The sequence below is a fragment of the Notolepis coatsorum genome, assembly GCF_963971535.1.
Source record: "Notolepis coatsorum genome assembly, chromosome: 3".
NCBI lineage: Eukaryota > Metazoa > Chordata > Actinopteri > Aulopiformes > Paralepididae > Notolepis > Notolepis coatsorum.
The window spans coordinates 51,062,447-51,134,535 of record NC_140167.1 but is presented as its reverse complement, the minus strand read 5'-3'; the positions used below and the strand labels follow the sequence as shown (position 1 = coordinate 51,134,535).

General features: G+C 42.7%; 1 protein-coding gene across 1 annotated transcript; it reads right to left on the bottom strand.

The window, feature by feature from the left end:
- Window positions 1–18,494: 18,494 nt before the first annotated feature.
- Window positions 18,495–26,529, bottom strand: ctsl.1 (cathepsin L.1; the record flags this gene model as incomplete). The annotated part of the gene is made up of 7 exons (XM_084309748.1): window positions 18,495–18,594; window positions 18,920–19,025; window positions 19,461–19,626; window positions 21,309–21,500; window positions 23,015–23,209; window positions 25,970–26,112; window positions 26,430–26,529. 7 exons carry the CDS (start codon window positions 26,527–26,529, stop codon window positions 18,495–18,497), a joined length of 1,002 nt encoding a protein of 333 aa, XP_084165874.1.
- Between the last annotated feature and the right edge of the window lie 45,560 nt (window positions 26,530–72,089).

Genomic DNA, 72,089 nt, shown 5'->3' with positions numbered 1-72,089 from the left:
TATTTCTAGTATATTTTATATTAGAATGTACATACATAACATAGGAAATGTGAATCCCGGACCGTATTTTATTTTATTATTATTATTTAATTCTTAGGCTTGTTTCATTCTTTATAATTAGGCAATTTTTTTTTATTCTTATTCGTGATTTTGTTTTGTCTACCTAAATGTTTACTGTGAGCGATTTTGTAGTGCCAAATTTCCCTCGGGATGATTAAAGTATTTCTATTCTATTCTATTCTATTCTATCTAATATAATAGTGAGTTGCAATTATGTGGTAAAATACCTTATGCATTGTAACAACATCATTATTATGTTAGAATGCTATTGTTAACACAATCAAATTTTTCATTAGTTGTGTGTGTATGAACAACACATACTGTATATATAGTTATGTACATGCATACATATATTTAGCTCATAATTATTTGTGACTATGGTAAGTACCAAGTTAGGTGACAGATTGTATCTAACAAGGTTGCAGTGTTTTAATGTAGTAACTAACATGTTATTGCTGTTGGAAAACCCAGAAGAATGTTTTAAAGAAAACATACTGGAGTGAGATTAAGAACATCTGAATATAAACTACTTGAAATACAGTAGAAATAGTTATGAAACTGGGTAAACCTAAAGTAATCACATAGATTCATGTTATGTTACTGTGTTGGAGAGTAATACAACAAATTATATTACTATTTACAATTGCAACGTAATCATTAAACTGTAAAGAAGTGTTTAAATACATTTTGGTATAAGATAAGTCATTGTATTTTTAGGTCAATGGTCTCTAACTACACACTATTCTCAGTCCTTGGTCCACAATGGTGGAACAAACTTCCCACCACAGTCTGGACTGCCGAAACTCGACCAATCTTCCGCCATCGACTAAAAACACACTTCTTCAATCAATATCTGAAATGGAGGGGAAAAAAGAGAAAAATACTAACCTTGGTCTTTTACTAGTATGTGGAACGCCCTACCCAAAGCTGTAAAGGAATGTGAATCACCCACCTTCAAAAACACTCTCAAAAAACACCTACGGGAGACTGCATTTCGAAACTGGCCCTACAAATGTCCTAACCCAGTTGTACAGTAAATGACCAAGTATGGCTTTGTCAGTATTCCAATGTACAATGTACAGTGTGTCCCCCCCCCTACCCAACCCCCTCCCCCTCCAATGTACAGCCCCCCACCCATCCACCCACCCACCCAACCACACCCCACCTACCCAACCTCCTCCAATGTACAGTTTCTACGTCAAATGTATATACACTCTTTTTCTGGACACTTTTTGTATCACAAACAGTACTGTATTTGCAAATCTGGTATGTCATAAATGTATAGATGTAGCAGTACTGTCTATCTGTATGTTGTGTATGTCATATATGTTATGATGAATTGAAAATGGGGGACCCTGATGTAAACAAGACGAAAGTCTTTCTCTGGTCTGCATCCCCTTAACAATTGTATGTATTGAGCTGTACTGTACTGTACCCATTCTGCAATCTATTAATAAACTTTTCAATCAATCAATCAATCAATCAATGCACTCTGCGACTAAGGAATCGACCTTGCCTAAAATACCTACTATGCTAATATGCACTCAAGTCTGTAGCACTGATGTTCAACACTGTTTGACGAATTTGTTACTTACCCTTAGCTGCCATGTGATGTGTGTTTTAGTATTTGTCCTGTTTATTTGTAATGTTATGTGTCATGATCTAAGTTGTTTTGTTGCACGGTCGTAATGGAAGAGTACTCGCTGCGATGCTATAGCTAATCGGGGATGCTAATTAAATAAACTCTTAACATGTTCTCTCTCTGACCCATCTCTGACATTCTTTTTTTTGCTGTCTCCTTCCGAATACACCAGCCCCTGATGTGACATTTAAAAGGGCAAATTAAAAGCATTACATTAATTGCATCTGTTTGCCTCTGATTAGAACATACATGTGTGTCACCCGGGGGCGGAGGGCGAAGAGGGAAGCAAGAGGGAAGCAATCATTTTCTTTCCTGCCCACGACTCCTCAGTTCAACAAATGATAGTATGTCTAAAACTGGATCAAGGAGGGAAATGTCATTGGTGGTGCTGTTATTAAGTCGAGTCAAACCAGTGTATTCAACCTTTGTTACCCGTTTCACTGCGTGCAATCACTTAAACTGCAGTTAGCCATGACAAATTGTCAACATAACTCTCAAGCATAATAATTGTATTAGTGCTATTGATTTCATAGCATGGATGGCCAGTGAATCAACCTTAATGGGGGTTCAATAGAATGTCTTAAGTATTGAAGTTGTCGTTTGACTATACACATCTTCTAATCTAAATCATTAGGAATGAAATGTTTAGTTTTCCCAGGCACAGGGGTCCTGAACGTGACATAAATCAAGATCCTTATTTGGGCCTGAATGAATGGCTGAAAGAAGAGGAGGCGAGGGTCCTGCAAGAGGGAGAGAGAGAGGGAGAGAGAGGGAGAGAGAGAGAGGGGGAGAGAGAGAGAGTGACAGGGAGTGACAGAGCGAGAGTGACAGAGAGAGAGAGAGTGACAGAGAGAGAGAGGGAGAGAGAGTGACAGAGAGAGCGAGATAGTGACAGAGCGAGAGAGAGAGGGAGAGAGGGGATTACAAATGTGATTGTTTTGTTATTTTGTACACCAGGCAGGCACGTTGGAACAGGGGGTGTGGGGGAGCGGCAGCACCCCCTCTAGTGGCAGCTTCAGTTACTGCACAAAAGTAAAAACGGTATTTTTATATACTGTAACATATATATATATAATATAAGTTATAAGTTTATCCTGCTCAAAGCACTTGACTTCACCATTACACTGACACACTTGTAAATACGTTAATTCTTGTTAGATTGCCCGACTGTATTATTTTCCTCGCTGTGTGAAATACTACAGTTGCGTCTGAGGGGAGTGGCCACTGGCTGACAGTGCTCCCTGTCTCGGGTGTTGGAGAGGAGACTCACAGATGAGAGAGGAGATGAGAATGAATGAATGAAAACGTTATTTAACAGATTGCAGAATGGGTACAATACAGTATGGCTCAATACACACAATTAACACTTTTCCCACCAATCACGTCGTACGACGGGTTTCAAGTTCATGCGAATTCTGCCAATAACGGCCTACGACGTGTTTCAAGTTCATATTTCATATTTTCGTCATGGTATTCATATTTCACTCACGGAGCCTTGTCATATGCTGCGGGAGCCATTACAACTCTGCAACGCTTCAATACTGCCACCTGGTGGCTGATCGGCGAGTTGCAACCGGAAGTGGATCTCATGTGATACCAGTGCGTCTCCCTATTCCGTCCGGCCACTCGTTTATCGTCTCTGGACTCAAGACAAACACTGTGGATATGAATCTTTGCCATAACTCAATAATCCACATGATTTGGGCGTATATTAGTATTATACAAACCGGAACTGGATCGCATTGATCCACATCACATAACTGGGATCTGTTTGCTCCACTCTCATCGCTCAACGCTACGAGGAAGCTGCCGTGAGTTTCAGCGTTTTTCTTTATCATTTTCGATACAAACTGCTCTGATCTATATATCACCCATACTACATAAATCATTTAACGTCGGTCACGGAATTATAAACAACGTTTGTTTTTATTTCTTCAGGCTTGAAAAGTCCAAATAAAACAATTATTATGTTCTTCTCGTTTGCCTCACGTCTCACGTAATTTTCAGTTAAAGGGTCATTAGAAATAACTTATTTCAAAGCCATTCTAAACAACGAACGTTCCTCTCACAGCGTTCTGAAACAAAAATCTCAGAAAGGCCGCACTCCCTGCCGATTTAAGAGAGAGAGAGAGAGAGAGAGAGAGAGAGAGAGAGAGAGAGAGAGAGAGAGAGAGAGAGAGACACACACACACACACACACACACACTAACTGAATGAATGAGTGATTGAGTGAATAAGTGATCATTTTAGACTTTACCAACAATAAAGACTCCTGTGAAACAGAGTGTAGGTGTGGGTACATGTGCAGGTGTGCCTTTCATGGGTGTAAGTGCTGGTCAGATATGACAGTGGTTCTTTAACCCCTTAAGCTCGGCGGGCCCTGTACTGAGATTCATTTCACATCATAAATAGATTAATACAGTCCGTATTAATTAATGTAGCATTTTTCTTCAAATAGCCAAGAGTAAATACCCTAATCCTATCAAAACAGCAGTCAAAGTGTATATTTACAGCACTATGTTTGTTTCAAGACCATGAAGATGACCTGGAACCAACTGGAGAGAACAGCTCAAGACAGAGATGCTTGGAGATCACTTGTTGACGGCCTATGCCCCAGAAGGGGTAGCAGGCGTAAGTAAGTAAGTAAGTAATGTTTGTTTACCAATGATTTTAAGTGTTAGTAGCTAAATATGAGTTCATAAATATCTCTGCGCATCCCGGCGGAAACTGGATCAATTAGACGCGAGGAAATAACGCATCATGAAAGTGTTGTAGTCCTAAGACAGAGGAGACCCAGGGCAGAGGAGACCCAGGGCTATGACATCAAAATGTCATAAAACTACACTAGCCATGCAGCTCACGCCAGCCCCTGTCAAACTTGGAGCCGTCTGGTGTGATTGTCTCATGGGTCGAACAAACCTGAATGTTATTGCCATAAAATAGAACGTAGTTTGTTTCTTTACCTTTCTGTGAACGTCTAGGGACAAAATCTAGCATTTCCCATTACAAAAAAGTAACTGTACTTACAGAGTAGATTTCATTTACGGTCTTTGCTGCCCTGTTACGGGCGCCTGGTGGTAGTAATTCCTGATTGACCTCTGCCATTGGAAAGAGATTTGTCCCGATCCATAGATATGACTTGGCCCTAATACGTTTATAGGCCTGATATTCTATATTCTATATTCATATTTAAAATTGCACATGTCCGGATGGCAAAAATCAATACTGTATCTACAAAAAAAAACTCTAAATCATCTGCCCTTTATTCATTTGCTTTGATTTTTTGTACACTTGATCTCAAGAAGGTGCTGACTTTTTCACATCTGGTCAATGTTAACATGGTGTTATTCACCGTAAAAAAAAAAGATATATAATAATAATAATAATAATAATAATAATAATAATAATAATAATAATAATAATAATAATAATAATAATAATAATAATAATAATAATAATAATAATAATAATAATAATAATAATAATAATAATAATAATAATAATAATAATAATAATAATAATAATAATAATAATAATAATAATAATAATAATAATAATAATAATAATAATAATAATAATAATAATAATAATAATAATAATAATAATAATAATAATAATAATAATAATAATAATAATAATAATAATAATAATAATAATAATAATAATAATAATAATAATAATAATAATAATAATAATAATAATAATAATAATAATAATAATAATAATAATAATAATAATAATAATAATAATAATAATAATAATAATAATAATAATAATAATAATAATAATAATAATAATAATAATAATAATAATAATAATAGTAATAATAATAATAATAATAATAATGTATATTCTCCTTTGGTTCATTACAATACTAGCATAGTAACAGACACAATATTTCTGACACTGGAAATACATTCCCTGAGGTCCATAGATGTCCCTAGATATCAAGAATATGCAAATGTCCCTTGTAGAAGTGGAGCAATCTTCCATTGAAAATATGGCTAGGGCTTAAGAGGTAAGAGGAGGACAAAAAGGCCTAAAGATTAGAGAACTTGACTAGTGACTGGAATGCTGCTAGTTTGAATACATGGACTGGCAGGCAGTGTTAGGCAGCTATTTTAATTTTAGTTTTAGTCTTAGTCATGTGTAAAATGCTCTTTTTTCGTTCATCATATTTAGTCACCTTTATTTATTTTTCGTTCAGTCAGTTTTAGTCAACTACAGGTCTGAGCATTTTAGTCTTAGTCAGTTTCAGTCTCGATTTTGTCTTTTTTGTTTTAGTCTAGATTTAGTCGCAGAAAACGGATGACATTTTTGTCTAGTTTTCGTTAATGAAAAAAAAGGCTTTTTATTCTCTTGTAATGCAATTCTATGTACCGCTACAGTCAGTCAAATTCACATACATTTCTATTGGTATCATAGATTCATGTAGACGCCCCTCTCTCCACTCCCCCCATAACGTAATGAGTTAAAGATGTAAACAGTTAAAGACCCTCACCAGTCTTAAAATAACAAAAACAGTAAAGTGAACCGAACGTTTCCACAGCCCATGTGAAGCAGACATGACCCCTGGTTGTACAAAAATAATATATATACATATAGAGCATAGAAGTGCTCCACATATATACACCATAAGACATAATCAAACCAATAGTTTTAGTCTTAGTCATGTGTCAAATGCTCCTTTTTCATTTTCATCATATTTAGTCACCTTCATTTATTTTTCATTTTAGTCTTAGTCAGTTTATTTTTTTATTTTTATTATTGATCTTTTTCCCCCTCCTTTTTCCTCCGATTTTCTCCCATCCCAATGTTAGTCGTTATGCCAATTCCCAATCCCCTTCCTGGTCGCTGCGCACTTACCCCCCACAGTCGGTCTGGGAGAGTGGAGGCTATCACGTGCTTCCTCCGACTCACGTCTAGCCAATCAACCGCTTCTTTTCACCTGGCAGCGCGGACTCTCACTGAGAGGGTGTAACGTGTGGAAGGATCACACTACCCCCCTTAGATCCTATCCGCGCTGAGCAGGCGCCCCGACCGAACTGTAGGAGTCGCTGTTTACAACGGCCCGGACCCACCCCGCCAGCTTTCCCACCCTCTAATACAGCCAATTGTATTAGTGTGAACGGCCAGCCAAGCTGGTGACAACGCCGGAGCTGTGAGCTGGATTCGAACAAGCGAATCCAGCGTCTCCGGTGTTGGTGACAAACGCAATCTCCGCTACGCCACCTGACCGCCCTCTAGTCTTAGTCAGTTTTAATCAACTACAGGTCTGAGCATTTTAGTCTTAGTCAGTTTTAATCTCGATTTTGACTTTTTTGTTTTAGTCTAGATTTAGTCAGGGGAAAAGGCTTTGTTGACGACCATTTTAGTCATCATTTTCATTGACAAAATTAACACTGCTGGTAGGGGAATCTGGCTGGGGAGTGTGTGAGAAACAACTACATCTTAACTGCCCTTGAGCAAGGCACTTTACCCCCAACTGCTCCAGTGGACCAACAGAAGAAGGCCATGTACTGGGAAGCTCCCAGATGTGTGTAACTATATCAGTGCAGCAGGGTGTTTCTGGAAAAGAGCAAATCTTCCCTGGATAAATAAAGGTTGTAAAAACTGGAAGTGAAATAAATCAAAATGGCATGTCCCAGTCCCAGACAGACTGAAGGCTAGTCATCACAACACACAGTAGATTTACAGGAGAGGAGAGAAACAGTTTTGGGCTGTTCACTGTAAATAATATGACTAGTGTTTACTTAAAAAACTAAATAAGGTAACTAAAATGTATTGAATAAGTGAACTAAATTTAAACCAAAAACGTAAGTGCATGTTAATAATAATAACAGTTCAAATGTGTTGGATTTAGGAATAACATGCCAAATCATGAGTTAATATAGCCCAAACATTTTAAGTAAATTTAAATCAATTTCCCTTGTGAAAATGAGTTGTACTTGCAAAAATGTTTGGGCTATATTAACTCATGATTTGGCATGCTATTACTAAATCCAACCCATTTTAACTGTTATTATTATTAACGTGCACTTATGTGTTTGGTTTCAATTTAGTTCACTTATTCAATACATTTTAATCAAACTTGTGATTAAAATCTATTCAATTATATGGAGTTTCCCCTAGTTAACTTAATTCTTTTTTTATCTACTTTTTCTCCCATTTTCAATTTTTCTCCCATCCCAATTTCGTATTGTCCAATTCTACGCTCCCCTGTCTCGAACGCTGTTAGGCCATGCCTCCCACTGGCCTGCTGCAATGTGGACGAAGCCTTGCATCACGTGTCCCCTCCGGTACACGAGGAGGCAGCCGTTGCATTTTTTCACCTGCATAGCGCAATCTCTCAGCGGCGAGGGTCTGCGTGGGAGGGTCACGCCGCCCCTGTCGCTTCCTGATTCTGCTGCGCAGGCGCACCAACCGACCTGTAGGAGTCGCTGTCCACAACGTCCGATCCCCACCCACCAGCTTCCCACCCCTAACACTGCCAATTGTGTTAGTATGAACGACCAGCCAAGCTGGTAGCAATGCAGAGAGCTGGGCTCGAACCCAGCATCTCCTGCACTAGTGGCGAGTGCCTTGCCCACTGCGCCACTTAGCCGCCCGGGTTAACTTAATTTTTTTAGTAAACACTATACACATTATTTACAACACATGGCAATTCTTATTTACCTGTATCTAAATGAATTATGCAAATGTGAGTTTTAATTGGCATTATAGGACTTTACATCATTCAATAACACTGAATGTCACTCTTCCCATAATTTCTTCATTTCTAATGTACCCAATATCATGTCTTCTTGGTGCTTGGTTTACTTGAATTGGGTCAACAGATTACCATGCATAAAAAGAATACCAGGTAAACATGTATTTATGCAAAATCAAAACATGTTTTTATTGCAAGTTTATTGCAAGTTTATTGCAAGTTTAAACATAAAAATGAAGCACAACAAAAATGAAATGGACAACAGTCTCACAACATTGTAAATGCCCCAACACTTGACCTTGCCTCGCCCCCCCCCCCACTTGACCTTGCCTCACCCCGCAAGGTAAAGTGTACACAAGAGGACCTCAAGAAGGCCATATCCGAAATGCAAAGTGGTAAGGCTCCTGGAAGAGACGGTATCCCATCAGAAATGTACCTTTCTTGTTGGGACATAATTGGACCCTTATTACTAAATATGATCTTATACTCAGTCAAGGAGGGGAACTTCCATAAAAACAACAATATTGCACTCATATCAGTCCTTCTCAAAAAAGACAAAGACCCCACCGAGTGCGGTAGTTACAGACCCTTAAGCCTCCTCGGAACCGATGTCAAACTGTACTCTAAGTCTAAGGTATTTGCCATCAGATTACAAAAGCATATGACGTCTTTAGTTCATCCGGACCAAACTGGCTTCATAAGAGGTCGCCTGATCACTGATAACATAAGACGTATACTGCACGTACTAGATGCAGACAAGGACGACACCATACCTAAGGCGATGCTGTCCCTGGATGCTATGAAAGCCTTTGACAGGCTGGAATGGTCGTATCTATGGGCAGTATTAGAAAGGATGGGGTTAGGAAAAGGATTCATTGATATGATTAAAGTATTATACAAAGAGCCATCGGCCATGATTACAACAGGTACATTCATCTCCAAAATCTTTCCGGTATCACGCTCAGCCAGACAGGGTTGCCCTCTTAGTCCCGGACTATTCGATCTATCATTAGAGCCTTTAGCACAATATATAAGACAATCCCAATCCATAGAACCAATCGTAATCAAAGGCACACAACATAAAATTAGTTTATATGCGGACAACGTAATATTGTTCATGCAAAGCCCCAACACCACATTGCCTCATCTACTCAAGTTGATTGAGAACTTTGGTGATTTATCGGGATTTAAAATAAATTGGCCGAAGTCGGCTTTCCTTCCACTTAACACCCCTGCAAAAAAAGATATAACCCTCCCAGGTGAGATACCTATGGTAAAACATTTTAGATGCTTGGGAGTGGAAATATTCCCCACCATAAGACAAACGGTGAAGCACAATTACACAAAAATACAAAACAAAATCAAAGATGACCTTGACAGATGGGCAAAACTTAAAAACTCAGTACAGGCAAGGGTATCAATAGTTAAGATGGATGTACTACCTAGAATCAACTTCTTCAGTTCAATGCTACCGTTACCCCCTCCAGAGGGTTACTGGAAAAGATTACACTCCTCCACATACAAATTTATTTGGAATAACAAACCACCACGTATAAAAAGATCCACCGCACAGAGAAATAAAGCAGACGGTGGCATGGCATTTCCAGATTTTTTCCAATATTTTAAGGCGTACACATTAAGACCATTGACAACATGGTTTGATCCCCAAGCATTAGTATCCTGGAGAAAATTGGAAGAAAACATAGTAGCCCCACATAGACTGAAGGACATAGCATACACTAAACTACCAATCAAACACTGTGAGCGGAAATTTGGCCCCATAATTACCCATGCAATCTGTATATGGCGTGAAACACAAAAAAAATATCCTAACCCACAAAAATGGCACAATCACACTCCCTTATTCAATAACAATGCACTCTTAATTGAAAAACGTCCTATAAGATTCCCTATATGGGAAGAGCAAGGCATACACTCATTAGGGGATGTCTTTAACAACCAGGGTTTTTGTAGTTATGGAGAAATATGCACAAAATTTTATCTCACCGAGTCCACATGGCTTTTTTACATACAGTTACGGCTATGTTTGAAGTCTCACGGTGTTCCATTAGACATACCAGTTGAACACCACAGATACCACAAATTCTTCTATGAAAGAGAGACATCGAGAGGTTTTGTTTCAGGTTTTTATTATCAATTACTAACGTCCTCGTATGAAACCCTCCAACTAGACTCTGTCTGGAGGAGGGATATACCAGACCTGGAAAGTGACTTTGATTGGCAAGGAGCATGGGCAAATGTCCGACTTACATCAAGGAACCCGGACCATCAACAAATCAATCTTAACTATATTCACAGGACATACTTAAACTCGTATAAGACTGAACAGAATGGGTCTTAAACAAGACTCCAAATGCTCCCAATGTACAAATGGAGACGAAGGGACATTTATGCACATGTATTGGGACTGCCCACCAGTTAAGGCATTCTGGAAAGATGTGACCCAACAATTATCAAAACTCGTATCTTGGAATATACCAGTACACCCCTCTGTATTACTATTGAATGATGTTTTTGAGTTTGCAGTAAATCCACAGCTAAAGAGATTGGTTTTATCGGGTATCACAGTAGCTAAAAAGCTGATCGCATCACGCTGGTTTCAACCGGAAAAAATGTGCCGGAAAGTTTGGTTTCTTACATATCTCGATGTGATTTATCAAGAAATATCTACAGCAAGAATTCTGGGTCTCAATTAATCCAAAATGTCAATGTCGTTAGAAGTGGTGGAGAGAATAAAAGCTAGCTTATAATGGTAGTGTCTGGTTAGGAGCGAGGGATAATGGAGGTACTATCCAAGGAGGGGTCCGGGAGGGGGGGGTTCGAGCTGGAGCATATGTGTGTAGGGTTTTAGATAACAGGTATTAGGGGTATATCCTGTATAAGACATTGGTATAATTGGTAATTTCGTTGGATATACACTGTATACGGTAAAATATTATTATATATTTTTTTTGCTTTCTGTTTCTGTGCTTGCATGTCATTTTAGCCATCTTAATTGTTAGTTTCATTATGCATTGTGTGTTGAGTACTGACTTTTAATAATTTGGTTTTGCAATAATATATAAAAAAAAAAAAAAAAAAGTGCACATGATAAACGAACTGTTCCGTGCCAATATTCAAAACCATGAAGCCTCTCCGCTCAAATGAGTATGGCTATTTGGACAAATCTGAGATGAAACAACTACTTACAGTAACCGGATCACTGAAACTCACATTTAACCAAAACTTGAAGGAAACAATGTTATTTTTGACAGTGACTTTTCCCTTTCACTCTGCAAGGGTCACCTTTCTTAAAGGAAAATGCCAACATTTTGGGAAATTAGCTTATTTGCCATCTTCCCTGGAGTTAGACAAGAAGATACATACCCTTTTCTTCTCTGTGCATGCATTAGGCCGCTCCGTTAGTGTAGCTTAGCTTCATCACTGGAAGTGGGTCAGACCTGTACCCTGACGTTCCCTACAGTGCCCTACAGTCACGAAATACACTCCAAATACAACTCCAAAACGTTCCTGTAAACATGTGGTGACCTGTGTATTTACCACGTGGAGAAATAAAAAATTTAAATTGAATTCGACAATTACGTTTTCTAAGCAAATATACTCTGAACAATTTTTTGCCGAACCACTCCTCTCGGGGCGCAGTCAGTGATTTCACGCAACGCAGTGATACTTACTAACGTGACGCCGTGTTTGTTTACATTCTCATTTCATTCAAAGGATCCGAACCGATTGAAGTTTATGGATACCATGACTTAAAATCCTCTTTTGTTGACGATTAAAAGCCTCCCCAATTTAGAAAACAGTATTCCCATGGCTGGTGTTGATATGCTGCTACTGTAGCTAACGAAAACCAACAACCGGACACTCAAGCAGATAACGAGGGTAATAACTTCCGGTCGGGGGGTTCCAAAATAAAAGAGCGACGTCTATAGCAGCGGAAATACGTTTATTTTGTACATTATCTAACGTTAACACGAACCTAAAGGGACAGAGACTCAGATCCTTCAATGTGTGCAATAGACTGCTGCAGTCGTTTTACCAGTCTGTAGTAGCCAGCATCCTCTTTTTTGCCGTTGTATAGGGGGGCTACAGTACATCAACTCAAGGGACACCAACAAACTGAACAAGCTGGTGAGGAATGCTAGCTCCGTGGTGGGAGTCGAGCTGGTCAAACTAGAGGTGGTGGCAGAGAGTAGGTTGAGAAGTTAAACTGGCCACTATCCTGGAGAACCCCTCCCACCCCCTCAATGAGGATCTAGCCATGATGAGGAGCACATTCCGCCACAGACTCATACCCCCCCCCCCCCCCCCCCCCCCCACTCCACTAACCGCCTCGGCCAGTTCTTCATGCCAGCGGCCAACAGCTCTCAACCATGGACATGGACTTCTGCCAGCAGCTGGAGAACTAATGGCTGCAGAGCTCGAGAACTATTAGGAATGTCTGACCACTAAGTGTCCACTAAAACCTGCACGGACTATAACATATAGCCTTGTAAATATAATTATATTAGCCTTGACTATAATATACCTTGTGAATACTGTTTATTTTTCAGATTTAATTGTAATTTAATTATATGGTTTTAATTGTATGATTTTAATATGATTTTATGATTTTAATTCTGTATTATACTGTTCATTTTATTCTATATTTTAGAAAAGCCTCAATGGACTGGTGTTGAAAACTAGCACTCGTGCTATAAACATGCAAACAACACATCTGGTCTGTCCACTGTGACTGGTCCAATGTAGCTGTGGTGTCCATTTTAAATAAAAGTTTCCAGTCATTCATTCATGATGCCCCAATTTCCCCAAGGGGATCAATAAAGGAATATGTTATCTTATCTTATAATATCTTATTGTGTCTGATGATCATTGTGTCTGGAGTGTTAAAACCGTGCAAATCATGATAATTTACATTTACAACCCACATGTAGTTGTAATTACTGTTCATTCACTTACTATCTACGTAACTAACTAACTACTTAACTACCTGGTGGGGTACGTCTGGGAGTGTTGCATGCATGTATCACCAGACCCCCACGGGAAGTATCCAGGTCTAAGGCTAAGGTGTGCACATGCACGGATACTCTTCCCAAAGGGGTCGTGTGAATATTAAAGGAAACCAACTTGTGTTCAGCCTTGCGTTCAGCGTTTCTCTGATTGGCCACACGGCCACGTGACCGCGCTTCCGCGCGGCAGAGAGTTGCGCCGCCTGCGGCAGCGGCCGTCTTCGCCGCGCGATAGAGAGTTGCGCCGCCTGCGGCAGCGGCCGTCTTCCGTTGGCCGTCGCAATGACTTGTTTTGTTTACATCAGGGTGAACGCTGTTGTATTCGCAAATATGAGAGCCAGCAATACGTCATAAACGAACTACCAGCCTCCACACTGATGTACAGTGACTGACGTTAAAAACGTGAAATAACATATAACGTTACAATGTACAGTTTCTAGTTACAGTAGTGAAGCATGAATCGAGATAGTCCTAACAGTGTTTATTATTAAGATTCAGATAGTCCTAACAGTGTTTATTAGTAAGAGTCAGATAGTCCTAACAGTGTTTATTATTAAGAGTCAGATAGTCCTAACAGTGTTTATTATTAAGAGTCCTAACAGTGTTTATTATTAATTAACGTCATAAACGAACTACCAGCCTCCACACTGATGTACAGTGACTGACGTTAAAAACGCGAAATAACATATAACGTTACAATGTACAGTTTCTAGTTACAGTAGTGACGCGTGAATCGAGATAGTCCTAACAGTGTTTATTATTAAGAGTCAGATAGTCCTAACAGTGTTTATTAGTAAGAGTCAGATAGTCCTAACAGTGTTTATTATTAAGAGTCAGGTAGTCCTAACAGTGTTTATTATTAAGAGTCCTAACAGTGTTTATTATTAATTAACGTCATAAACGAACTACCAGCCTCCACACTGATGTACAGTGACTGACGTTAAAAACGCGAAATAACATATAACGTTACAATGTACAGTTTCTAGTTACAGTAGTGACGCGTGAATCGAGATAGTCCTAACAGTGTTTATTATTAAGAGTCAGATAGTCCTAACAGTGTTTATTAGTAAGAGTCAGATAGTCCTAACAGTGTTTATTATTAAGAGTCCTAACAGTGTTTATTATTAATTAACGTCATAAACGAACTACCAGATTTATTTTGCACCAGGGAACTTGAAGGTTCCTGCCGCGCTCGCGGCAATAGGGGGCGGGCTAGCGGCGTGGGGTCGTGGCCAATCAGAGAAAAGCTGAACACAAGTTGGTTGCCTTTAATATTCACGCAAAGGGGTCAGCCGACCTACCACCATGAATTTCCCCAAGACCACAAACAGACACGGGAGAATGCGCCGAGAATCAGTAAGAAAGCTTTTATTGTAGGAAAAATAGATATCTAATACAAGGGTTATAGTTTTATATAAATAATTAGTAGTTAGCCTATTTAAAATACCCACGCCTCCTAGGCCTAGGGTAGTTAAGAGGAGGAAGCGCTCAATGCCCTGTAAACCCACCCCCAGACTGTTGCTCCCACCCACGCTACCTATCCCCGCCCCTGAGGCACTACACACGTGAAGAAAAAGGGTTTGCCCTGCACACGGGTCTATGACTATCAAACATTAGTCTAGAATCACACCACACCTCAAAACACGGTTCACTGCAAATAGCCTAAAATACAGTAGGTATCGATATCACACCATCTCTTGGGGAGCCACGGCAAATGATTATAGGGAATATAGGTAGGTAAATACACACTAAGTGTCACACAGCAACTAAGGGGGCTGGGATAAAATAGTGGGGGCTGCTCACCGCTAGGGGTAGGGCCTAGGCCTAGAATACTCCTCTCATATCCTAACCTAGGTTTGGGCAGTGGAAGCGCTGAGTTTCCAAACACTACAAACAAAGGTTTAGTTATGACCGGGGCCCGAAGGTGAGGGCCGGAAGGACGCCACCCCCTTACGCTCCCGTAGCCCCTCACGCCTTCGGGCTAAAACTGTTCTGTCCGTACTGGGGTGTTTTAGTATACTCCAAGCACCAGGCGTACAATAATGTCCTCCCGCCTGTAATGGAGGGCAAAGTCAGTAATAGCAAGGTCCCCCCGTTCCCGGGTTCGTCACAATGCACAAATTAGATATCCTCCATATGATACAACAAAGGGAGAGAAAGGTAGTTCACAGAGGATGGAGTGTCCAAAATACTGGGTTCAAATCTTCTACAGTTTTACTGGCTTACTGCATGCCGTTCTGATAATCTTCAGCTCCACGCTACTAACAATATTCCTAATTCCAATGCAGTCACTGTTCTTCTATGTCTTCATTTACCACTCGGGAAACAGTTTGCTTGTCAGGAGCGTATTCTGATATCTTGTATCCATTTACTCACGGCGTGCAGTGTAGGGTGCCCAACTGTCCCGCGATTCGTGGGACAGTCCCGATATTGGGACGTTTGTCCCGCGTACCGCTACAACAAAACAATGTCCCGCAATTCAAAGATTTAAAAAAAATATATAATTTTTTTTTTTTAAATTTTTTTTCAAAGATTATTATTTAAATTTTTTTTAAATGTTGTTAATTTAATGCCTCGTTCCAATACCCTCTTATATTTAAAATAAAAAAATCGGGCGACGTCACAAACCAATGCATTGCGCAGCCGAGCAATAGTATCCAGCTGCAAGACCACAGCACCGACACACTCATTGGCTGATTTGGGTCACGTGACCGTCCCACCCAATGAGTGAATTGGAGTGGGACGGTCACATGACCCAAATCAGCCAATGGGAGCGAGGGTCTGGAGAGTGTGGGTCCGCAAAGTGTCGCGGTCCAGAGAGTGTCGGTGCTGTGGTCCTGCAGCTGGATGCATCTCCAGCCGAGGCTGCTGAGCAGCTCACTCGAGTCGCGCTGCCTGTCACCTGTCCGAGCGAGGCCGGGGCAGCTGTATGTGTGACGTCAGTCACTCGAGTAGTCAGAAGAAAGACCGCCAATATTACTGATACAAGTTGTTTAGCTAGCTAAGAAAAACAAGGAAATGGAGGCAAAAAAAAAGAGACTTTGCTCATATAACAGAGACTGGGACAAGAAGTAGCCTATACTATACGTGGCTGAGATCCGTTTCAGATGATCCCCAAAAGGTAGAATGCAGGATCTGCCACTGACAGGAGCTTCACCATCACCCATAGAGGAGAGGGGGACGTCACATATAGTTGTTCAGAGGAGCGCCTCTTCAGCAAGTCTGGCCCGACTATTATTGAGAACTGAATCAGAGGGTCGGTTTGTTACATACACCCATATACCCCCACCCGCGACACATGCATGCATTTATTTTGAGCTTATGGACCTTATGGTATTCTTGTTTTTTCTTGACTTACTGTGTTACTATGTTTTTTTTTCTCCTTGACTTGTTTAAAGAAGACGTGTCTCTGTTAAGCACTTTGAGCTGCACTCCGTGTATGAAAGGTGCTATATAAATGAAGATTATTATTATTATTATTATTATTATTATTATTATTATTATTATTATTATTATTATTATTATTATTATTATTATTATTATTATTATTATTACCTAACTACGTAACTAACTAACTGCCTAACTGACTAACTGACTAACCAATTACCTGGATTGTCTTGCACCAGTCATCTTTTAAATACATGTTGGAACAATAATGGCTGTAGATTTTGTATCAGTAGGCCTATGGCTTATGCAAAGTACAGGATAGCCCATATTTTGAATTACTTAAAGGAAGGTGAACTACTGTATTAACAAATGAACAGAACATGAGCGCTCTAACTGTTCAGAAATAAAAGAGAAATAGGTTCCTCATTCTGGGATAAACCTATTCTTTCTCCTGTCTCTCTCTCTCTCTCTTTCTCTTTCTAGGCTTCTGATTGGGTTGGACTTAAAGAGTTCTATCTACATAACATAACCCCTGGGGAGTGTGAAAGGCTAAATGATGACTACATTGCATTATTGCATTTTATACAGTTAGTTCCAACCAAGTCATTTGATTGGACAAGAGGCATTCCATGAGTGTACCAACAGAACTGGGACTTAACTATTTGTATCACTCCTCTATGTTCTATTGATAACCGTTAATTAGGCAACGGTCCAAGTTCAAGAGCACAGTTGTGGAACTATTTGTTGGCGAAGCTAAATACAGCTGTACTGTACATACTGTAAATGATTAAATAAACAAACAAATCATAATCCGTTTTATTACTGTTATATATGGCGGTTGTAGAACTGCTGTATGAAAGCAATATCACACTTGAGGTTGTGCTGTTTATACTGAATTTTTGCTACGACTGAACGGTCACAGAAAGAGACACATTATTGTCTTCCTAAGACAAGCTCCTTGATAACCACTACAATATATAAACATCTAAACTCAGCACAGTTGGCACTGGAGAATTAAATTCCTCTCAGTCATTTTGAATATAGTCTTAATTATGAAAAAGATGAAATAAAGAAAACACTTAGATACTTTCATTATATCTATATTTTTACTTCTACACAACATAGTTCATGTCTTTACATTTATTTACATTCTTATAGTCAAGTTTTATTGTGTAAACAGTATGTCAGTATGTCATGGCATATAGGCCCAAAAGAAAAACAACTTGGCATTTAAAAAATTTCAACAAAATGGAATTAGAGTCAATTATTACTCCCTATAACGTAGGCCTGTATGTCCTCCACTCTGAACAACCTCCTGCACCTGCAAGGCAGAATACATGAATCACAGTCAGTTAGTCAGTTAATGGACAACAGACATGAGAAACACATGAACATCATGTGAAACACTTGTTGTAGTGTGGATTACAATTAAACATCAACCGCTGTGACTATTTGAAACACCAAGGGAAGGAAGGAGGGAATGAAGGAAGGAGGGAATGAAGGAAGGAAGGAGGGAAAGAAAGAAAGAAGGAAGCAAGGATGGAGGAAGGAGGGTATGAATGAATGGAGGAAAGAGGGAGGGAGGAAGGAAGGAAAGACGAAGGTGGGCTGGGAGGAGGGAGGAAGAGAGGGAATGAAGGAATGTTTTAAATTTTCCCTCACCTGCTCAGACCAGGGGGTAGCTGGCTGCCGTGGCGACGCCACACTGGTTGTGCTTGTTCCTGCTCATCAGAATGTAGCCCTTGGCTCCCCAGCTCTCACCCCAGCTGTAGAAACATGAGGCATGAGGCTAGAAATCCATAACGCTTCATACAAACCAAGGAAGAAGAGATAAAGATATTTCAAAACAGCTATGACTACAGTGCACACATACAGTACAGTATCTCTCTCTCTCTCTCTCTCTCTCTCTCTCTCTCTCTCTCTCTCTCTCTCACACACACACACACACACACACACACACACACACACACACACACACACACACACACACACACACACACACACACACACACATAGGTGTATACAGTACAAATATACTGTATCTAAAGCAATCCCTTTGACTAAGAATATGTGTTAGATTGATGTTTCTACCTGTTCTTGACAATCCAATAGTCGTTTCCCTTGTCGGTGTCAAATCCCACAGCCAGCACACCATGGTCCAGCTCAGTGCTGCTGCAGTCAGGCTCATCATACACACCTGGAGGAGCACACACACACACACACACACACACACACACACACACACACACACACACACACACACACACACACACACACACACACACACACACACACACACACACACACACACACACACACACACACACACACACACACACACACACACACACACACACACACACACACACACACACACACCTCAGCGTTTCAGTAAAGATTCTACTAAAGGTAACAGTATAACTATAAATCTAGTTGTTAAAAGAAAAAAAAAAGAAAAAATGGATTTGGTCTATTTCGGTGCAATTTAATTATATTTCAGGAGTGATTCGATTATTACAAAGACCAAATACGTTGCCATAAGATAATCATAATCATTTACTTCATATACATTCATAAAATGACCCCAAACCCGGCTTATGTTTATCTTACGTCAAAAATCTAAATCTCTCACCCGATTCGTAGAGCTGGAAGGAGGACTGGGAGGCGTCGATGCCGATAGACACAGGGCCCACGGTGGCCACCGCCTCCTTCAGGGCGTCCTCATCGCCGACGGTCACGTCTGTGTAGCCGGTGCAGGTGGCACCAATGGTGTCAGGGTTGTAGCGGCACTTCCCATCCTGACAGACAGAGAGCAGCGATAACAGCGATTATTTATTTTACTATAGTGCTGGTAGGGACACACTGCAAGACTTTTTAATTCACATTTAAAACACATTTTAAATTGTGTGTTATTCGAACTATCTAAGAATAGTTAAAATTCATAAGAGAACATTTGATTCAATGGCACTATTGTGGTTGGAATACAAGGAATCATAATAAATAAATAAATAAATAAAATAAATAAATAAATAAATAAAAATACAATAAATACATACTGGCATATCTACAGGAGTCAACAGATATCATCACAAAATACATACTGCTCTGCCTTTTAATAGAGCCAATGGGATGTTTGAAAGGCACAGATTTAGTGTTACATTCAAGGACACAAATGCTTATTCAAAACCAGCCGTGTGCAGCATGCCTCACTAGGATCTAAGAGGTCTAGGTCTAGGATGGCTTGACAGAGTACAGCAACTTGCAATGGGCCTGGTCTACAAGATACACTACACGACCAAGGTACCCATGTACATGTCAAAATACTTCCCAAAGGTCAGTGAATACCACGATCACAACACCAGAGGGAGCTCCACAAATCATGTTAAACACAGATTCGGCTCAAATAAGGGACTAAACACGTTTCGCAATTATGCCACATCAATGTGGAACGCCGTACCCAAAGCTGTAAAGGAATGTGGATCACTACCCACTTTCAAAGCCTCTCTCAAGGGACACCTACGGGAGACTGCAATTCAACACTGGCCCCTGTAAATATCCTAACCCAACCCCCTCCAATGTACAGTCATTTACCTAGTATGGTTTTGTCAATAGTCCAATGTACAATTTTGTTTGTTTGTACAGTGTACAAACAAACAATGTACAGTTTTGCTTGTTTATACAGTGTGCCCCACCCCCCCCCCCCCCCAACCACCTCCAATGTAAGTTACCCAGTATGGTTGTCAATATCCCAATGTACCCAACCCCCCCCACCCAACCTCCTCCAATGTACAGTTTCTACGTCAAATGTATATACTCCCTTTTCTTGACTCCTTCTGTATCACAAACAGTACTGTATTTGCAAATCTGGTATGTCATAAATGTATAGATGTAGCAGTACTGACTATTTGTATGTCATGTATGTCATATATGTCCTGATGAATTGAAAATGGGGGACCCTGATGTAAACAAGACGAAAGACGTTCTCTGGTCTGCATCCCCTTAACAATTGTGTGTATTGAGCTGTACTGTATTGTACCCATTCTGCAATCTGTTAATAAAGTTTTCAATCAATCAATCAATCAATCAATCAATCAAGGTGTATTATTAAATATATCCACCAGATGTCAGCATTCTGCCACTGCTAAAGCAGCATGTTCACCATCTTCAACACCTGTGAGATCACATTACATTGTTATCTTTTATCTTTACCCTTTTTTTTTTACTGTAACTTTACAACTTATTTGTTCCAATGTTTGAATCGTTTTGTCAACTGACTATCACAAATTGTATCCTTTAGTACTTACAGGATAGTCACACTTTTATGTACAAAACCTGTAATTACTGATGAACTGCAGTGTATTCAGATTAGGCCTGTCCCTGACTAAGGATTTGTATAGTTGACTTTGATTGGCCAAAATTAGCAAAACGTGTCTTCCGGATACTGTGACTAGAGTATGACTTCTGCAGAGTAACCTCTGACCTCAGCCTCATAGGGGTAGGAGTCCTCTGTGTCCAGGCCTCCATTGGCAGTGATGTATTGAAAAGCCTGGTCCATCAGACCTCCATCGCAGCCCATGTTGCCGTATTTTCCAGAGCAGTCCACCAGCTGCTGCTCACTCAGAGACACCAGCTTCCCTGTTTTCCTGTAGGTCTGACCCTCCAGTGAGCCAGTCTTTGGGGAAGGGGGGGGGGGGGGGGCAGACAGACAGACAGACATGATTAATGTTTAAAATGCATGTTGCTCTGCACACACAGTGCCACTGCCAAGAACCAGAAAACACATGCACAGTGATAATGCCAAGGGCCAGTGTCGGGTAAAGAGGCAACAACTGATGGGGCAAGAGCCAACGTTTCAACACGCTCAATTTCAGCGGCAGGTGGCAAAACTGTGTGTGCTGCTGGCTCCTGTGGGATGTCGGCTGCCACCCGGCTCCTTCAGACACAAAATGGCCACCACAAAATTGCGAAAGCAAAGGACGAGGATAACCCGGTAACTATGCATTATTAGTGGTAACTTACTGCAGGCTTTTCCCGAATAAACATTTTGACACACACAGGCACACACGTGAACACACACAGACACACACACAAACACACACATTTGAATACTTTATTTGGTTCCACAAATTATATATTATAAATTATAAATATATCGGGGCCAAGCAGCACTGAACACTTAAGGGTACACATTGCACCTCTTTCTCCACACGGCTAAGCTGCCAATAGTAGCTGAGACAGAGCAATATTTTGCAATTAGTTTGGCTTTTCTTTTAGACATTGCATCAATTCTCAGACCGCTCATGGTGCATTTGTATACATGGCCAAGACTTCCGAATATAAGTACACTATATCTACACCTGTACCCAAGGCCGGCCATCACATTGAGCAGTGGTTGGTATTTTATATACTTGTCCCGGAAAGCCTGGTCCATGTACAGGTCAAAGGCACAGCCTACTTTGCACCTCCTTGTGGCTGGTGTCAACAAAAACAACATCACAACACACACACACACACACACACACACACACACACACACACACACACACACACACACACACACACACACACACACACACACACACACACACACACACACACACATACATAAATACAAACTCTCTCTCTCGCACACACACACACACACACACACACACACACACACACACACACACACACACACACACACACACACATACATAAATACAAACTCTCTCTCTCGCACACACACACACACACACACACACACATACATAAATAAATACAAACTCTCTCTCTCGCACGAACACACACACACACACACACACACACACAGAAACAGAAACAGAAATACAAACTCTCTCTCTCTCACACACACACACAGACACACATACACATACATAAATACAAACTCTCTCTCTCGCACACACACACACACACACACACACACACACACACACACACACACACACACACACACACACACACACACACAGAAACAGAAACAGAAATACAGACAATTATTGACTGGTCATCATTCTCTCTCTCTCTCTCTCTCTCTCTCTCTCTCTCTCTCTCTCTCTCTCTCTCTCTCGCTCTCTCTCTCTCTCTCTCTCTCTCTCTCTCTCTCTCTCTCTCTCTCTCTCTCTCTCTCTCTCTCTCTCTCTCTCTCTCTCTCTCTCTCTTTCACACACATAGCCGTGTACGTACTGTGCTGAAGGCCCAGCAGGAGCCACAGTCCTTCTGGTCCTTGACGGGGGTGACGTAGCCCTTGCTCCTCCAGTCCACGCTTTTGGGCAGGTCTGCGCCTCCTGGCTGGCGGAGGAAGGTGGAGCCACGGTGGGGGGGGGAGGAGTTGGAGGAGCGCAGGCCCTGAGAGAGCAGCCGTCTGTACTCCTCCCTTTCCTGTCCACAAGTCCAAGACAACATTTCAATAAAACTGGTGCTCATGTTTTAGGAAAAGCGTGAGAAGATAAATAACAAACAGGTAAGTTGGATAGTAGTAAGTATTTAAAGAAGATGTGTTTGGATAATATGTTTAACACAGCAGTTACGGTAAAGTAAATCGACTGCATTTATATAGAGCTTTTATCCAAACCGCTTTACAACTTATGCCTCACATTCACCCATTCACTCACACATTCACTAACACGTTCACTCACACGGTCACTCACACGTTCACTCACACGTTCACTCACACGGTCACTCACACGTTCACTCACACGGTCACTCACACGTTCACTCACACGTTCACTCACACGGTCACTCACACGTTCACTCACACGGTCACTCACACGTTCACTCACACGGTCACTCACACGGTCACTCACACGTTCACTCACACACTCACTCACACGGTCACTCACACGGTCACTCACACGTTCACTCACACGTTCACTCACACGGTCACTCACACGTTCACTCACACACTCACTCACACGTTCACTCACACGGTCACTCACACGTTCACTCACACGGTCACTCACACGTTCACTCACACGGTCACTCACACGTTCACTCACACGTTCACTCACACGGTCACTCACACGGTCACTCACACGTTCACTCACACGTTCACTCACACGGTCACTCACACGTTCACTCACACGTTCACTCACACGGTCACTCACACGTTCACTCACACGTTCACTCACACGGTCACTCACACGTTCACTCACACGGTCACTCACAAGTTCACTCACACGTTCACTCACACGTTCACTCACACGGTCACTCACACGTTCACTCACACGGTCACTCACACGTTCACTCACACGTTCACTCACACGTTCACTCACACGGTCACTCACACGTTCACTCACACGTTCACTCACACGTTCACTCACACGGTCACTCACACACTCACTCACACGGTCACTCACACGTTCACTCACACGGTCACTCACACGTCCACTCACACGTTCACTCACACGTTCACTCACACGTTCACTCACACGGTCACTCACACGGTCACTCACACGTTCACTCACACGGTCACTCACACGTTCACTCACACACTCACTCACACGTTCACTCACACGTTCACTCACACGGTCACTCACACGTCCACTCACACGTTCACTCACACGGTCACTCACACGGTCACTCACACGGTCACTCACACGTTCACTCACACGTTCACTCACACGGTCACTCACACGTCCACTCACACTGGCGGTGGAGGCGACCATGCGAGGCGCCAACCTGCTCATCAGGGGAAGTTAGGGGTTGCGTTTGACACACGGCCCGAGAGGAACCGGAATTGAATCCAGGAACCTTCTGATCACCAGACGACTGCTCTACGTTCTGAGCCACTGTCGCCCCTAAGCCTTAACCGTTTTATGGCGGTTTTTCATTAATTTGGTCTTCCTCCGTTTGCACCGGTGCCAGTGCTGGAAAGTAAGTAAGTATTTTTACTCAAATACAATTTAGAGCTACTTGAACTTTACGTGAGTATTTTCATTTTAGGGGACGTTATACTTTTACTCCACTACATTTCAAAGGAAATATTGTACTTTTTACTCCACTACATTTATCTGAACCCATCAGTTACTAGTTACTTTGAAGAAAAATATTTTGAATAGAAAACATGGCATATATATACTTATATATGTTCACATTTGAAGCCTGAGAACTTCAAGAGGACGTAATCAGATAAGCATAACTGGACCACATACCACTTTAACATAACCTTTAATTAGAGCAGCATAATTGGACCACATACCACTTCAACATAACCTATAATCAGAGCAGCATAACTGGACCACATACCACTTTAACATAACCTTTAATTAGAGCAGCATAATTGGACCACATACGACTTCAACATAACCTATAATCAGAGCAGCATAACTGGACCACATACCACTTCAACATAACCTATAATCAGTAGGGATGGGTACAGAATTCGGCACTTTTGAGGTACCGAACCGAAACACGTCGGTACTACCGAGTATCGAATCAAGTGAGATACCTTTTTTTTTTTTTTTTTTTTTATGTCAACGTTCACACGCACAATATATGCTTACCTAGGATTTGACTTGATTCAACAACAAAGCAGTCGGAGCAATGGCAAGCCGAAAACTGTCGAAATTGTAGTTATTTGAAGTTTGGATATTTTTTTTCACGACTGATGTCAATTAAATTTCTTGAGACTAAAGTACCGAAAAAAGGTACCGTTGGGTACCGGTATCGATTCACAGGTACCGGTACCGGTATCGGTTCAAATGTGAAAGGTACCCATCCCTAATAATCAGAGCAGCATAATTGGACCACATACCACTTCAACATAACCTATAATCAGAGCAGCATAACTAGACCACATACCACTTTAACATAACCTGTAGAGGTCAATGGATCAAGGATTGTATGCTCCCAAGCACTGGAATACACAAACGTCATGTGGAATGCATACTTTTACTTTAGATACTTAAGTACATTGAGTAGCAAATACATCTTGAATTTGAATGGAGGACTTTTACTTTTACCAGAGTACTATTTTATCTGGGTATTTTGACTTTTACTTAAGTAAAGGAACTGTGTAATTTTCCACCACTGACCGGTGCCAATGTACGTACTGTATGTCTGCCACCCTGAGCGAATGTCATTTGTGAAGCTAAAGCGACAGCGAGAAATGTTTGTTTGTTTCCTGGCATCTGAACCCACCAAGTCAGCGAAGAAGGTCATGCCGAGGCGATAGGACTTGATGCCCTCATCGGCCAACATGTTGTGGACCAGGACCAGCCTGCGGTTGTTGAGCCAGGCCTCCCTGTGCTGCGCCTCCTCTGACGCTGACCTGTAGCTCTTTCCTGACGGCCCAAGAAGATTCACAAGAGTATCACTGCTTTTTGACAATTATGAAAAAGCACGAAATAGAAAGGAAATCGTATAGGAGCAGGTGTTTTTTTTGTATTATTGTAAAAAACAATGGAATGGAACTTTACAACTGTATGTGATATGATCTGCTAGAACATTTCTTTCCAAATTACATCCACTAAATGGATAAATTGTCCAAAATAAATAAAGTGTCCACTAAATGAATAAAAGTGTCCACTAAATGGATAAAATGTCCACTAAATGGCATATGTTAATGTTCATCAAAAAATAGAAGTCCTACACATCCTACCAAACTTGAGTTTCCAGGCGTGGAACTCCAGGTCCTCCAGAGACAGACTGGCGGCACAGGCCACGGCCAGAACTGCAGCAACAACAACCAGTACCCTCATCCTGACAGACAAACACAGAGATTTAGTGAAAAACACCAGAGATTCACAATGCGACTGTCAAGAAACCAGAGGTTTGCTTTGAGGCTATAGCTTCTTCCCTGCAAGATGTCTGCCTTTACAGTTATATCACTCATTGTCTTATCTCCCAATTTACATTTCTTCTTTGCAGCAATGTACCTGCAACACAGGCAGTGTGTGTGTGTGTGTGTGTGTGTGTGTGTGTGTGTGTGTGTGTGTGTGTGTGTGTGTGTGTGTGTGTGTGTGTGTGTGTGTGTGTGTGTGTGTGTGTGTGTGTGTGTGTGTGTGTGTGTGTGTGTGTGTGTGTGTGTGTGTATGTGTGTGTGTGTGTGTGCGCACGCACAGTGGCAGCTTACCTGTGTCTATGTCTGTGCCTGTAGGTTTCAGATGGATCCACTGTGTCAGAGAGACCTTCTTATATAGTTAGCAATGGAAGGTTATGATCGTGTCCAGTCAGGTGCCTGTCAGCAGCACGTCATAAACATCAGCAGATGATGACATGAGAGACAGAGAGAGACAGAGAGAGAGAGAGAGAGAGAGAGAGAGAGAGAGAGAGAGAGAGAGAGAGAGAGAGAGAGAGAGAGAGAGAGAGAGAGAGAGAGAGAGAGAGAGAGAGAGAGAGAGAGAGAGAGAGAGAGAGAGAGAGAGAGAGAGAATGATGACCAGTCAATAATTGAATACAGTCATGGGGGAAATTAAAACATAATAAAAATTATAAACTAAAGAAACAAATGTTTAAATGAAATCTTACATTCTTCATTAAATGATAAACAAATGAGTTCGAGAAGGAGCAGACGGAAGCAAATGCGAATCTAGTCCTGCCCCTTTCTCACAATATCATACATAAACTAAATCTCTTACAAACCTAAAATAACAACCAATGTACAATGTTTAACTGTACAATGTTCTTGTTCTGTTTTGTTTGTCATTACATTCTATGTTGTAATGGTTCCAGGGAGGACAATGAGAACTTTGCTCACAAAGTGAACATTGGCCACAATGGAAACAGTGGTCTCCTACCTGGTCTCCTACCTCCCTCTAGTGGTCACCATCAGATGGGCCAGATGATGCAAGCCACCATTTTGTGTTTCTTTAAGATAGTCGAGTTAATTTCTTCATGTATGTTGTCCTGGGCTTTTCCTTTCCTTGTTTAATTGTCATCCCCCTGTCTGGTTATTGTTTGTGATATTGCCTTGGTTGTTGTTGTGATTTGCTTTTGTGTCTAGTTGGTGTTTAATGGTTTCTGTGTTTTTGGACTGGCCGTGCCAGGTGTTGTCAATTGTAATTAGTCTAGTATTTAAGTGTGTGTCCTTCCTCTGTTCTGTGTGGCGACATACCTCCAGTTTCCCCCCGGTCCTGTCCACGTCGTGTTGCACTGTGTTTTCATTCTAAGTAAGTGTTAGTGTTTTGTTGTTCCTGTTTATTTTCCGTATTCTCGAGTCAGTTCGCTGTTTCACTAGTGCCAGCACTGCTGCGTCGTTTATGTTATTTTTGTTACTTGTAGTTTAACCTTGCTCTCTCGGTTCTAAAATAAATAGAACACCACTTTTTGTGAAGAGCAACCACCGTCTCCGTTCTCTTGTCATTCTGCACCACCGTCTCCGTTATCCTGTCATTCTGTAGTTCTGGGGCTCCTCCATCGTTCTGCATATTGTGTTCTGTTCTCCCCTAATCCTAACATATGTTTCATCTTCATCTATCGAAAGAACATCATAAATTGTATTCACTTCCACTTTAACATCAATTATGCAATAGAGTGTTTGTTAAGTGGAATTGTATTGTTTTGTATTTTCATAACAGGGGTAGCATCAAAGAAGTGATACTGTCTATTTGTGGCACTTTCCAGGGTCTTGTCTTCCTGTAACGCTCTGTTCTTTCCTACAAGAGTGCATTCAACCACAAAGCCATGAGGATTCCTATATGGCAGAAGAGAAACAAACACTCATACACTGTCAGTCATTTGCAAGGCCTCAGATATTCGTAATGTAACATGTTATCTTATTTCTCTGAAAATAGGAAGCGATGTGTATCATAGAATGTTATTGTAGCTGCGTTATATATTCATGTGGACAATAAAGCACAATTCAAGCCTGGCACAAATCACATTTTCAAATGATTCTCAGTATTTGGTTCAACCTGCTTTGAACATCAGGTTATACAGTAAATTGTCAATCAAAGACAAAATACTAAATTGATTTTAAAGGCGCAATCTGTTTTTGTTATTATTATTATATACATTATTGTTATATTCACATACTGTACATAGTTTGATTTGTTGAAACATTTTGTTATTGGAAAATATGATATTTGGAACTTTCTTGCTTCATCATACATCTAAATATTGGTCTGTTTTATTTCAGTGATTACAAACATTACCAATATAAACCTATAGTCGAGCAAATCCAGTTTAAAACTCATATGTATCTGTTGTCTACTGTTATCCTTGTATCCATAGCTCAGTCAATCAACTAGACTAGAGAATGAAAATAAATGTCTCTATGCCTATTTCCTGTTTTTAGTTTTTTTTGGTGTGTGGGGCTGCCTGTGTTGATCATGGATTGGGCCTTTACATATTTGACATTTTAGGCCTTTAGCAGATGCTCTTATCCAGAAAGATTTAAACAAAGTAAACTAATACTACAAATGCACACAATTGGACTCAGGTTTGGAGTTGTATGAATCACCTTAATTCATTAAATTAAATCATGAGAAGCACTGACTAAAACTTGGTGTTGAGCGGGTGAGGTGAGTTCAAACCAATTGAATGGAGCACCACGCGCACAAATTAAATTCTGCACCTTGGACGCATCAAAGAGATGTGTGGTCATTTTCTTGTTTCCACTGACAACCATAAAGCTTCCTGTCTTCCAGACCCCACACGTACTGTTTGTTGCCTTGTAAAGTTCTGTTCAGTCAATTTAGATCAATGATTTAAGGCAAAGCACCCCAGTTGAAAAGGGTGATTTTTAAAATGTTGTGATATTATCATATTTTGCCTCTACAATTACTGTAGTTTCATAGTATAATATATAAAGCAATCATCAAAAACAAACCAATATAAAATGTCAAGCTGCATCATGAAAAAAAACTTGAATGGTGTTTTCTTTTCAATACCAGTTACATAAAACACTTTTTTTTAATCAATATTTTTTATTGTGTGTGTGTGTGTGTGTGTGTGTGTGTGTGTGTGTGTGTGTGTGTGTGTGTGTGTGTGTGTGTGTGTGTGTGTGTGTGTGTGTGTGTGTGTGTGTGTGTGTGTGTGTGTGTGTGTGTGTGTGTGTGTGTGTGTGTGTGTGTGAGAGAGAGAGAGAGAGAGAGAGTGTGTGTGTGTGTGTGCCTCCCCTCTCTCTGATTCTCCCTCCTCCTATACTTCAGTTGTTTGAACAGACAAGCTTGTTACATTGTCAGACGACAGGGCAGCTCACTTCTTCTGAACAATATGCCCAGACAATGAAAATAACCTCTCACGTGATACAGTGTGAGAGGGGGAGGGAGAACTTCAGTTTTACAAAGGTACATTAGTCAGTAAAAGGTTGGCAAAAGATTAACAGTGGACTCCATTCAGTTGGATGTGTGTGTGTGTGTGTGTGTGTGTGTGTGTGTGTGTGTGTGTGTGTGTGTGTGTGTGTGTGTGTGTGTGTGTGTGTGTGTGTGTGTGTGTGTGTGAAATGTTTTATTGCGTTCCCCCATTCCCACTATGTATACAAAAAGATATACACAATATAAACACAAAAGTAAACATATAGGACACATACAACACACAATATACAGGACAGCGAGATATGTACAATATAAACAGTAATTAAAATGAGCTGCAATTATTTTCTAGCAGCATTGTAGTACATAAGGTGGCAGTGAGTGAAGTGGCAGAAAGAGCACATGATGGGAACTGAGGCTCCTGCTCTTCTCAGTTTGGAAGTAGAGGTGCTGCTGAGCTTTCTTGGCCAGTGATGCAGTGTTGGTGTTCCAGGACGCGTCTGTTCTTAACCCAACGCATGTTTGCTTCCGCGTTCGCGTTTTGCGAATCTGATTGGCCACTGCCGTTTCTGGTGCGATCTGATTGGCCACTGACGTTTCTGGTCATGTGACATGTGCGCCCAATCGCGTGACGCGCCCATTTCCGCCTCGACCAGCAGCAAACTACCTAACGCCTACGATCCACACTCTCAGCACAATTGCCATGCCATCTCTCATAACATACCGGTAATCATAACCAGCCAATGGCATGGTGAAAAATATACGCCATCAATGCGTTTACCTGCTATTAACCTCAGGGCCATCACGGTCAAGCCAAAGCAGACCTCCTCTAAAGAAGTCCAACAAATAAAATTAGCTTTCCTAAATGTCAGATCACTGAATAATAAAACATTCTTAGTAAATGATCTGATTAAAGAAAATAACTTAGATTGCATCTGCCTAGTAGAGACATGGCTAAATAATGACACAGCTACATCAATAATGATAGAAGCTTGTCCACCAGACTATAACTTTTTTCAAATACCCAGAAAAAATAAAAGGGGCGGAGGAGTTGCAGCAATCTTCTCCTCAAAACTCTTGTTTAGAATCACAGAACTAGTCGAGTTCATGTCAATGGAATATCTTGCCATTGAACTAAAAACAGAATCAACTATTATTGTCACAATATACCGCCCGCCTAGACACTCACCAATATTTATACAGGAGCTCTCCGAACTGATCTCACTATGTGTTACCGGATATGATAAGGTGATCCTAAATGGAGACTTGAACATCCATTTTAATAAGAAAACAGACTCCAAAACTATAGAACTAAAAAATCTACTGGATAGCTTTGACCTAATACAGCATATAACAAATGCAACTCACAGGCTTGGGAATACACTAGACTTAGTTATAACAACAACTGGGCTAAGCATAACAAATATCTCAATAACTGAATTACCTCTCTCCGACCATCACTGTATATTTTTTGATACTCAAATAACCCTTACTAAAACAAAAAAAGAAATCATAGTTAAAAAGAGGCTCCTAAACGACAAAGCTGAATCAAAGTTCATTGATCTTATCAGACTACATGAACCACACAATCATGACAGCTCTCTAAATGAAATGGTAGAAAATCTCAATGATGCAATGTCATCTATATTAAATTCTGTCGCCCCATTAAAAACGAAAAAGAAGAAAACTAGAGCCTCGCCCTGGTTAAACTATAATACGGTCAACAAAGAAAAAAGGAAATGTCGTGCAGCGGAGCGAAAATGGAGAAAAACAAAAACCACCATATGCTGTGATATATACAAAGATGCTTTAACTGCTTATAATAAAACCATCCGCTTAGCAAGGAAAGATTACTTCTCTAAAATCATTACAGAAAATGCTGGAAACTCCAGAATCCTCTTTTCCACTATTAATGTACTACTCAACACTGCCCCTACACCTCCTCAGTCATCAACGGTTAAGTGTGAAGAACTTGCACTATTCTTTAACAACAAAATAACCTTGATCAGGGCCAGCATTACTCATGATGGAAATAAAGCTGATTGCGGCAAACCGCGCAATGTAACCATGAGAAGTTTCACATGCATCACATTAGATGTACTCTGCAAAACTGTCTCAGAATGTAACTCCTCCACCTCAGACATTGACCCCATACCTACAGCTTTCTTCAAACGGGTATTTAATAGTGTTTCAAGCCCTGTGCTAGATATCATAAACACTTCCCTTAGGACTGGTATTTTCCCGGATGCCTTTAAAACAGCAGTTGTAAAGCCATTACTAAAAAAACCTAACTTGGATAGTAATGAAATGGCAAATTATCGTCCAATATCCAACCTACCATTCATTAGTAAAGTACTTGAAAAGATAGTTTCAGTTCAAATAAATTCCTTTCTTGAAGAAAACAACATCTTAGAAGAATTTCAGTCAGGATTCAGAAAATATCATAGCACTGAAACTGCCCTCACCAAAATAATCAGTGACCTCAGACTAAACTCTGACGAGAATAAGATCTCCATCCTTATCCTGTTAGATCTCAGTGCAGCATTTGATACAATCGATCACGATATTCTAATCGATCGTCTTGAAAACCATGTCGGTTTCTCAGAACATGTGCTGGGCTGGTTTAAAACATACATCAGAGGGAGGAAATTCTATGTTAAACTAGGAGATCACATGTCTGATATATACGACAACAACTATGGAGTTGCACAAGGGAGTTGCTTAGGTCCTTTACTCTTCTCCCTTTACATGTTACCGCTGGGTAATATCATCAGAGAACATAATGTAGATTTCCATAGCTATGCGGATGATACACAACTGTACATATCTGCTGAACCAAATGATACAGCGATTAGCTCCATTACAGACTGCTTACTGGCAATAAATAAATGGATGAGTAAGAACTTCCTGAGAGAGCACATTAGTCCAGTCTTAGCTGCTTTACACTGGCTTCCTGTAACATTTAGAATTGACTTTAAGGTCCTTCTCCTTACATACAAAGCTCTAAATGGACATGGACCTAGCTACATCGCCAACACTCTAATAAATTACACACCAGCAAGAACACTGCGATCATCAGCTGCTGGACTACTAGAGGCTCCCAGAAGCAGTCAAAAGAGGATCGGTAATGCAGCCTTTATCAACTATGCCCCAAAACTATGGAACAAACTACCCCAAAACATCAGGGAAGCCAACTCGCTAGACATCTTTAAAAGACAGCTTAAAACTCTCTTTGCTCAGGCATTTCACTGATAGATATCTGCTACCACCTAGTGGCAAGAGGAAACATCAGGGATATCCTGACACAACTTGTATTTACCTGCACTATTCTTACCCTGCCTACTCTTATACACTGCCTATCAAATTCATGTGTCGGTTATTGCACTTTTTACTTCTTACTGATGACTATTTTTAAACTGAATCATTTTAAACTATTTTTATTATTTGCTAGATCCAAATGTGAAACACTGTGATTATTTGCCATATCTTGCTATGCTCGCTCATGCCTGTATTTTTTATGTCCGTTCTATTTTATAATTTTTTGACTATTTTTAAACTGAATAATTTAAAACTATTTTTACTATTTGTGTTACTGAAAACTGTAAGCGGAGAGCCTAATGGGATGCTAGATCCTAATGTGAAACACTGTGATTCTACCTGTCTATCTTTTTATGCTCGCTTATGCCTGTATTTTTTACTGTTGTGAAGCACTTTGAACTGCAACCTCTGTATGAAAAGTGCTATACAAATAAAGTTATTATTATTAACCAACTTCGAAAGAGTGCCTAAGCTTAACCGGCGAAAGAACTTGCCGTCACATGATATCGCCCTGCTCTAAGACAAACTCTAACCTTAACCAACTTCGAAAGAGTGCCTAAGCTTAACCGGCGAAAGAACTTGCCGTCACACGATTGGCGCGACCAGAAACGTCAGTGGCCAATCAGAGCGCAAAACGCGGAAGCAAACATGCGTTGTGATAAGAATTTAGGCTTCCAGGACAGGTCCTCTGTGATGTGCACACCCAGGAATTTGGTGCTGCTCACTCTCCCCACCACTGCACCGTTGAAGGTCAGGGGAGGGTGCTGGGTGTGCACTCTCTGGAAGTCGACAACAATCTCCTTTGTTGTTTTCTCCACATTGAGAATTGAGTTGTTAGCCCGCAAATTTGACAAAGAGGTTGGTGTTGTATTTTGGTGTGCAGTCGTGAGTCAGTAGGGTGAAGAGTAGGGGGCTGTTCACACATCCTTGGGGGGCCCCCGTGTTCAGGATGATGGTGCTGGATGTGTTGTTGCCGACCCGAACTGCCTGTGTATTACTGAGTAATGTTACATTTAGCAGGTCAATATGGCCATATGTTGTTGCCTGTTGGGCTTTGCCTGCCCCCTGTTGGGCTTTGCCTGTTGGGCTTTGCCTGCCCCCTTGACACTGTTCCCACTGCTCTCCTGAAACACACAACCGGCCCCAGCATCCTCTCCATTATTAACAGCTCCCTGGCAACTGGTACTGTTCCATCCTGCTTTAAACATGCAGTAGTCCAGCCCCTATTGAAAAAACCAAACCTTGACCCCACCCAGCACAGTAATTACAGGCCCATTTCCAAGCTTCTTTTTTTGTCAAAAATACTCAAAGGTCGTTCTGTGCCAATTGTCTCCCTACCTGCACCAGAACAGCATCCTGGAGACATTTCAGTCAGGGTTTAGGACTGGCCATAGCACAGAATCAGCCCTCCTTAAAGTTTCAAATGACCTACTCCTCACCGCTGACAATCGTGACTGCTCTGTTTTAATGCTGCTTGACCTCAGCGCAGCTTTCGACACTGTTGATCACGACATTCTACTAGATCGTCTCCAGCATGGGGTTGGTGTCAGTGGCACTGCACTAGCATGGTTCTCCTCCTATCTCACAAATAGAAGCTTTGCTGTCAACATTGCCAACTGCTCCTCCCCCTCAACCTCCCTCTCCTGTGGGGTCCCGCAAGGGTCCATCCTTGGCCCGATTTTGTTCTCTCTTTACATGCTAGACCTTGGTTCAATCATTCAGAAGCACAACATCTCCTTTCATTGTTATGCTGACGACACACAGCTTTATGTCTCTCTAAAACCCAACAACTAGTCTTTACTTAACAGTATCATGTCCTGCCTTGATGACATTAAATGTTGGATGGCACAAAACATTTTACAACTAAATGAAAACAAATGTGAAATAATCCTCTTCGGTCCCCCAGACACTGTCACCACCCTTACCAACAGTCTTGGCAACCTGTCCTCCCTGGTCAAGCCCTATGTCAAGAACCTAGGTGTCATTTTTGATCCCCAATTTAAGTTCGACAGACAAGTGAACTCAGTGGTGAAGGCATGTTTTTTCCAACTACGCACCATTGCTAAACTCAAAGCCCTTCTCGCCCCTGCAGACCTTCAGAGAGTTATACACGCCTTCATCTAATTTAGATTAGACTACTGCAACTCCCTCTATATAGGCATCAACGAGTCTTCCCTGTCCCGCCTACAGCTAGTACAAAACGCTGCTGCCAGACTGTTGACTGGAACCCGTAAGAGAGACCACATCACGCCTGTCCTCCTTGCCTCCCTTCATTGGCTTTCAGTACGCTACAGAATACATTTTAAGGTTCTCATATTAGTTTTTAAAGCCCTTAATGGTCAGCCCCCCTCCTACATCTCAGACCTCCTAATCCTCCTATTCCAACACCAGGTCCCTCAGGTCAGCCGATCAGAGGCTCCTGACAGTCCGGAGGTCCAACCTTAAGCTCATGGGGGGCCGTGCCTTTGCTGTTGCAGCCCCTGAACTGTGGAACAGCCTCCCCACCTCCATTAGGCTTGCCTCCTCGACAGATCAAATATACCCATCCTCCACTCACTACACTGGCTCCCCGTCTCATCCCGGATCAATTACAAAATCCTGATGCTCACCCATAACTGCATAAACGGACATGCACCCCTCTACCTTCACAAACTCATCACTCCACAATCCTCCACCCGCACCCTCAGATCTGCAGGTAGCCTGCTCCTTCAGGTCCCCAATACCCGGCTCTGCACCATGGGTGACCGATCCTTCTGCACGGCTGCACCACGCCTGTGGAACAGAACAGCCTCCCCATCCAGCTGAGGGCACCACAGAGCCTGGACTCTTTTAAAGCAGTTCAAGCAGTTCTGTTCAAAAAGGCCTTTGACTGTTAGCTTTTTATTTTTATTTTCGTATGCTGGCTGCGGACGTTGTTTTTTAAATTGTCTGTTTATACTAAGTTTTTAATTAACTATGTTCTAAATGTATCTTGTTTTTATTTGTTTTACTAATAACTATTTTATTTTTTTAACTATGTTTTAACCCTGTAGTGTAGCACTTTGGGATCCCAGCGAACAAAAAGTGCATTACAAATTCAATCTATTATTATTATTATTATTATTAGACTCAAAACCCACTTCTACCTATTAGCTTTTCCCGATATTCACTGACTCATGCCCTGTTTTCCTGTGTGTTTGCTTGTGTGCCCCCCCCGTAAAACTGAGATGTGATTGTTGTCTATATATTGTCTAGATGTATCTGTGTATCTACGCTCTGTACAGCACTTTGGTTGACATGTTAAATGTTAAATGTGCTCAATAAAATAAATCTGATTGATTGATGTTATGATTATTTGCAGCATTTAACATAATACAACTAACATAATTATATATACATAATTTGTCATTTTGGTTATTTATTTAATAAACATACATTTGCATAAAGAAAGCATATCTGTCAACTCCGTTGTTGATACAGTAAGAGTATTATACACTTGAAAAATATCCCTTTAAGGTACATTTTGAACAGATAAATATGCAACAACAACAAGATGAGATTAATCACAGTTAACTATGAACAATCATGCAATTAATCACGATTAAATATCTTAATCGATTAACAGCCCTAATAATATATATATATATAAGATAATTTGAGTATGAATGCAAATATATATAGAAGTCATAATACAAAATATTTATTTTAAAGGTGCCATGCATTATAAATGTCATTTTTCAGTCTCTAGCATTGTATTATAGTAATAGGAGTTCGTATCAATGTGTTTTTGGGCCTAAATACTATATTGGCGAATTCCTCAGCTACAGCCCATCCCCTCTTTGCCTCTAGTAAATCAGGTCATGTTGATTTGACGACCTGGTGCACGTCACAGGGCGCTGTTTATAGCGCACGGTGATGTGATTGGCTCTGTGGTTTTAGCTAATGCCCGCCTCCATTCTTGCTACCTGCAGCCGATACATACAACCTAGAAACAGAAATCCCGTCACTCGCCTCAATTTCACGATGAGCAAACCCCGCAGAACATGTAACGTTCCTGGTTGTAGAGCTACAAAGAAGTCTTTGCACAGTTTTCCCGTTGATGCCGAACTTCGCCAACAATGGAACAAGTTCCTTTTTGGCGACCCTCCAAGTTCCGTCGCAACGTCTAATACTCGGGTTTGTACTGCACATTTCTCCACCGAGGACGTCGCCAATCAAGGTATTTTTGATGCTGGCGTGGTCTCCATGTTGGTTCTAAACAAAGGAGCTGTGCCTTCAATACGCGACCGACACAAATAGTAAGTATATATGTCGTAATTAGCCATATAACTTACTGACTGTTGCTAGCTACGTTCACTGTTTGTATGTGTGAGGGAACATTGAGGGTTGTGTGAGATATGTTATCATAAATACCATCTAACGTTATAGTATATAACTGCTGCTCTTTATAAAGTAACGTTATAGAAAACTATTGAAGCAAGCTAGTCATAACTTCTAAATAAAAGAACACAACTAGTGAGAGGTAAACAAGGTAACGTTATATTTAGTGGCTTGGATTATATTGTAATTGATTTACGATTTGGTCATTCTTAGGCCACAAGTGTGTGTTTTCGACGGGCCGCGCGCGACAGAAGTACACAACTATTAGATAACAGTAACTAACTAACAGTGCAATCAATCAACTTACCAATCTGAAACGATGTAATGTAAGCCTCGATCGCTGTTGTTTGGGGGGGGGGGGGTCAGTACAATCTAACGTTAGTGTGTGTTTTCGACGGGCCGCGCGCGACAGAAGTACACAACTATTAGATAACAGTAACTAACTAACAGTGCAATCAATCAACTTACCAATCTGAAACGATGTAATGTAAGCCTCGATCGCTGTTGTTTGGGGGGGGGGGGGGGGTCAGTACAATCTAACGTTAGTGTGTGTTTTCGACGGGCCGCGCGCGACAGAAGTACACAACCATTAGATAACAGTAACTAACTAACAGTGCAATCAATCAACTTACCAATCGGAAACGATGTAATGTAAGCCTCGCTGTAGCAAATCGCCTTCTTCTTCTTCTTCTGAATCATACTGTGGGTCGCTCTCTGGATCCCAAACATAATGTACAGCCATGTTGTATTAGTTAGTAAAATCGGTATATGTTTTTGCGTGTCGAAATAAAAACCTGAAACCTAAGACCTTCACCTGGATGGAATGACGGGGAGATGGGCGGAGCTATTTGGTGGGTGGCTGTCACTCAAAGCATTCTGCTAGTATGGGTGGAGCCAAGCCAATAATAGCCTGCTTTCATGAGGCTGAAAAATGCTGGTTTTGAGTACAAGATTAGAAATATAAAACAATGATTATTTTTGGAATAAAAATTACAGATGTGTTACATAGACTCACAGGAAGTGTGTAAAGTTGCCCAAATAGTGCTAGGAATAGCAGTGCATAACCCCTTTAAGAAAGAAAGAAAGAAAGAAAGAAAGAAAGAAAGAAAGAAAGAAAGAAAGAAAGAAAGAAAGAAAGAAAGAAAGAAAGAAAGAAAGAAAGAAAGAAAGAAAGAAAGAAAGAAAGAAAGAAAGAAAGAAAGAAAGAAAGAAAGAAAGAAAGAAAGAAAGAAAGAGAAATGTAATCACACCAGTGATCATACAGTAGTTCACCGTTGTTGAAATGAACAAGGTGAAAAGGTGTCTACAAGTCATTTCAGTTATACAGTAGGTCAGGGGGCTAAACAAGCAAGCTAGGCTTTTGTCCAGCTCACTGAGCCCCTGTATAACTTCTCCGTTTCATTTCCGTGCAGTAATTTTCTGCACATTCACTGGAGGCTAAAGGGGTGTGGTCACTTTCTGCCTGCTTGCCTGACTGACTTTCTGACTTATTGACTGGTTGTCACAAGACCTACGGCTCGAAACAAAACTTCAGGCCATCCCACTGTAAAGAGAAAACTGACTGTCTGTCATATTTGTGTGCTGTTTCAAGGTTTGCTGTACAAGGTTTTAGTCAGTGGTCTTTGAGGCACAATCAATGCAAACATAATGACCAGAAATATAATAGAAAATATAAGAACATGTTCTACTTAGTGGTTAAATCACTGTGCAGGTGTTATTGCATAGTCACCATTATGAATGTTCAATAGGCATTGTCAAAGAACTGGGCAATTATCCTGCCAATGAATAGCGAAAAACCATAGAGGAAGACTGAAGAGGAGCATGCTTGAAAATGGATCAAAGGTAAGCTGCTACCTCCTGGGCTGGCCCCAAGCCCACTCCCTCTCCTCCTGAGCAGTATACCCTCAAGCTGCTACCTCCTGGGCTGGCCCCAAGCCCACTCCCTCTCCTCCTGAGCAGTACCCTCAAGCTGCTACCTCCTGGGCTGGCCCCAAGCCCACTCCCTCTACTCCTGAGCAGTACCCTCAAGCTGCTACCTCCTGGGCTGGCCCCAAGCCCACTCCCTCTACTCCTGAGCAGTACCCTCAAGCTGCTACCTCCTGGGCTGGCCCCAAGCCCACTCCCTCTCCTCCTGAGCAGTACCCTCAAGCTGCTACCTCCTGGGCTGGCCCCAAGCCCACTCCCTCTACTCCTGAGCAGTACCCTCAAGCTGCTACCTCCTGGGCTGGCCCCAAGCCCACTCCCTCTCCTCCTCAGCAGTATACCCTCAAGCTGCTACCTCCTGGGCTGGCCCCAAGCCCACTCCCTCTACTCCTGAGCAGTATACCCTCAAGCTGCTACCTCCTGGGCTGGCCCCAAGCCCACTCCCTCTACTCCTGAGCAGTACCCTCAAGCTGCTACAGTACCTCCTGGGCTGGCCCAAAGCCCACTCCCTCTCCTCCTGAGCAGTATACCCTCAAGCTGCTACCTCCTGGGCTGGCCCCAAGCCCACTCCCTCTACTCCTGAGCAGTACCCTCAAGCTGCTACCTCCTGGTCTGGCCCCAAGCCCACTCCCTCTCCTCCTGAGCAGTACCCTCAAGCTGCTACCTCCTGGGCTGGCCCCAAGCCCACTCCCACTACTCCTGAGCAGTACCCTCAAGCTGCTACCTCCTGGGCTGGTGGGGCAACCCTGAACGGTGACCTCCTGAGCTGGAGCGGCCACTTCTTGGGCCGAAGAGACAACCCATGTGGGGATGGTTGTGCCATGTTTATAACTATTTAAAATTGTATTAAAACTTCATCTTTTGACTTCCTTTGGCATTGTATGGAGGTTAATGTTCAGTAATCCTAATTTTGACAGGCCAGCAGCACAAGTATAATATAATAATACTATACATACATTAGCCTAGCATATTTACTCATAGCTTTGTCGGATAGGCATCGTTTTGTATAGGGATGCTATACAAAACGAATTGTTGTTATCTAACAATAAAGTTTAATCTAATCTAATATTTGTCTGATGTTCTAAAAACTCCATCAGCTTTATGCAGAACAAGTTTAAGCATGATACTTATTATGATACCTCACGTCTCTCCTACAAATTTAAATTGGCCCATGTTCAATATTTCATTTCTATCATCTAATGAATTACTCATACAGTACATACAAGAATGATAAATAGCCTAAATAGGAAATGCGTGGGCTGTTTTGCATAACTGAAGAATGAGGAGTGGATAACGTTTTCTGTCTCTGGTCCACCGTCAAAAGATATCTAATGTCATTCATTTCTTTCTTGATTTGGAGTAGTGGAAATATTTTGAATAATTTCTGGAATGGTGTGTGTGCCTGGAGAACAAAAGCATTGTGATGTACATTTTTATTCAGTATATCCATTACAACTGCAAATTTATTCTTGCCTGACCGTCTCATAAGCAGAACCAAACACGTTGTAAATCTCACATCATAATGTGACAGTGACCATATAGAAAAGCCATACACACCTGTAGGCTATTTCATCTCTGAAATCATTTTTTTTATTGGTAAGGTTTTTGGACCCAATTTGCTATCAAATGCATCAGTTGTGAGGTTAATTAAAAACAGTCTGATGATCTTTGTAGCTTTTTGTAGCTCAACATTTTTTTATTATGCTCAAATCTTTGCAAAATTATTCAGAAATTGGACACATATGTGTCCTTACCAAAGCCCAAATCAAATCTACGCCCCTGTTTTGTCATATACTCCTCATATTAAGATGTTATACTGTATACTACAATGCACTGTACTACTACTTTGCATTCTGGTTAGATGCCAACATAATTTCCTTGTATTCTGTACTTTGTGCAATGACAATAAATTGAATCTAATCTACTATTACTTTTATTTTATTTTATATTTCTAGTATATTTTATATTAGAATGTACATACATAACATAGGAAATGTGAATCCCGGACCGTATTTTATTTTATTATTATTATTTAATTCTTATGCTTATTTCATATCTCTTCATATTTCCAGAACATTTACAACAAGCGGTGCAAGAGGAAGGCTAAGAGAATTATTAAGTACTCGAGCCACCCGAACAACTGCCTCTTTGAACTGCTGCGGTCAGGCAAGCGATACCGGAGTCTTAAGGCGAGCACAGAAAGACTCAGAAGAAGCTTCTATCCCCAGGCCATCAGGCTGCTAAACGAACAATAATCACTATGCAACAACCATCAAATGCACACAGCACACACACCCACACGCACACACTCACTCAAACAAACAACACACTGCAGCACCCACTCTCCACACTTTAGATCACACAAACACACTTACACTTTATATTTATTGATAAAGGATTTGCACTACAACTCGTACACCTACTGTGAATTGTACCTAAATTGCACCTCGTCCCATTTCTCCATTTCTGCCTTGCACTATATAGTATTGTATATTAGTACACTGCACAGTATTGTATATTGTATGGTAACTACGTCTATTCTGCATCGAACATTGTACATATGTCTAAACTGAACACTGGGACCTCATTTTTTTTACTTCTAATTTGACTATGTTATTTTATTTCATACTTATCTTGTCTTGCACAGTCTCTGGAGCGCAACAGTAAGAAGCATTTTGTATAAAAGTATTCTGTACTTCTGTATGACAACTATTAAAGAAACTTGAAACTTCATTCTTTATAATTAGGCAATTTTTTGTTATTCTTATTCGTGATTTTGTTTTGTCTATACCTAAATGTTTACTGTGAGCGATTTGTAGTGCCAAATTTCCCTCGGGATGATTAAAATATTTCTATTCTATTCTATTCTATTCTATTCTATTCTATTCTATTCTATTCTATTCTATCTAATATAATAGTGAGTTGCAATTATGTGGTAAAATACCTTATGCATTGTAACAACATCATTATTATGTTATAATGGTATTGTTAACACAATCACATTTTTCATTAGTTGTGTGTGTATGAACAACACGTACTGTATGTGTATGCAATATAGTTATGTACATGCATAATTATTATTTAGCTCATAATTGTGACTATGGTAAGTACCAAGTTAGGTGACAGATTGTATCTAACAAGGTTGCAGTGTTTTAATGTAGTAACTAACATGTTATTGCTGTTGGAAAACCCAGAAGAATGTTTTAAAGAAAACATACTGGAGTGAGATTAAGAACATCTGAATATAAACTACTTGAAAGAAATACAGTAGAAATAGTTATGAAACTGGGTAAACCTAAAGTAATCACTGAAAGGGAGGGCTAGGGCCTCCACAGGGTGCGTTTGATGGAACTGGCGGACACTATGGGGTTGTAACACCCGTTAAAGAATTACACAGAGGCGTGCTGCAGTTACTGGTTGTTATTTGATAGATTTCCAGGTGTGGTTGTCTACAGAGGAATACAATACAGTATACATTAATAACACAGTAGTGATGTACATAAACAAGAATATACATTAGTAGTATAATGCAAATAGTAACTAGAGCATTCACTTAACCAGTTAATATCTCCTTCCCTCCCTCAGATATCCACGTCTCTGTGCGGATCTCGGCCTGTCTGTCCGACATCTCAGCCTGGATGACGTCCAACCACCTCAAACTGAACCTAAGCAAAACAGAATTGCTCCACCTGCCGGCCAAATCCTCCCCCCTAACCGACCTTTCAATCACAGTCGAGAATGCAGCTGTGACTGCGTCCCCGACCGCCAAGAACCTTGGTGTTGTCCTCGACGACCAGTTGAACTTCTCTGCTCACATCGCAGCGACGACCAGAACCTGCCGATTCCTCCTGAGCAACGTCAGAAGGATACGCCCCTTCCTGACAAAAGAAGCCACCCAACTCCTCGTCCAATCAACAGTCATCTCCCGCCTCGACTACTGCAATGCACTGCTCGCTGGCCTCCCGGCCACTGCCACTAAGCCTCTTCAACTCATTCAGAACGCAGCGGCCCGCCTGATCTCAAACCTACCGAAGTCGGCCCATGTCACCCCACTTCTTAGGGACCTGCACTGGCTCCCCATTGCTGCACGAATCCGCTTCAAGACCCTCGACCTAGCATACCGTGCGGCAAAGGGAACCGCTCCCGCCTACCTCCGGTCAATGGTCTCTAACTACACACCCTCAAGACCCCTACGCTCTGCATCTTCTGGCCGCCTCAGACCTACTCCTATCCAAGCTCCGGGAGGGTCATCAAAGAGAAGTCGCCTATTCTCAGTCCTTGCCCCACAATGGTGGAATGAACTACCCACCCCAGTTAGGACAGCCGAATCACGTCCAATCTTTCGCCGTCGACTAAAGACGCACTTCTTCAACCATTATCTGAATTAAAAAAACAAACAAAAAAAAACAAAAAAAAAAAATCTAACCCTAACTAACCGTACTGTCATGCACTTGTCCTAATAAACTAACCTACACTGTAGCACTCAACACTTTGATGAACATTGTTGCTCAGCTGATAGAGTTGTGCCCTTCCTGATGGCTTGTCGTACAGAACTTGTAAGTCGCTTTGGATAAAAGCGTCAGCTAAATGACTAAATGTAAAATGTAAATGTAAATATACATAACCTACATAACCTATGTAGGGAATTACTCCTTCAGTGCATGTAAACAGTATAGGTAGGTGGACTGTAAACCAGGTGTAAGATACATTCAGTTCACTAGGGGTAATGAGTGAGTTATAGTTATAGCTTAGGCTAGCTAACGTGCGTCTAAGCTAGCCACGCAACGCAGCAGCATATCATAGGAGGGGCAACGTAAGTTGGCTAACGTGTAGCTAAGCTAACGGCGCAGTGTTTCAGTAACGGGGGGAATGACGTCAACAGGAATGGATCAGCGGGGACGCACTAAGTACAGAGTAAACTGAATGAACGAACTAAACGCAGGTACAGTACTCACGTTCATTGACGCACACGTTATCCCATGGGGACAGGGTAAACTACTACAGCACGTCGTTAGACGGTAACACTGAGACCGGCTCGCTCACGTTAAAGGGGAGGAACTCTTAGAGGACCGGTACAGAACAAAGTAGTCGTCAGACAATAACACTGAGACCGGCTCGCTCACGTTAAAGGGGAGGAACTCTTAGAGGACCGGTACAGAACAAAGTAGTCGTCAGACAATAACACTGAGACCAGCTCGCTCACATTAAAGGGGAGGAACTCTTAAAGGGTCAGTACAGAACAAAGTAGTCTTATTAGCAGGGCTTTCCTACACAGCCGCACCCAAAAGTCTACTTAGACCTTTTGAACTAAAACGGGAAAGTCTCTGGGGTCCTCGGTATCCGGGAGGCTCGGGAGCTGCACCAACCGGGACACAGGGCGCAGGTATGTTCGGTCCTTCACTTGGACAGCGGCGGTGCGGATGCGCCCGTCAGCTCCAGGGTATGTCTGAGTGACCTTCCCGACAGGCCAGAGTGCCCGAGGGAGCTGTGGGTCAACGATTAGGGCCACCTGGCCTAGTGACAGTTCCTTGCCGTCCTTCCTCCACTTCTGCCTCTCCTGTAGACCCGGTAAGTAGTGGCGAATGAATGCAGACCAGAAGTGGTCGGCCAGCACTTGACTATGCCTCCAGCGACGTTTCCCAAGTAGGTCACTGGAGTCGTAAACTGCTTGAGGTAGAGACGAGTCACGGCGTCCCATGATGAGGAGGTTCGGGGTAACGGGATCAGGGTCTGCAACGTCCGAGGAGAGGTAGCCCAATGGCTTTGCATTCATGATGCCCTCCACTTCGATGAGGACTGTGTGGAGGACGGTCTCAGACACTATCTGATCTTTCAGGATGACTCTGAGGGCAGTCTTCACCGACTTCACCTCCCTCTCCCAAGTTCCACCAAAGTGCGGTGCGCTCGGCGGGTTGAAGCGGAACGTAATCTTCTGCTTAGCTAACTGTTCCTTCAGTCTGGGTTCCATCTCGGCAAAGGCTTCCTGCAGCTCTCTGTTTCCTCCGACAAAGTTTGTGCCATTATCGCTGAGGAGCTCGAAAGGTGTGCCGCGGCGTGAGATGAAACGCCTCAGGGACATCAAGAAGGCGTCAGAGTCCAGGCTTTCTAGGAGGTCAAGGTGTATGCAGCGTGTAGTCATACACTTGTAGACGATCCCCCACCTCTTCTCATTCCGGCGCCCTATCTTGATGTGAAATGGCCCGAAACAGTCTACTCCTGTAGAATAGAATGGGGGCTTGTAGAGACGCAGGCGACAGGGCGGAAGGTCGGCCATTTTAGGCATGTCGGGCTTTGCTCGCCACAGATGACATTCTCGGCAGGTGTGTTGATGCTTGCGGATTGCTTCTCTTCCTCGTAGAACCCAGAATCGGGATCGAAGATCAGCGAATACCCTCTCAGGCCCGGGGTGGAGAAGAGTTTGATCATAGTCTTGGATGATCAGCCTTGTCAGGGGGTGATGTGGGTCCAAGACGATTGGGTGAATGGCATCCATCCCCAAATTCTCGGCTCTGCGCAGCCTACCGCCTACTCTGAGGAGACCTGTAGCCTTGTCGTACTCCGGAGATAGGGAGCTCAAACGACTGTCTGAGGGAAGAGGTCGGTCAGACTGGAGGGCCTTGATCTCCTCGGGGAATGAGTCCAGCTGGGCTCGTGTAAGGAGGACCTTCTCGGCATTGAGGACGTCAGCTGCTTCGTAGGGCTGATCTGTAGTCTGGGCGTCAGCCGCACCGTGAAGGGACCTGGCTGTTGCTTGGACGAGGTCCTTCCATGAAGTGAAGTCTTCAACGGCAGGGAGCAGAGGACTGGGAGAGGTGGTTACATGACAGATTATGGCAGACTTCTTCATCTCGTGGCCGTCGGACTCGGGATGAGCAGAGGGCATAGTAGGCCACTGGTCTTCAGGTAGGTAGAGGAACTCTGGACCTTTGTGCCATCGATGTGGTCGTACCAGTTCCTCCAAGGTTAGGCCCCGAGTGATGTCGTCTGCTGGGTTTGAGGCAGAGTTCACGTATCTCCAGTTATCGGGCTCGGTCAGGTTCTGGATTTCCGCAACTCGTGTGCCCACGAAGACCTTATATCTACAGGACTCTGACTTGATCCAATGGAGAACTGTGGTGGAATCCGACCACAAGACGACCCGTTGGATGGGGACGGTGAGCTCGGCTTGAAGTACATCATTAAGCTGGGCACCTGTGAGGGCAGCGCTCAGCTCGAGTCGGGGCATCGACAGCTGCTTCCTGGGGGCCACCCGAGACCTAGCGAGCACAAAGGAAATGTGGACTTGCTGTTGGTCATCCATGGTCCGCATGTAGGCGACAGAGCCGTATGCACGCTCGGACGCGTCACAGAAGATGTGGAGGTCCCTGGTCGAAGTAGAGGTGTTCGCATGTGGTGGAGCGTAGGCTCGGTGGAACTCCAGGTGTATGAGGTGAGGGATCTCTTGCTCCCAGGTGCGCCATCTGTCGAGCAGGCTTTGGGGTCGGATTGGGTCGTCCCAGCCGACCTCCTCCTTCCAAAGGTCTTGTATGATGACCTTGGCTCTTGTGGTGAAAGGTACAATGTAGCCAAGGGGGTCGTACTGGCAGGCAAGTACTCTGTAGAGGTTCCTCATGGTAGGTGCTGAGGTCTCCACAGGGCGATGCTTATAGCCCAGGGAGTCATTGAGGCAGTTCCAGCGTAGGCCCAGTGTAGGCTCCTGAAGATCACTACTACTCTTGGAGAGCCACAGTTCGCTGCTTTCGGAGCGGGCTTCGGGCGGAAGGTGCTCGATGACCATAGGCACGTTGCTTGCCCACTGGCGGACCTCGAACCCTCCCGTCTGTAGGTGATGGCGGAGTTCATCGACGAGACGCTTGGCCTCTTCGGCGGAGTGTGTGCTATGCAGACAGTTGTCGACATAGAAGGACTGCTCGACTGTCTTTATCAAGTTGGAATTGCCCTCTGTGTCGTTTTGGATGTGTTGCTGGAGGGCGTAAATGGCACAGCAGGGGCTACAGGTTGTCCCGAATGGAAGTACCTGCCACTCGTAGATATCCGGCTCCTTCTCCCTCTCCATGTTCCTCCAGATGAAGCGCAGCACTGGCTTGTCGGTAGGCAGCAGGCGGATCTGGTGAAACATACCTTTGATTCAGATTCAGATTCAGATTCAGATTCAGATTCCTTTATTGAGCCATTTGTGTTGCTGTTGTTTGTGTTGTCGCCACTGACTGCCACGGCATGCTGACGAAACCTGAGGAGGACACCGAGCAGGGTTGGCCCGAGTGTAGGTCCAGGAAGCAGAAGGTCATTTAGGGACAGGCCTTGGTACTGGAATGAACAGTTAAAAACGATCCTGTCCTTACTGTTGTGGGTCACCATATGGTGCGGGATGTAGTAGGATTCTGCAGACTGGTCAGCTTCTGCCGGGGTTATCCTTGCCACGTAGCCGGCCTTCTCCAGTTTCCGTATCTCATTACAGTAGACCTCGGCTCGTTTGGGGTCCTTGGTAAGTCTTCTCTCTATGCTGCGGAGGCATGGCAGCACAGCTTCCTTAGGGACATGTAGTGGGGTGGCATTTGCTTGCCGAAGCAGGGGAGTAGCGTAGCGCTGGACTCCGTCGACCTTGACCCTGGTAGTGAGTGCTTGGAGCGCGACCATGGCTTGCTGATCTTGCTTGGAGCGGGTGACTGCCTTCGTGCTGATGTAAGGGAGAGTGTCGACTTGCCAGAGGCGCTCGACATTCCTGAAGAGCTCTGTGGCTGGAGAGGCAGTGGCAGTGTGGAGGCACTGTGAAGAAGATGTAGTCTGGGCAAGGTTTGTAGGGCCCTGGAGTGACCAACCTAGTCGGGTGCAAATACCGACGGGGCCGCCTGGTGGGCCTGCGCGTACAGGCTGTACTGGGGTCAGAAGGTGTGGCATATCTGAACCAATCAGGAGTAGTGGCTGGGCATGGTCGACTGGTGGTAGGGGCAGGCCGTGGAGGTGCTTGTAGCGTTTCTGTAGTGCGGCCACAGGATAAGAGTGTTCGGCCAGGCTGAGGCCTTTGGCGGTGAAGGCCTGGTGGATCCGATACTTCTGGGAAGGCGTGCACCATGGAGAAACGTCGAAGGAGACGGAGCTGCCCTGGAGCTGTTCGACATTCTGCTGGACGGTTTGTAGATGGAGAGTCTCTGGCGTTCTGGTTAGGTTCAGCCGCCGCACGGCTTGAGGCAGAACGATACTTCGTTCAGAGCCGTCGTCCAACACGGCGTAGGTCTCCAGGGCTTGGTCCCCGTTCCTCAAGATGACCTTGATGACCTTTAACATAACCTGTTGTGGACGGTTGGGCCGGTCGAGGTATACCTTAGTGGGTGGTGTAGTGACCATACAGACTGTGGTTTCACCCTGCTGTATGGAGTCGTGCAGAATGGTAAGGTGCTGTTCTTTGCATGTATTGCATGGGCGCGTCAGAGTACATGCTTCGGCAGAGTGTTTGCGGCCACACTTCCAGCACCGTTTCTCCTCTCTGATCCACTTCACGGCCTGGCTGGTAGATAGCGTCTTGAAGTCGTCACAAGCATTCAAGAAGTGCTCCTTGTTGTCACAATAGGGGCAATACGGTTTGGACTTGAAAGGGGTTTTGTAGCGAGTAGGCTCTGGGGTACTAGCGACTTCCCCAGCATTGAGGAGGATGGTTGTGGTCTTCTCCTTATAGTGGGTGACACGTTGGTCTTGCTTGGTTGGCTTGGGTGCGTCGCACTGATAGAGCGCTGCGGCTCGACTTGAGAGGCGCTTAGCCTGTGACTTCATCTGGAGCCAGGCTGCCAGGTCGGGCAGGGTGTATGTCAGGTCTGACCCTGTCCGGAGAATGCCGCGGCTGAGGCAGTATTCGATGAATCCGTCCCTGACTGAAGGGGGCATCTTGCTCAGGAGCCGGTCGACGTGGGATCCGCATCTCAACTCGTACCCGTTTTGACCTTCAAGTGTCCCGAGCATGCCCACCAGAGACTGGATGGACAGGGCGAAGGAGTCGAAGGCTTCAGTGTCACCGAACTTGATGGGAGGTGAGTTGAGAATGGCGCCTAACTCTGATTGGACGAGCTGTCTGGGTTGGCTGTACTTGTCTTGCAGGGCTTGCAATGCAGCGGTATACGGTCGAGGGTCATACATGTAGGCTCTGGCAAGGTGGAGAGCACTGGGGAGTTTCAAGTGGCCGAGGAGCACCTGGTACTTATACTGTTCAGACAGGTGCCCGGTACTACCCATCAAGTTATCCAAGGCTATCTTGAGTAGGGCAAAGTCACTTTCGCGGTCACGTTCAAAGACTGGCAGCATCGGCTGTGGGATGCCGTAGGGAGAGGTAATCAGCATCTCTGATCCTGGGTGCTGTAAATGCCCCGATATAACCTGTGGCGGGGTAAGAGCCATGTGAGGTGCAGCAGGACTCGCGTTCTGGTATGGTGGGGCTGCAGTAGAGATGGTCGCACCGTAGGTAGGACTCTGGGTACTGTGTGTAGCTACAGAAGGTTCGTGTGAGGTCGTAGGTTGCTCAATTGGACCAGGCATGTTAGGAGCTGGGTACCATGACACAGGGGGAGCGGCAGAGCGAGACGTCGCCTGTGCTGGATGGTGCATCACTGGGGTGATGGCGGCTGGGTTAGCCGGCGGGGAATGCATGTTCTGTGGTATAGTAGGGAGTGCTAGAGGCACAGGTGCCGCTACGTGGTGCTGTAGTCCAGGTGGTGGATAGGTCGGCTCAGATACTGCTGCGGGCACAAGAGGGGGTGCAGGGTGTAGGTGAGAGATGGGTTGATGCGGTGAGCCTGCGGGAGCGTTGGCAGGTGGGGCGTGCATCGCTGGTAGGGAGTAGAGGCCCCGGGGGGACGATGCACCGCTACGTGGTCCCATCTCGGACTCTTGAAGAAGTGAGGTGACAATTTTGGCTAATTGAAGTTCCTGCTCCTTCTTCTTAAGCCGCCTCTGCCTGTCGAGGCGTGTAGCGATAGCTTCTCTTGCATCTTGTGCTTCCTGCTGTATGCGCTGTAAGCGTTGGCACTCCAGGTCGGCGTTGCCGTCTTCTTCTACCTGGCGCTGTAGCTCCTCGAGCTCCAGGGAGTGGATGTGCTCCTGGAGGATAGCTTCCTGGACTGGTGAGAGAGCATGTTGTGTGTGTACGCTCCCGGATGAACGATGGGGACCAACGCCTGACCTTATGGTGGGTCTAGGAATTGACCGGTATGAGGACCTACTACCTTCGGACGGGTCCCTTGCCTCATTCGCCGGGCATGAGCGATGGGAGCAGGCACCTGACCTTATGGTGGATCTATGATTTGGCTGATGTGAGGGCCTACTACCTTCGGACGGGCCCCTTACCTCGCTCGCCGGGTATGAACGATGGGAGCCAACGCCTGACCGCTCGCTCCTCGTAGGTGGGTTCCTCGTCTCGCTATCCCGGCGCTGTGATGCGTGGGATAGGGCCTTTGGCGGTTCATCTTGTGGTTGAGTACGGAGTTGAGTACTGGCTTGAGTACTGGCTTGAGTACTGGATTGAGTACTGGGTTGAGTACTGAGTTGAGTACTGGATTGAGTACTAGGTTGAGTACTGGGTTGAGTACTGGATTGAGTACTGGATTGAGTACTGGGTTGAGTACCGAGTTGAGTACTGGGTTGAGTACTAGGCGGGGTGTTAGGTTGAGCGCTAGGTTGGGTACTGAGTTGAGTACTGGGTTGGGTACTGAGTTGAGTACTGGGTTGAGGTTCGTATCCCACTTCGAAGTCACGTAGGTGGCTTGGTAGGTGGCGCTCTCTCTGCGGGTGAGCGGTGGTCTCTGTGATGTCCTGGTCTGCCATAGCGTCTTGAAGGAGCTCCATCCGGCTCGAAGGACCATGAAAGGGAGGGCTAGGGCCTCCACAGGGTGCGTTTGATGGAACTGGCGGACACTATGGGGTTGTAACACCCGTTAAAGAATTACACAGAGGCGTGCTGCAGTTACTGGTTGTTATTTGATAGATTTCCAGGTGTGGTTGTCTACAGAGGAATACAATACAGTATACATTAATAACACAGTAGTGATGTACATAAACAAGAATATCCATTAGTAGTATAATGCAAATAGTAACTAGAGCATTCACTTAACCAGTTAATATACATAACCTACATAACCTATGTAGGGAATTACTCCTTCAGTGCATGTAAACAGTATAGGTAGGTGGACTGTAAACCAGGTGTAAGATACATTCAGTTCACTAGGGGTAATGAGTGAGTTATAGTTATAGCTTAGGCTAGCTAACGTGCGTCTAAGCTAGCCACGCAACGCAGCAGCATATCATAGGAGGGGCAACGTAAGTTGGCTAACGTGTAGCTAAGCTAACGGCGCAGTGTTTCAGTAACGGGGGGAATGACGTCAACAGGAATGGATCAGCGGGGACGCACTAAGTACAGAGTAAACTGAATGAACGAACTAAACGCAGGTACAGTACTCACGTTCATTGACGCACACGTTATCCCATGGGGACAGGGTAAACTACTACAGCACGTCGTTAGACGGTAACACTGAGACCGGCTCGCTCACGTTAAAGGGGAGGAACTCTTAGACGACCGGTACAGAACAAAGTAGTCGTCAGACAATAACACTGAGACCGGCTCGCTCACGTTAAAGGGGAGGAACTCTTAGAGGACCGGTACAGAACAAAGTAGTCGTCAGACAATAACACTGAGACCAGCTCGCTCACATTAAAGGGGAGGAACTCTTAAAGGGTCAGTACAGAACAAAGTAGTCTTATTAGCAGGGCTTTCCTACAATCACATAGATTCATGTTATGTTACTGTGTTGGAGAGTAATACAACTAATTATATTACTATTTACAATTGCAACGTAATCATTAAACTGTAAAGAAGTGTTTAAATACATTTTGGTAGATAAGATAAGTCACTGTATTTTTAGGTCAGTGGTCTCTAACTACACACCCTCAAGACCCCTCCGCCCTACATCTTCTGGCCGCCTCAGACCCACTATATCCCAACTCCTGGGGGCTTATCAAAGACAAGCAGGCTATTCTCAGTCCTTGGTTCACAATGGTGGAACGAACTTCCCACCACAGTCTGGACTGCCGAAACTCGACCAATCTTCCGCCATCGACTAAAAACACACTTCTTCAATCAATATCTGAAATGGAGGGGAAAAAGAGAAAAATACTAACCTTGGTCTTTTACTAGTATGTACTCTGCGGCTAAGGAATCGACCTTGCCTAAAATACCTCACTGATTCTTGAGAGTTGGGACAAAACATGTCCTACATAGAAAAGTCTAATTTATATAAAAAATAAAGAAATTCATAATGAGTGATATACTCACAAAGTTACATCTAAAGGTATTGTGTATACTGATGTTATGTTTTAGCACATATATTTGTTTTTTGGGGGATATTTGTTTAAATGTATAATCTGTGGTTAGAAGCTCCCATGTTAATTATCTTGTCCTCAGCAAGGGGTTACATTATTGACCAGCCCAAAAAAGCTTGAAAGACCTCTCCACTTATGAAAACATACATATCAAATCAAAGATAAGGGTTATACATGTATAAAACAATGCATGCCATGAAACTCAAATAATATTGCCCATAGAAATCTACCTATCAAAGTTGTGTCCTCAGTTTATGTCAACTCTGTCAGACCTTTTCATAAACCTAATTAAATCAGGCAATAGCATGGCTAGCTCTATCCCTGAGGACCCCTTTTCCTTCCCCTGAATGTGGTGAATGCAACACTACCACACATGGTCTGGTAAGTTTTACACTTTTTGATATTTTAGACAAACAATGTCAATATTCCGATGGTCACAGCTGGAACATGTCAACACCGTCTCTCCGTTATTATACTTTTAAAAAAACAATAGTGGATTGAATTCAAGTGTTTCAGTGAGATTATTAAGACAGCTAGCAACTGCCAAAAAAACTAGCTAGCTGCAGTGCACAATACAGGCTTGGAGGGAAAATGTGTGCCCTTTTGTCAACTCCGTCAGACGTCAACTCCATCAGATTGTGTGTCTGACGGAGTTGACGTGTAAACTGATGGAGTTGACAAATCCATCAATAACCTCATAATATGCTATTATTATACTATTTTTGAACATGGTAAAGGATTTAAATGTTATTTCAGAGTTTTATCTGCACAGAAGTGTGCATATAATAGCATGCATCAGAGCATGGGCAGGCTGTGGTCTGCTTATTGAATAATTGTCTTACTTTCCCAGCACATGTGTTAATAAATAAATATAAATATATCACTTGTCTACGTTGATTGATTCATTGATGTAAAATATGGTGCAGTGTGTAGTTTTCACTACCAAACATCTACTCTTGCCTCTTATAGAGCGGGGAAGGAGTTCCATGTTGCCCTTTCATATCCCAGAAGAGATACAAGACAGAAGAAAACAGTTATTCTTGTTATTATACTGTTTACTTAGATCATCAGAGCAGAGGGGCACGGTGGTAAACTGTGGATATTTGTTAGGTTTTAGTGAGTTGTTCCTTACCTTCGCGTGGGGTATGTCTGGGAGTGCTTGCATTCTTTCATTTATTTGCATTTCTTTTAAATTTGTTGGACCTTATGGTGTTCTTGTTCTGTTCTTGACTTATTGTTATGTTTCTTCTTGACTTGTTTAAAGAAGACGTGTACGGCCCATGGGGACATTAACGTGTGTTGTCGGGCCTTACAAATAAATTTGATTTGATTTGATTTCATCTTAATATCTTTATAATAATTCTTAAAATAGGACTGGTCCATGCGTGTCTAGATTGCTGCATCATCCTTTCTCTGACTTTCCATCCATAGTGTAATACATTATGGTATGGAGTGATCAACAGGATAATTCTTTGCTAGTCAGTTGTCACAATCTTATCAGTTGTAATTAAGGCTGTCAAAGTTAACACAGTATTAACGCGTTATCGCCCGATTCTATTAACGCCACTATTTTTTTTAACTCACGATTAACTTTTAAGATTATTATTATTTTTGTATTACTAGACTTCACTCAGGTGTATTATTGATGCTCTCATTGATACTATGTTTGTTTCTGAAGTGTGTGTGTGTGTGTGTGAGATATATATAGAGAGAGAGGGGGGTGAGAGAGATGAGGAAGGGGCAAGAGAGAAAGAGAGCCGGGAGAGTGTGAGTGTGAGAGAGAGAGAGGGGGGGTGTGTGATTACTCAGCCCTTGTGTGGGTGAATGTAACAAGTTCCTAACGTTTTCTTTCCCCTATTATTTCATGCACACTTTATTCATTGTTTTAAATTATTATTTTCTTTTAAGTTATTTTGTGCATCACTCTGTTTTGAATTTGATGCAAATTTGCAATGCATGAGGGTCATCCTTTTGTGTTAAATGGCTGCATAAAGCAAGCATTTGTTGACTCATGTTGATAAGATTATTAAAACTTGGAACTTGAAAAATATCTGTTTAAGGTAGATAAAAAAAGATATGTTAAAAAAAATGCGATTAATTCATGATTAATCGCGAGTTAACTATGGACAATCATGCGATTAATCACGATTATATATTTTAATCCATTGACAGCACTAGTTGTAATATACCCTAGGATTATTGGAATGAATGTCTTTGAATTTTCTCCCACTGCTTCCACTGAACATGGATTTTGTCTGCACAAGCCAGTGTGAAGATGTTTGCAACATCTAGTTGTAGAAACTACGCACTGCAGCTTTAACGTCAATCAATCAATCATGTTTAGTAAATAGACACCTGATTTTATAGTCTTATTCTAATACATTTTCATGACTTTTGTATTATAGGAAAGCATGGCTAGACAGAAATTGTCAGTTGAGGAGCGAAGGAGAAGAAATAGAGAGTACCAATGAAAGAGAAGAGAAGAATTACACAGTGACGAAGAGAGCAAACATGTCATGCAAGAGCAGGAAAGACAAAGGTGGAAAAAGAGGGTTCAAGACAAAAAAGTAATAGAAATAGACAAGATGGGAGACAGGGCACAGAGGTATCGGAGAAAATATTGGAGAGAGGTCCAGAAAAGGTGCAGATAGAAAAGGTCCTGTGAAGGTGCGGTGCTGGAGGCAGACACCCCCCCAGATCAGGATATTCTAGATAACAATGCCAGACAGCGCAGAGTCTCTCAGACAGGAACAGAAACAAAGTAAAACACGAAAAAGGCATTCAAGATAAATACAAACTTTAAAAGAGAAGATTACAAATGTAACAAAGCAACAAAACAACCTGAGAAAAACAATAATGTGCTGAAAAAAGGCTACAAATACTGTACATCAACACTGGACTCTCCAGGCACGGAAACAAAGAATATGCTATCAGGAAGCAAAGTAAGGAATCAGAAAATCCAAAAGGCCCTGCTATTCCACCACATCCTCAGAAGAGAGCTGAAGACAAACAAACAAACTCCTGGCCCACGGCGCCAAAAACCAGCACTGAGTTCATCAGGCACGATTCTTAAAAAGTATCGTCTTCTTCAACAAATGAAAGACTTTGGGTTAACCTATAAGTTAATGAGAGAAAGGGAGCATCCTCAGAAAAAGCCAACATTCATACAGGGTGTAACACAGAATGTCCAGGATTTCTTCCTGAACTCTGCACGTGTGACGATGTGTGATGATGGATAGTGCTAATGATGGCTTTGTCATTATAAATTATTTCCCATATCTTTTAAAATCTTCGAAATTTTGCAATACAAAATTATGTAGGTTAGAGTTATCCTATCCCAAAAATGTACTCATATTTAAATTCCCCATTAAGAAATGCATCATTTAGACACCTTGCATGTTAGGATTTCCTTCAGATTCATGTTGGCATCCATGTATGGCGAAGGCCCGGACTGGCCATCGGGAGCTCTGTCTGTCTGTCACACACACACAAAGGGAGCCGCATGTGATTGGTGGAGGCGGTACCAGGCCATACAACTGATTGACAGTTGAGATGAATGAATGAATGAATGAATGACTTTATTTGACAATATAAAAAATAAACATGTGACAGAAGAGCACAGTCGGGATATACTGCCAAGGATGAAACACAAAAAAGCTCAGAGCTTATTTCCATTGTGGTCCTTGTAGGGGGGTGGGGGAATGTGATGCTTCAAGTTCAAGTTCAAGTTCTTTAATAGTTGTCATACAGAAGTACAGAATACTTTCATACAAAATGCTTCTTACTGTTACGCTCCAGAGACTGTGCTAGACAAGATAGTATCAAATAACATAATAACATAATATAGCATGAATTTAGAAGAAGAAAATGAGGTCACAGTGTTCGGTATAGACATATGTACAATGTTCTGAGTTACCATATAATATACAATACACAATACTATGCAGTGTACTAATGTACAGTACTATCTAGTGCAAAGCAGAAATGGGATGAGGTACAATTTTAGGTACAATTTACAGTAAGGTGTACGAGTTGTAGTGCAATCCTTCATCCATAAATATAAAGTGTGGGGAGTGGGTGCTACAGTGTGTTTGTTTAAAGTGGGTGTGTGCTATAAAGTGTGTGGAGTGGGTGCTACAGTGTGTTTGTTTAAAGTGAGTGTGTGCGTGTGGATGTGTGTGCTATGTGTGTTTGGTGGTTGTTGTTGTGTAGTGTTCATTCATTGTTCGTTTAGCAGCCTGATGGCCTGGGGATAGAAGCTACTTCTGAGTCTTTCTGTGCTCGCCTTGAGACTCCTGTATCGCTTGCCTGACGGCAGCAGTTCAAAGAGGCAGTTGTTCGGGTGGCTCGAGTCCTTAATAATTCTCTTAGCCTTCCCCTTGCAACGCTTGTAGTAAATGTTCTGGAGGGTGGGGAGCCCCCCTCCAATTGTGCGTTCGGCTGAACGTGTCACTCTTTGTAGTCTGCTTTGGTCTTTTGCAGTGCTATTCCCAAACCAGGAGGTGATGTTGCCGGTCAAGATGCTCTCTATTGTACATGAGTAGAAGTTCTTAAGGATCTTCTGGCTGACTTGGAACTTCCTTAGGCGCCTGAGGAAGTAGAGGCGTTGTCGTGCCTTCTTCACCACACTGTTAATGTGTGTGGTCCATGTCAAGTCCTCGGATATGTGGGCTCCGAGGTACTTGAAGCTGTTGACTCTCTCAACCGGTGCCCCGTCGATGCTGAGGGGGCTGTAGTCCTTGACCCCCGACCTCCTGAAGTCCACAATCATCTCCTTTGTTTTGCTGACGTTCAGGGAGAGGCTGTTTTCCTGGCACCATCCCGCCAGGACCTTGACCTCTTCCAGGTAGGCCCTCTCGTCGTTGGCAGAGATCAGGCCCACCACCACTGTGTCGTCAGCAAATTTGACGATTGTATTGCTACTCCGCTGAGCCACACAGTCGTGTGTGTACAGGGAGTAGAGGAGGGGACTCAGAACACAGCCCTGGGGGGCCCCTATGTTGAGGGTGATGGATGAGGAGGTGCAGTTGCCTGCTCTCACCACCTGGGGTCTGCCAGTCAGGAAGTCCAAGACCCACTGGCAGAGGTCATAGCCCAAGCCCAGGTCCCTGAGCTTGGCTATGAGTATGGAGGGGACTATGGTATTGAATGCCGAGCTGTAGTCGATGAATAGCATTCTCACATAGTTCCCCTGCCTCTTGTCCAGGTGTGATGCTGCTGTGTGCAGCACATGGGATATGGCGTCCTCCGTGGACCTGTTGGGGCGGTATGCAAATTGCAGGGGGTCCATGTTGATGGGGAGGGAGGAGCAGATGTAGCCCTTTACTAGCTTCTCGAAGCACTTCATGGCTATGGAGGTGAGAGCTACAGGGCGGTAGTCGTTGAGGCAAGCAGGCTTGGATTTTTTGGGTACAGGGATAATAGTGGACTTCTTCAGGCAGGTGGGGATGACAGCCTGTTCTAAGGACAGGTTAAATATGTCAGTGAATACTGGGGCCAGTTGGTCGGCACAGACTTTTAGGACGCGGCCGGGGATGCCGTCTGGACCTGCTGCCTTCCTGATATTCACTTTTTTAAAGGTCCGCCTCACCTCATGCTCTGTTACCCTGAACACTGCGCCTCCATCAGCAGCCGACCCCCCCCCCCCCATTGCCGAGGCTTGTGAGCTGGTGTTGTTATTACCAGCATCAAACCTCGCATAGAAGGTATTGAGGTCATTTGCTAAGGAGATGTCACTGTTCAGTTTGAGGGAGGCGCCTTTGTAGTCTGTCATCGTTTTGAGCCCCTGCCACATAGCTCTAGAGTCAGCTTGTTCAAACTGGAGTTCAATTTTATCCCTGTAGCGTCGTTTGGCCTCTGACACAGTCCTCCTTACGTTGTATCGCGCCACCTTGTGGTCATTCATGTTGCCTGCCTCTAGGCCGTCGTTGTATGCTTTGGTGCGCTCTCTCAGAGCTTCACGGACGGATTTGTCTACCCAGGGTTTTTGATTTGGGTAAACTTTCATTTTGGTAGTGGGGATTGTTTCTTTCACCCTAGTACAAACATAGTCCAGCACTGTCTCCGTGTAGGCATTAATGTTATCTGTGTCGCGGAACACGTTCCAGTCCAGTGCTTAAAACATGCATCATACAAAACGTGACATCACAACACATCACATATACCATTTAACATTTATATACATACAGACTCATACAACATGCAAGGGTGCCTTAAGCTAAGTGTCTAGGTATAGTCCCTTTTGAGCCATGTCTTCAGATGGCGAATGGAATGGCAGATGGCACTTCTGCAAAATGACAGGGAGAGACAGCGAAAGACAAAAAATGTCAAGCATAACCTACGCTTGAAGATGGACAGTGGAAAAAGAGGAAGGGTCGAGCAGAGAGGGAAAGAGAGAAAAATACATACTGCTTACTGCTTGTATTTCACAGAACAGTCAGATGGAAATGACTGGAAATGAAATGTTTCAACAGTGGAAAAAAGAGGAAGGGTGGGGCAGAGAGGGAGGGAGAGAAAAATACATACTGCTGACTGCTTGTATTTCACAAAACAGTCAGATGGGAATTACTGGAAATGAAATGTTTCAACACTTCAACAGTGAAAAAAAGAGGAAGCATGGAGCAGAGACGGGACGCCCTAAATGTTGCCGCTAAATGTGGCAACATTGACCAAATGTTTTCTTGCACCACGGGACCACCAGGTTAGTCAGTGATAAAAATAAACATGCTAGCTAGCTAACATAGCTAATGTTACCATGCATCATCATCATCCCCTGTAATTTTTTCCCTGCATAAATCTTTTATTCAACTTCAGTCCTGATCATAACCATTTAAATTTTTCTTGTAATGTCAGATTAAAAATGAAATACTCTAACTTTTCTGATTTCTGAGTTGTTAAGTCTGACATTACAAAAACAAAAAATCCATCAAAATCAGTGTTGTTGCTAATCATTGACACATGATGATTATAACAATTATTAGCCTGTAATAATCCCCCCCAGAAAAATCCACTTTGCATTTAATATATTGAAAATATTTAAATGTGTGTGTTTTTTAACAATAATTTGTGATGCCATCACAAACAATGGCATTTAAAGGGTAAACATTTTAAAAGTCCTGCACCAGCATGTAGGGAATTAAGTCATTGTAACAAAAATCTTCCTGGTGGGGGACCCCCAGACCCCCTGCTTAAAAAGTGGCCTGACTTGGGCTATATTTCGCACTATATTTCCTGGCCTGAATAATTCCCCCAGTCCGGCCCTGCAAAGGGGTGAAAAATGGTCAAATCTGCCAGTTTGAAATACAAAATGATGTAAGTTAGAGTTATCATATCCGAAAATGTTTCCTATATTTTAATTCCCCACAAGAAACACATATTTTAGACACCCCTCATGTTAAGATTTCTTTAAAATTCATGTTTGCACAAAAGTATGGCCCGCCCTAATATGATGACCACTGGTGGCTAGCCAAGACCATCGATGTGGATACTGATCAACAAGATGTAAAAGTGGAATTTCTGCATCCCCATGGTCCAACAGAAAAGGTTCTGTTTCTGCCCAGTTCAAGACATCATAGTGAAACTAATCGGAAATGCAGAAGGAAACGAAGAGGAGAAGTGCAGGGTGAGAAAGTGGAGATCAGGAAGTGGTGTAGAAGAGGTAGATGAAAACAGGGACGAGAAGAAGGGGTCCTGGTCTCCATTACTGTTTTTGTTGTTGGAAACAGTGCATTTTGTAATAGTTGTAAACAGTGTATGTAAAGTTTGTTGTTATTACAATTGAGTTAACAAAATGTTCAGTATTAACATTAACAAGGAGTTATTAGTTCTTATCATTGTCACTTCCATCTGTTTAAAAAATGCATGTGTTCATTTATCAGAGATGCATACAATTTAGTCAACTCTGTCAGTTTCTCGTCAACTCCGTCAGATCTTTGTCAACACCGTCAGATGTTTGTTTTTGTTAATTCTGTGGAAAATACAAATTCCTTCTTCAGTTTATGTTGTTTAAGTAATAAAGGAGCATCAGATCTTCATCCTCTTGTCTTATTTACTTAATGATCTTTTTTTTTATCATATCAAAATTAAAAACAAAGTTTGAAAATGCAAATATTTCTAAATCTGTGTTTTCAGAATAGTGTGAAATTACACCTGAGGTTTATATATTATATTTGATTGCATACCAGAGTAACTAAACACTATTACAACATACTTCAGAACCTTAGATTCTTGTTGGACTGGAATAATTAGAATTATATACTTTTTTGTGTGTCAGACGGAGTTAACCCAAATCAAGTTTCAAAGGGAAACATGTGAATTTGTTCAAAATGTTTTTCTATGTAGAGCCCGCACCTTTACATGGTTAAATAGCTCAGACCTTTCTCTACATGAATATACAACTCTAATCAATATAGTGTGCATTCTCAAAATATAATATTAAAAAGTGTTTTGTCCCGACTCTCAAGAATCAGTGACCTACTATGCTAATATGCACTCAAGTCTGTAGCACTGATGTTCAACACTGTTTGACGAACAATGTTACTTACCCTTAGCTGCCATGTGATGTGTGTTTTAGTCTTTGTCCTGTTTATTTGTAATGTTATGTATCATGATCTAAGTTGTTTTGTTGCACGGTCGTAATGGAAGAGTACCCGCTGCGATGCTATAGCTAATCAGGGATCCTAATTAAATAAACTCTCTCTGACCCATCTCTGACATTCTTTTTTTTGCTGTCTCCTTCCGAATATACCGGCCCCTGATGTGACATTTAAAAGGGCAAATTAAAAGAGCTTAATGAATGAATGAATGAATGAATGAAAACTTTATTTAACAGATTGCAGAATGGGTACAATACAGTACGGCTCAATACACACAATTGTTAAGGGGATGCAGACCTGAGAAAGACGTTTGTCTTGTTTCCATCAGGGGCGGACCTTCCTACAGGCGATATAGGCGGTCGCCTAGAGCGCCACCCAGAGGGGGGCGCCAAAAAAAACAAAAAAATAAAAAAAATTACTTTTTTTTTATTTCTTTTTTTTAATTTTAAATTTTTAATTTTTAATTTTTCTGTGCAGTTTTGGCGCCCCCCTCTATATCTGCAACCATTACTTTTACATAAAAAAAATTCTAACATAAGGGAAAATGAGCCAAAAATCTAAAACGGTCGGTCGGTCTGAGCCTCAGCTTTAGGTGTTCACAGTCAGAACATGCTAGAGCGCTGTGCATTGATGGGTATCGGTCAAGTGTTTATAGAATTGAGCGTTGAGGAAAGAAAGACTAACGTTAGAGAACTATGAAGAGGCAAAAGCCATACAAAAAAAAAATTACAAAAAAAAAAAGCGGCGCAGTGGTGAATCTCGCCTAGGGCGCCAAATGTGCTAGGTCCGCCCCTGAGGGTCCCCCATGCAATTTCATTAATTGCATCTGTTTGCCTATGATTAGAACATACATGCATGTCACCCGGGGGTGGAGGGCGAAGAGGGAAGCAATCATTTTCTTTCCTGCCCACGACTCCTCAGTCCAACAAATGATAGTACTGTATGTCTAAAACTGGATCAAGGAGGGAAATGTCATTGGTGGTGCTGTTATTAAGTCGAGTCAAACCAGTGTATTCAACCTTTGTTACCCGTTTCACTGCGTGCAATCACTTAAACTGCAGTTAGCCATGACAAATTGTCAACATAACTCTCAAGCATAATAATTGTATTAGTGCTATTGATTTCATAGCATGGATGGCCAGTGAATCAACCTTAATGGGGGTTCAATAGAATGCCTCAGTATTGAAGTTGTCGTTTGACTATACACATCTTCTAAATCATTAGGAATGAAATGTTTAGTTTTCCCAGGCACAGGGGGTCCTGAACGTGACATAAATCAAGATCCTTATTTGGGCTTAAATGAATGGCTGAAAGAAGAGGAGGTGAGGTGTCTCAACCTCTCCACCGTCCTGCAAGAGGGAGAGAGAAAGGGAGAGAGAGGGAGAGAGAGAGAGGGGGAGAGAGAGAGAGTGACAGGGAGTGACAGAGCGAGAGTGACAGAGAGAGTGAGTGACAGAGAGGGAGAGGGAGAGAGAGTGACAGAGAGAGCGAGATAGTGACAGAGCGAGAGAGAGATAGAGGGAGAGAGGGGATTACAAATGTGATTGTTTTGTTATTTTGTACACCAGGCAGGCACGTTGGAACAGGAGGTGCGGGGGGAGCGGCAGCACCCCCTCTAGTGGCAGCTTCAGTTACTGCACAAAAGTAAAAACGGTATTTTTATATACTGTAACATCTATATAATATAAGTTAAGCTACCAAGCTGGTAGCAATGCCGAGATCTGGGCTCGAACCCAGCATCTCCTGCACTAGTGGCTAGCGCCTTGCCCACTGCGCCACTTAGCCGGGTTAACAAAAAAAAATTAAGTAAATACTATACACATTATTTACAACACATGGCAATTCTTATTTACCTGTATCTAAATGAATTATGCAAATGTAAGTTTTAATTGGCATTATAGGACTTTACATCATTCAATAACACTGAATGTCACTGTTCCCATAATTTCTTCATTTCTAATGTACCCAATATCATGTCTTCTTGGTGCTTGGTTTACTTGAATTGGGTCAACAGATTACCATGCATAAAAAGAATACCAGGTAAACATGTATTTATGCAAAATCAAAACATGTTTTTATTGCAAGTTTATTGCAATACTTGACCTTGCCTCACCCCGCAAGGTAAAGTGTACGCAAGGTGCACATGATAAACGAACTGTTCCGTGCCAATATTCAAAACCATGAAGCCTCTCCGCTCAAATTAGTATGGCTATTTGGACCAATCTGAGATGAAACAACTACTTACAGTAACCGGATCACTGAAACTCACATTTAACCAAAACTTGAAGGAAACAATGTTATTTTTGACAGTGACTTTTCCCTTTCACTCTGCAAGGGTCACCTTTCTTAAGCCAGTAGCAGACTTCAGGGGCGTATCTAGACCAAGCACTGTACTGGGGCACAGGGGGATGCGTGTATCCTTTCCGCAACGGAATTCGGTTTCCGGGTTCCTCTGATTGGCCGCGACCCCCACGTGACCCGCCCCCCTATACACCGCTCTGCCGCTGCCGCGCACGGCAGAGCAAGCAGCCACGGACTCGCTCGCTTCCTCAATTTATACGCATGGAAGTATTGACTGAATGAATGAATGAATGAATGAATGAATGAATGAATGAATGAATGAATGAATGAATGAATGAATGAATGAATGAATGAATGAATGAATGAATGAATGCATGAAAACTTTATTTAACAGATTGCAGAATGGGTACAATCCAGTACGGCTCAATACACACAATTGTTAAGGGGATGCAGACCTGAGAAAGACGTTTGTCTTGTTTACATCAGGGTCCCCCATTTTCAATTCATCATAACATATACATGACATACAGATAGACAGTACTCCTACATCTATACATTTATGACATACCAGATAGACTGCTACATCTATACATTTATTATGACATACCAGATTTACAAATACAGTACAGTACAAATACAGTACATTTATGACATACCAGATTTACAAATACAGTACTGTTTGTGATACAAAAGATAGTCTAAAAAAGAGTATATACATTTGACGAAGAAACTGTACATTGGAGGAGGTTGGGTAGGTGGGGTGGAGGGTAGGCGGGGTGGGGTAACTGTACATTGGATTATCCACGAAACCTTACTTGGTCCCACGTAACGTTAGTTTACAAAACATTACCTGTCTATATAATGTTGAGGCAAAAATTATAAAGTGTGTGCGTGTGAAATGAAAGGCATGAGAAAAAAAAACCCGGACTCCACATTTTACTTCTCACGCATGTGACCGGAGTCGATCAGCTTCATTCTGGACTCTCAGAGCAGCGGGGATTATGTGTTTTACAGTATACGCGGTGGATCAATAAAAGGATCGATTTTCAGAATGGCGATCAGGAATTGGAATAATCCATTTGGATACCATCTGATCTCAGGTAAGGAATCTATTTTACCAGTATTAGGATAATCAGACCCGTTTTCACGGAGATATAAGCTTTCCCCCTATAATGTGATATGGCTGTTTGACTGTAAAAGCGATCAGGAACTGAGAGAATCGATTTTCAGCGCGCGGCACCAGCATGCACACGTACACATATACTATCGATAATCTAGCGTTTATTTGAAAACGATTCATAAATAGGCCGAAAAATGACAACGTTGAATATTCCAGTACAGGGCAATTATCATGGAATCTCTTATTTTTTCCGTGAAAACGAGGGCTTTTCAAAATGATATAAAACGGAAATGAACCGATAAAAAAAGATCCGCTTCGACAATGTTGACTGGAAATGGGTCATTGATAATGCGACGGGCAGATTAGACACATAATCCTTTTACATATCTGTAGATACTATATCTATATCTGTACATATCCCTTACCTACTCTTACTAGTTACGCTGCTGGCCAGTATGACTACTACCATAGTGTCTTTATACCTGTATCACTGTACATATTAATACTACAACTCTGTACTGATTAGCATTATTACTCAGTAGTACTGATTTATATATTTCAAACAATATAATGAATTCAAGTTTTGTTTTATTTGTCACATATAAGGTACATACATTACATAGTGAAACACTTGGTTCTGTATGAGCCTCCTGAGATGGTGCTTCATACAATTTACAATTGATTTTCTTTTTGCAGGCATGATGACTTCACCCCATCTGTACAGTCATTACTACAAAGGAAGGACCACACTTACTGCTCTGATCGGACAAGGCGATCACAGCTGTTCTCCCTGTTGTGTGTACAGGTTTCATTCCCCTTCATATAATAAATATCATTTACTTTTGGAAAACGTTGTTTATTTCTGCCGGGACCTGTGCTTAACCCTTTCACTGCCACGCGGAGCTAATGATGCTAATGATGGAGCATCGCCGTCGGTTGTGTGATAGTAAAGGGCTAACCTTCTGTATTGTCACAGTGAAAGGGTTAACCGGCTGTTGTGTGGCAGTGAAAGGGTTAAAGCGCTTCACAACAGCCCGGTCCAGGTATGTGTTATTATATACCTTTGTTTGTGACAGTCTGCCACAACATTTTAAAGTGTAGTGTATTGAATATCAGGTGGACGAGCCTCGAGGTGTGAATGTCTTAAGATGCCATGTTTATCATACTGTGTTCCACTGCACATGCGAGGCAGGACTTCAGAAGACATAAATAAGTTCATGAAATGGCAGACTGTTTTGCTTTTGTTCGTACCGTCACAATAGCTTCATAAATGTAACATTTAGGGAGGAAGGAAATAAACAAGCCAAAGGCTTCAACAGTAAAACTGCTCCCCAAAAACAGAACATAAATCTAAACATTCAGAATGAAACCCTGCACTTCAAGATTCAAGAGGTTTAATCGTCACATACTGTAAATACACAAGACATAATAGTGAAATGAAGGTGGCCATGCCTGCCTTCGATTGTGCAAAAATAAAATAGAGTGTGGAAGTTAATAAATGAGACGAGCAGACGGAGTATGGAGTCTCTGAGCTTTACTTCAAAACAATTCAACCTGAACAAAGGTACAGGCACCCCCTTAAGTCACCTCATTACCACCCAATCAGTGTCCATTCTGAGGAGACACCTCCATCTAGTGCTGCAAGATAATAAAATAGACATGATAAAAAGTAAAGATAAAATACAATACAATGCTAAACGTATGAATGAAAAGGTAATGGGTCCTATGTACACTACTATAGAATATACAGTTATACTAAGGAGTCCATACCACAAGATGACAATTGTTGGATCCTGTCAGGTGCAGGTTGCCCTGAATAGTGCCCATAAGTGTGATGCATCCTTTGTAATGACTGTACAGATGACTGGGTGTCCAGTCTGATGGTGGTGAAGATGTTGGTGACTGTGGCACGGCAGCAATTAAACCTCATAGCAAGGTCTAGGATGCCACAATTCAGTCTGAGCTTCATCAAAGTCAGGAGTAGCTGATCGATTAGAGGCATAATTCAAGCACCACAACACTTGAAGTACTAGGGGTCTGTGTAGCAATGTCAAGGTGGTTTGGGCCTGGTTCAGCTCTTCGTTCATCCTCCACACTCGCAGGGAGCATTTGTTTTTTCCGTTTGGTGGGAATGGGATAGCTGATGTGGTCAGGGAAAGCCGTGTTGGCCCAGCTGCTTTGCCATTGGGAAAATGTCACCCACAGACCCGTGAGTTACAGTTTGGGGTGAAGTCATGCCTGCAAAAAGAAAATAAATTGTAAACTGTATGAAGCACCATCTCAGGAGGCTCATACAGAACCAAGTGTTTCACTATGTAATGTACATGTACCTTATATGTGACAAATAAAACAAAACTTGAATTCATTATATTGTTTAAAATATATAAATCAGTACTACTGAGTAATAATGCTAATCAGATGTATGTACAGAGTTGTAGTATTATTATGTACAGTGATACAGGTATAAAGACACTGGTAGTAGTCATACTGGCCAGCAGCGTAACTAGTAAGAGTAGTCCAGTCAAGTCAATTGTATTTATATAGCACATTTCCAGGCAGCGGCAGCTGGCACAAAAGTGCTTCACAGGCAGGTTGGTAAAAACAAAAGAATACGATGCAAGATATAAAATTAAAAACACAGTAAATCAATGAATGTAATCAAAACAGGTAGGAGACAGTAAAACAAAGAGGATAGAAGGGCCAGGGGTCTAGTGGTGATTAAGTGGGGGGGGGAGAACAGGTAGGTTTTTAAAAGTGATTTAAAAACCTGCACGGTCTGGGCGGCCCGTACGCGTCTATTCGTTTCCTAACGCATTTATGCTTCCGCGTTCGCGTTTTGCGAATCTGATTGGCCACTGCCGTTTCTGGTGCGATCTGATTGGCCACTGACGTTTCTGGTCATGTGACATGTGCGCCCAATCGCATGACGCGCCCATTTCCGCCTTGACCAGCAGCAAACTACCTAACGCCTAGTTTATCACTGGTTAAGCTTAGGCGACTCTTTTGAAGTTGGTTAAGGTTAGAGTTTGGAATCAGGGCTGGTGTTCTATCGCCCTGCTCTAAGACAAACTCTAACCTTAACCAACTTCGAAAGAGTGCCTAAGCTTAACCGGCGAAAGAACTTGCCGTCACACGATTGGTGCGACCAGAAACATCAGTGGCCAATCAGAGCGCAAAACACGAACGCGGAAGCATAAATGCGTTAGGAAACGAATAGACGCGGCCTGTACGCTGAGGGGGAGGCTGTTCCACAATCTAGGCGCTGCTGTGAAGAAGGCTCTGTCTCCCCTAGTCTTGAGCCTAGTTCTAGGCACCACCAATAGCAGCTGGTCAGCTGATCTGAGGGATCGCGGGGGGTGTGGTGGTGCAAGAGCTCGGATAGATAGGGAGGAGCCGTGCCATTTAGTGATTTAAAAACATTTAGGGCTAATTTAAAATCTATTCTAAAGCGAACAGGTAGCCAGTGGAGCGAGGCCAGAACTGGGCTGATGTGCTCACATTTTTTTGTTTTGGTGAGGAGGCGCGCGGCTGCGTTCTGCACCAGTTGTAGGCGGCGAAGTAGGGATTTGTCGATGGCTGTGTAGAGGGCATTGCAATAGTCGAGGCGAGTGGTGACAAAGGCATGTATCACTGTCTCTAGGTTACTTTGGGAGAGGTATGCCTTTGTCTTCGCCAGGAGTCTGAGGTGGTAAAAACTGTTTTTGACTACGGCGCTGACCTGTTTATTGAATTTAAAATTGCTGTCGAAGATAACACAGAGGTTCCTGAGTAGAGGTGGAGAGGTTTGGACCCAGGGGACCAAGTGCGTCGATGAGGGGGGCCGGGGGGGCACTATTAAAAACAATGACCTCGGTTTTCCCTTTGTTTAGTGTCAGGGAGTTTTCAGACATCCAGCACTTGATTTCTGCCAGGCAGTCAAGTAGTGGTTTTATTGATGTTTTCCCTTGGGTGGGTAAGGGATTGATTGATTGAAAAGTTTATTAACAGATTGCAGAATGGGTACAGTACAGCTCAATACATACAATTGTTAAGGGGATGCAGACAAGAGAAAGACTTTCGTCTTGTTTACATCAGGGTCCCCCATTTTCAATTCATCATAACATATATGACACACACGACATACAGATAGACAGTACTGCTACATCTATACATTTATGACATACCACATTTGCAAATACAGTACTGTTTGTGATACAAAAAGTGTCCAGAAAAAGAGTGTATTTACATTTGACATAGAAACTGTACATTGGAGGAGGTTGGGTAGGTGGGGTAAGGTTGGGTGGGTGGGTGGGGGGGGGGGGGGGGGGGCTGTACATTGGATGTGGGGGGGGGGGGGGGGGGGGTTGGTAGGGGGTGGGTGGGGGACACTGTACATTGGAATACTGACAAAGCCATACTTGGTAATTTACTGTACAACTGTTAGGACATTTGTAGGGGCCAGTTTCGAATTGCACTCTCCCGTAGGTGTTCTTTGAGAGTGTTTTTGAAAGTGGGTAGTGATTCACATTCCTTTACAGCTTTGGGTAGGGCGTAAATGATTTTCAAAGTAATTATTTGCAATGCTATAAATTCGGTGTCTGAAAAAATTCAGATACATGTTTTCAAAGTATTTATTTTCAATACTATAAATTCGGTGCCTGAAAAAATTCAGATACATGTTTTCAAAGTAATTTTTTTCAATGCTATAAATGCGGTGTCTGATAAAATTCAAATACTTCTGGCACTCATTTGCTTCCATATGTTTGGTGTACGCGTTTTGGTTACTCACCCAATATGTGTGTGTGTCTGGTGAACCCACAACATTATTGGGATTTTAAAACAATAAAGCCATAACCATTTATGTAAAAATACTTAATACTTAATATTGACAGAGTCTGGCTATGGGGCGACAATAATGTGGTCAAGAGGCATGGTTTCTACCTTCAGCCATTAATCGGCGTGGTTTATTATTTGCATGGCAAGGCAGCAGTACATGAGTTCTCCTCTCCGTGAGAGGCAGGTGGGAAAGAGGTAGAGGGGGAGGAGACAGACATCTCCTTAAATACTCTCCACCTGGTGGTAGCATTAGCGGGTCCGCCTATAGCGCCCTCTAGTGGAAACAGTTATGTACAGTCAGTGGAAACAGTTGTGTACAGTTAGACAGTTACTTGCAATCCTACATAGAACCTCTAACTTTAACACTTAACATATGTTAACTGGGGGGGGGCAGGTGGCACACGGAGATTACGCTCGTCACCAACACTGGGAGACACTGGATTCGCCTGTTCGAATCCAGCTCCCGGCGTTGCTATCAGCTTGGCTGGCCTCTCACACTGATACAATTGGCTGTATCAGGGGGTGGGAAAAGCTGAAGGGTGGGTCCTGGGCGTTGTGGACAGCGACCCCTACAGTTCGGTCGGGGCGCCTGCTCAGCAAGGGTTGGAACTAAGGAGAGATAGTGTGGCCTCCCACACGCTACACTCTCCCCGGTGAGAACCTGCGCGGCCAGGTTGGCCTGCCCCAGGCTGCACATGCGTCGGAGGAAAGCATGTGACAGTCTCCGGTCTCCCGGACCAACAGTAGGGGAAAGTACGCAACAACCAGGAAGGGTGGGATGGGAGAAAAATCTGGAAAAAGGAGGGGAAGAAAGATAAAAAAAAACATATGTTAACTGTTATCTCAATTACAAGCAATATAGACAGCATAAACAGTATGGTTAATATTAGCCATCTCAGCTAGATCACATTTATAAATACAAGTGCTATTTGTTTTGTGTGATAAAAAATTTAAAACAGTATGAATGAAACAAAGTGGGGGCAGACAGTTTGTTTGTTTGTTTGTTTGTTTATTTACACATATAAAAACAATTACATATATAATACAATATAATCCACAGGGGATGTGTAGGAGAATTGCCTAAAAACCCTCAAGGGGCTTGCATGTGGCATTCAACAGGAAGCAAAATTACATTATATCAAGATCAAATATAAAATCCCCCTGTAGTATTATACTATTGAGCTTTTATGCATGCTGTTTACAGTTGTGGTTCTCTTAGCTACCTTACTGTTTATCTCAGCTTAACCCTATGCATATTTGTATCGAGTTTTTTCAACTTTTTTTTAGCTACCAAGTCGGACTCCATTGAACTGGTGGTTGTCTGTACCTACCTGCTTCCATCTCCTCCAACACCGGCAAATCTGCTCAAGCTCCCGCCGTCAGCGAGACATCACCCGGATACTCCAGTCCATCCAGCACCACGGCTGTGTTGCTATTTTTCTCGGATAGACTCTCGGCTTCACCAGTACGGTTGGGCTTTGTGCTTGATCGCTACCCGTCTCCTCTTGTCATGCTGTGGATCTTCACCTGCCTAGCAGTTTTCCATTCGGCGTGTCTAGCCCATGGCTAATGGCTAACACCAGGCTCACACCCCCCTCCACTGACATGCTACAATATCTCGCCCCGCAACTGCATAAACTGAACAACTGCACAATTCCAACATGCATCTCTGTCATCAAACAACTAGGACTTCTACACCGACCCGCTATATTCACAGAAGCTCCCGAAGAAAGTTTGTTCGTTCTCAACCGGTTCACAACATCCCGTCCATCTGGTCTGCGTGCACTTCCACTTCCGCATTTCCGCAACAACGTCATCTGAACACTGCCGCTACTGAGAATATAGTAGCCCTGGTAACACCGCGAGATCTGCGCGCTACTCAAGGGAGGCGCGCGTGCATGCAATCTTTTTTTTCTTTTTCTGGGGACATTTTATACTGGGGCACAACTGATCAATACTGGGGCACGTGCCCCAGTGAAAGTGGTCAAAATACGCGACACTAAAAGGATGCTATCAGGTGCCCTGATCCAGAGTCATTTTGACTACGCTGCCCCCTTCTGGTACAGTAGTGCACCCCAGGGAATTCTCCACTTGCACAATCTGAATGTAGCCATTTCCGGCTGACTTCCGGTTGCCAATAGCACTTCCTGTCCCATCCAAATACATTGGTTTTAGCTACTTTTCTCCCCTTATCTAAACAACTTTGTCATCACAGAGAGGCAATGAAACGTTTGTATTATTATAGTATAGAATGTATTTAATAAGCAAACGTTTGT